General features: G+C 43.0%; 1 protein-coding gene and 1 pseudogene across 2 annotated transcripts; one reads left to right on the forward strand and one right to left on the reverse strand.

Annotated features, from left to right (window-relative positions):
• Window positions 1–18,204: 18,204 nt before the first annotated feature.
• On the forward strand, window positions 18,205–39,371 carry LOC121559937 (GTPase IMAP family member 9-like). 2 transcript variants are annotated; one of them, XM_045211658.1, is made up of 3 exons: window positions 18,205–18,366; window positions 24,286–24,324; window positions 37,410–39,371. In XM_045211658.1, the coding sequence occupies exons 1-3, from the start codon at window positions 18,345–18,347 to the stop codon at window positions 38,243–38,245; spliced, it is 897 nt and encodes a 298-aa protein (XP_045067593.1). In that variant the 5' UTR covers window positions 18,205–18,344; the 3' UTR covers window positions 38,246–39,371. The 2 variants fall into 2 exon arrangements, with proteins under 2 accessions (XP_045067593.1, XP_045067594.1); XM_045211659.1 differs by lacking the exon at window positions 24,286–24,324.
• A 2,386-nt stretch (window positions 39,372–41,757) lies between these two features.
• Window positions 41,758–48,735, reverse strand: LOC121559948 (annotated as a pseudogene).
• Between the last annotated feature and the right edge of the window lie 23,354 nt (window positions 48,736–72,089).

The following is a 72,089-nucleotide window of genomic DNA, read 5'->3' on the forward strand; positions in this document are numbered from 1 at the left end:
GTAATCACTGGGGTAGACAAGCAGAGGATTAAGCAATTCGGGGAGTCAAACAACAAGGCACAGGTCGGATACACGGGTAATCAAAAACAACAATCTCTCTCTCTCTCTCTCTCTCTCTCTCTCTCTCTCTCTCTCTCTCTCGGAACAAAACGCTTAGCAAGTCACAATGGAACAATATCTCGCGCCGACTGAGCTTCTGAGCACACCTTAAATCCTACACTAATTACTGACAGGTGTGCTCAGAACTCAGGTGAACCAGATCGAGTCTGATGACTCCCCTTCTCTGTAGATCGGGGAAGTGTCAGACTCTGTCTAGACCCTGCCAACCCCCGATCCCTTACACTGATATAATGTTTCATCACCTGACCACAGAAGTTACACCTACTAATGAAATGTTTTGTTCCCATCAATACGTTCTGTATATAGCAATATATTCAGATTTAGATATAAATATGTTTGATGTGTAAAGGTATGGGTATACCTTTACACCTCCAAAAGTTACACCTCCAAATAAACACACCCTGTCTTCCTGTTGTTCTCTCTCTGTCTGTCTCTGGTCTGGTCTAGTCTGACTGGTTTCGCTGTGCTAGATATAAGTTAATAATGTCTCCCAAATGGCCCTATTCCCTATATAGTGTTCTACTTTTGAACAGTGGCCCATAGTGAATAGGGTGCCATTTGGGACGCATACAATGTGTTAGACACACTGCTGCTAGGCTGAATAATAATGTATGCACTCACTAACTGTAAGTCGCTCTGGATAAGAGCGTCTGCTAAATGACTAAAAATGTAAATGTAAATGTATTTAAGGTATTGTGATATGAGGGTGATGTTTAGCCTAGCGGTTAAGAGCGTTGGACCAGTAACCAAAAGGTCCCTGGTTGGAATCCCTGAGCCGACTAGGTGAAAAATCTGTCGATGTGCCTTTGATCAAGGCACTTAACCCTAGTTGCTCTGGAAAATAGCATCTGCTAAATGACTGAACTGTTATATGATATTAATTTATGTCAGATTAACTATTTCATGTTCTACCAAAACTTTTGTTAATCTTGGTTGAACTGGAATCCCCTCTGTGTGTGACACATGACACAATGTATTTCTTCAATAAAAATAATGTAGTACTGCATCTCTAATTAGTTTGGAGGCAAGTGATTCTCGTTTAATGTGCAATTTATCTCACCTGTGGTAAGTTAAAGGTTCCTACAGGGTAAAGATAGCCATCCAACCAGTTTTGTAAAGAGAAAACAAAACATTCTGCTCCATTGCACTCCATTGTAAAGTGCAAGGGTGACAATATTTTTGATCGCAACTGTACTTTAGATCCAGAAGAGACTCCACTATCAAAATAAGAAATGATGGTAAACTGTATAGACACACAGGCTGGGATTCAATACAATACTGTATCGACACACATAGGCTGGGATTCAATACAATACTGTATCGACACACATAGGCTGGGATTCAATACAATACTGTATCGACACACAGGCTGGGATTCAATCCAACACTGTAGAGACACAGATAGGCTGGGATTCAATCCTATACTATATAGACACAAATAGGCTGGGATTCAATACAAGGCGTGTTATAGAGCACTAGACAGCTGACAATGCAACTTCAGCAGACATTTGTATGCATTTACCATTAATGTGATCTCTGTGAATGGGGAAATTGCCTTGGGGGCATTGTCAGCTGTCTAGTGCACTGTTCTGTAACACACCTTGGATTGAATCCAGGCCATAGTGTTGTTCTGTACTGCTACCTGAGGTCAGAGCATTGGGCCAGTAACCAAAAGGTCACTGGTTCAATTCCAGGAGCAGACAAAGTGAAACATTTCTCATGATGCCCTTGAGCAAGGCACTTAACCTCAATTGCTCCAGGGATGCCGTTAATAATGGCTAACCCTGGCTAACGACCCCACCTCTCTGCGGGTGTTGGGATATGCAAGAAATACATGGACAAATTAAAGCAGCTACTATAGTCACCATGTGTTATGATGAGTTTCTCGGGTATCAAAGAATCAAGGATGCAAGGATATACTTAGACACTTTGTAGACAGTTAATGCAAATGTTTAATGATCGGTACCGGGTTCGTTACAACAATGACCAGAGCTTTGCCCTTAGTATTACAAACTAACTTGAACAAAGGAAACACTCTACCTTATATACCTTCTGTTACCCTCTTCCTGGCATACATCTGGTGAGTCTCCATGGGCACTCCCTGTCTTTGATGTTCATCACTCTTTACCCCAAGTCACTATCCTGCCCATCACTCATGCTATCCTAAACATCAGTAATCTACCTTGACATAATGGAATGTAGACTCCGTGGCACCAAGCCACTTATCTAGTAACTCTACCCCACGATACTATGACATGACATCATTACACTATAAAAACATCATATCACCATGCTAGTGAGCCTGACCTGAAATAACCCCTGCACATCTCATGACTGTTCTTAATCATGGCAGTTATCTAAGGTTTCTCTTTCCCTGTTTGGAAACATGCAAAACGAGTTTATAACCATTCCATTGGATAACAATAGACATGTGGTAAAAGATAAGATATGTATCTAAAGAGAAAAGACATCGGTACATGTAGGATGCGTCACAAATGGCACCCTATTCCCTTAATAGAGCGCTACTTTCGACCAGGACATAGTGCACTATAAAGTGAATAGGGTGCTCTTTGGGAAAAAACCCATGTGGAAATTGAGCAAGTTGAGGTGACTAAACTGCTTGGAGTAACCCTGGATTGCAAACTGTCATGGTGAAAATATATTGATACAACAGTAGCTAAGATGGGGAGAAGTCTGTCCATAATAAAGCACTATCAACAAGGCCAGTCCTACAGGCTCTAGATTTGTCGCACCTGGACTACTGTTCAGTCGTGTGGTCAGGTGCCACAAAGAGGGACATAGGGAAATTGCAATTGGCTCAGAACAGGGCAGCACGGCTGGCCCTCGGATGTACACAGAGAGCTAACATTAATAATATACATGTCAATCTCTCCTGGCTCAAAGTGGAGGAGGACTTCATCACTACTTGTATTTGTGAGAGGTGTTGACATGTTGAAAGCACCGAGTTGTCTGTTTAAATGACTGGCACACAACTCAGACACCCATGCATACCCGACAAGACATGCCACCAGAGGTCTCTTCACAGTCCCCAAGTCCAAAACAGACTATGGGAGGCGCACAGTACTACATAGAGCCATGACTACATAGAACTCTATTCCACATCAGGTAACTGATGCAAGCAGTAGAATCAGATAAAGACTATGCCAGGGATGGCAAACTCATTCCTTGGAATGAGTTTGAAACCTGTGATCTATGCTAACTGGTAATGTTACAAGACTTCATTAAAAAATACAAAGCAGGGTCATTATATTGCAATGACACAACTTAATTACTTGCCATGTGTCATGTCTACTCCCGCTCCGGCGCTTGACCTTGCCGGTTTACTAACCACCGGTCCTGGCAACCCATCATGAGGCACACCTGGCAACCCTTATTACGCACACCTGCGCCCCATCATGAGGCACACCTGGACTCCATCACTACCCTGATTACTCCCCCTTTATCTAGCACTCCCTAGCATCACTCTTCAGGTAGTATTGGTTCAGTTTTCACGTCCAGACGTTGCTCTTGTTTTGTAGCGCTCCATGTTCGTTATTATTAAACTCACCATCTGCACCTGCTTCCCTGCGTTTGTTATGTAACACCATGACACAGAATTGTAAGTTACAAGGCATTTGATGACCAGAAAATGCACAAGATAAGGATTCAATAAATTCAGATGTTGTCTATAGTCATTTTTGGGGCGATGGCTAATGACAACTCAAAAGTTATTTAAATTTGACCAAATTCAATTGTTTGGTGTTGAAATACTGTTCAAAATTGCATAACACATTTCATATATTTTTTTAACCGTCCTCTGACCAACTCACCTATATGAAGGGTGTAAAGCTGGTCGCGTTCCTGCCTGACTACATTGCTGAGGTTACATTGCTTCAACCAATGTTGCATGCCATGTCTTAGACTGCACAGTCGGGCATCAGATTGCTATAGCATATGATGTGTTTAGCTGATATGTTAAACACCTATTCAGGCGTTGTGAGATCTGACAGGCATCTGGATTGTTGTTGGCCTGGAAGGTTGTCGGCCCTAACCACCCCCCCTTCTCTTCCCTGATCAACAGAACACATTTCTGTGAAACTGACATCTGTGCAGCAGAGATTCCACCTCCAACTAATCTTAGGTGACACGATCAGTGAATGTTCAGTTCATTACCTGCCTATTGTATAAACAGGTGGGCCCATAATGACCTAGTTACATAGGTGAGACCCATAAAAGACAGAACATCTCTTGGCACAATAGATTCATACTATAGTCTGACAATAAGACATACTTTCACTTCTAAAGCGAGCCAACACTGGAATGAATGTGGTCCAACAAGAAAGACAGCAGAAAAAACTTCTTGCAACACAACACTGCGATGTTGAAATGGGACCCCTTTCCCTAATCCAGATTGTCATGCCTCTAAACCGTGATGTTGTCACGTTCGTTTAAGGACGGGTCAGACCAAGGCGCAGCGTGAAATGCATACATGTTTATTTCAACGATAAACACACGAACAAAACAACGTAACATGAAGTCCTCAGGCTGAACACAATACAATCCTCTACACCAGGGTTCTTCAATTCCGGTCCTGGAGGGCCGAAACACTTCTGTTTTTTATTTCTACCTGGTAGTTAATTGCACTCACCTGGTGTCCCAGGTCTGAATTAGCCCCTGATTAGAAGGAGAGGATGAAAAACAGAGGTGTTTCGGCCCTCCAGGACCGGAATTGAAGAACCCTGCTCTACACGGAACAAGATCCCACAACTAATGAATGCAAACAGGCTGCCTAAGTATGATCCCCAATCAGAGACAATGAGCGACAGCTGTCTCTGATTAGAAATCACACCCGGCCAAACATAGAAATACAACACCTAGACTGAGAACATAGAAAATACAACATATAACTCCACACCCTGACTCAACATACTAGAGTCCCATAAGTCAGGGTGTGACAGATGTAAAAGTGAGTTAAATGTCATCCCTCCCCTATTCCAGCTTAATCTGTTCACTATCATATAGAAATGGATGAGATTCTTGCAGAAAGCATTAAGGCTTTTCAGATATATATTTTTTTGTGTTGCCCAAACGGTTTGGACACTATAGAGAGAAGTTGGCAGATCGGCTGTACCGACATCAGACGCCTGTGGGGTCGTAGAGCAAAACGGAGAACACCATCGTATCCGTGAGAGTCTCATCATTATGAGGGCTTTAACAGGTTGAAATCGCCTAATGAGTGACAGGTTGACAACTGTGTGGCTTAATGCCAGACAAAATTAGAGCCCAACATGTCATTACATTTTAACATCATGACAGATAATGATAACATTTTATTAACAACATAATAACCAGTAACTTGTGACTTTCACACATTTCAGAAAGCAACAGAATGAAAACAGTCATTCTGAAATGATAAAACAGTTACAGAGATAACCATGATAATACTTACTTCTCCAAACCAAACCCCAGAGGACTCTGCTGCTCTGCATCAGTGGGCAGTATGAACAGTCCTGTCCTGTCCTGTGTAGTCTAACACTGTGTATTAGTAGAGTTCTGTCCTGTCCTGTGTAGTCTAACACTGTGTATTAGTAGAGGTCTGTCCTGTGTAGTCTAACACTGTGTATTAGTAGAGGTCTGTCCTGTGTAGTCTAACACTGTGTATTAGTAGAGGTCTGTCCTGTGTAGTCTAACACTGTGTATTAGTAGAGGTCTGTCCTGTGTAGTCTAACACTGTGTATTAGTAGAGGTCTGTCCTGTGTAGTCTAACACTGTGTATTAGTAGAGGTCTGTCCTGTCCTGTGTAGTCTAACACTGTGTATTAGTAGAGGTCTGTCCTGTGTAGTCTAACACTGTGTATTAGTAGAGTTCTGTCCTGTGTAGTCTAACACTGTGTAGTGGTAGTAGCTGGGCTTCGCACTATGGCACACACACACACACACACACAGTGGTAAGAACACATATCCATACATCCCCACACACGGACACATAAATGCTGTCACACACACGTACCCACTACACACACACACACATACACACGTACCCACTAAACACACACATACACACGTACCCACTACCTTTTGTGTATTTTACTCCCTTTTTCTCCCCAATTTCGTGATATCCAATTTCGATCGAATTACGATCTTGTCTCATCGCAGCAACTCCCCGACAGGCTCGGGAGAGGTGAAGGTCGAGTCAAGCGTCCTCCGAAACGTGACAGGCCAAACCACACTTCTTAACACCCGCCCGCTTAATCCGGAAGCCAGCTGCACCAATGTGTCGGAGGAAACACCGTTCAACTGACGACCGAAATCAGCCTGCAGGCGTCTAGGCTGTCACAAGGAGTCGCTAAAGTGCAATGAGAAAAGTAAAGCCCCCCCGGCCAAACCCAGACGACGCTGGGCCAATTGTGCACTGCCCTATGGGACTCCCACTCACGGCCTGGGATCGACACAGTCTGGGATTGAACCTGGGTCTGTAGTGACACCTTGAGCACTGCAGTGCCTTAGACCGCTGCGCTACTCGGGAGGCAAGGTGTTAACATTCTATTGTTGCAGGAGTAGTAAACACCCTTGAACCTTAGGTTTTATTGATGGTTTAATGTCTCGGAAAAACTTGATAACCCCCCTGAGTTAATACTAAGTGGAAGTACCTTTGGCAGCCATTACTGCTGTGAATCATTTTCAATAAAAATATCATAACTGGATAAGTCTCCACCCCCCTGTGTTAATACTTGGTGGAAGCACCTTTGGCAGCCATTACTGCTGTGAATCATTTTCAATAAAAATATCATAACTGGATAAGTCTCTACCCCCCTCAGTTAATACTAGGTGGAAGTACCATTGGCAGCCATTACAGCTATTAATCATTTTCATTAAGACTCTACCAACTTTGCACAACTTTTAAGTCTACATACATCCATTGTTTTTGTCAACATTACTCAAACTCATAAAATTGCTTTGGGAATCATTGATGGACAGCAATATTCAAACCTTGTCTTTGATTTCCAACCAAATTTAAGTCAGGCTTGAGACTGGAGGCAGATATTGACTTTGTGTTCGGGTGCCTGGATGATGAGGAAGGGAAGGTGTTCTTAGTGCAGGGGTCCCATGGTAATGGTGCGTAGTGCTGTGATGTGTGTGATTGTACCAGATCCCAGTTGATTATCCAGAGCTTGAACCGGAAACGCTTGAACTCTACTTCATTACTGTATTTCGAATGCACTTCATTACTGTATTTCTACTGTACTTAATAATCCAGGGTAAGGGATGTGGGCTCAGCAATATAAGGCAATTATTACTCAAACAATTACATTAGATTAACTATTTGTATTACCTTAACAATTACTTAGAGGGATTTTTTATTGTATACCTACTGAAAAGGATTTAGATAGAATTCTATATTGTATAAATATAGCAGTAGGTCAATTTGAATATGGGTATTTCTATGTAGTGCTTGGGCTGTATAAAGTTTCATGATTTACATTTTACATTTACATTTTCGTCATTTAGCAGATGCTCTTATCCAGAGTGACTTACAAATTGGTGCATTCACCTTATGATAGCCAGTGGCACAACCACTTTACAATAGTATTATTATTCTTTTTTGGTGGGGTGGGGGGGTAGAGGGATTACTTTATCCTATCCCAGGTATTCCTTAAAGAAGTGGGGTTTCAAGTGTCTCCAGAAGGTGGTGAGTGACTCCGCTGTCCTGGCGTCGTGAGGGAGCTTGTTCCACCATTGGGGTGCCAGAGCAGTGAACAGTTTTGACTGGGCTGAGGCGGGAACTGTGCTTCCGCAGAGGTAGGGAGCCAGCAGGCCAGAGGTGGATGAACGCAATGCCCTCGTTTGGGTGTAGGGACTGATCAGAGCCTGAAGGTACGGAGGTGCCGTTCCCCTCACAGCTCCGTAGGCAAGCACCATGGTCTTGTAGCAGATGCGAGCTTCAACTGGAAGCCAGTGGAGTGTGCGGAGGAGCGGGGTGACGTGGAGAGAACTTGGGAAGGTTGAACACCAGACGGGCTGCGGCATTCTGGATGAGTTGTAGGGGTTTAATGGCACAGGCAGGGAGCCCAGCCAACAGCGAGTTGCAGTAATCCAGACGGGAGATGACAAGTGCCTGGATTAGGACCTGTGCCGCTTCCTGTGTAAGGCAGGGTCGTACTGTGCGAAGGTTGTAGAGCATGAACCTACAGGATCGGGTCACCGCCTTGATGTTAGCGGAGAACGACAGGGTGTTGTCCAGGGTCACGCCAAGGCCCTTTGCACTCTGGAAGGAGGACACAACGGAGTTATCAACCGTGATGGCGAGATCATGGAACGGGCAGTCCTTCCCCGGGAGGAAGAGCAGCTCCATCTTGCCGAGGTTCAGCTTGAGGTGGTGATCCATCATCCACACTGATCTGTCTGCCAGACATGCAGAGATGCGATTCGCCACCTGGTTATCAGAAGGGGAAAGGAGAAGATTAATTGTGTGTCGTCTGCGTAGCAATGATAGGAAAGGCTATGTGAGGATATGACAGATCCAAGTGACTTGGTGTATAGCGAGAATAGGAGAGGGCCTAGAACTGATCCCTGGGGGACATCAGTGGTGAGAGAACGTGGTGCGGAGACAGATTCTCGCCACGCCACCTGGTAGGAGCGACCTGTCAGGTAGGACGCAATCCAAGAGTGAGCCGCGCCGGAGATGCCCAACTCGGAGAGGGTGGAGAGGAGGATCTGATGGTTCACAGTATCAAAGGCAGCAGATAGGTCTAGAAGGACGAGAGCAGAGGAGAGGGAGTTAGCTTTAGCAGTGCAGAGAGCCTCCGTGACACAGAGAAGAGCAGTCTCAGTTGAATGACCAGTCTTGAAACCTGACTGGTTTGGATCAAGAAGGTCATTCTGAGAGAGATAGCAAGAGAGTTGGCTAAAGACGGCACGCTCAAGAGTTTTGGAGAGAAAATAAAGAAGGGATACTGGTCTGTAGTTGTTGACATCGGAGGGATCGAGTGTAGGTTTTTGAGAAAGGGTGCAACTCTCGCTCTCTTGAAGACGGAAGGGACATAGCCAGTGGACAATGATGAGTTGATGAGCGAGGTGAGGTAAGGGAGAAGAGAAATGGTCTGGAGAAGAGAGGAGGGTATAGGGTCAAGCGGGCAGGTTGTTGGGGCGGCCGGCCGTCACAAGTCGCAAGATTTCATCTGGAGAGAGAGGGAGAAAGAAGTCAAAGCATAGGGTAGGGCAGTGTGAGCAGGACCAGCCGGTGTCATTTGACTTAACAAACGAGGATCCAGTCATCCACAGAGAGGGAGGGAGGGGTGGTGGGAGGTGGAGGAGGATTCAGCAGGGGAGGAGAAGGTGGCAAAGAGCTTCCTAGGGTTAGAGGCAGATGCTTGGAATTTAGAGTGGGCTCACTCACAATTGTGCCTAAGAACACAGCCATGAATAAAGCATGGTACCAACACATTCTCAGAGAACAACTTCTCCCAACCATCCAAGAACAGTTTGGTGATGACCAATGCCTTTTCCAGCATGATGGAGCACCTTGCCATAAGGCAAAAGTGATAACTAAGTGGCTCGGGAAACAAAACATCGAAATTTGGGGTCCATAGACAGGAAACTCCCCAGACCTTAATCCCATTGAGAACTTGTGGTCGATCCTCAAGCGCCGGGTGGACAAACAAAAACCCACAATTCTGACAAACTCCAAGCATTGATTATGCAAGAATGGGCTGCCATCAGTCAGGATGTGGCCCAGAAGTTAATTGACAGCATGCCAGGGCGGATTGCAGAGGTCTTGAAAAAGAAGGGTTAACACTGCAAATATTGACTCTTTGCATAAACTTAATGTAATTGTCAATAAAAGCCTTTGACACTTATGGAATGCTTGTAATTATACTTCAGTATACCATAGTAACATCTGACAAAAATATCTAAAAACACTGAAGCAGCAAACTTTGTGAAGACCAATACTCTGACATCGCCCTATTGAAGCTGACATTTAAAACGTCCATCTCTGACATCATCCCATTGAAGCTGACATTCAAAACGTTTAAGGTTAGGGTTAGGTAAGGGTAAGGGTTAGGTAAGGGTTAGGTTAAGGTTAGGTTAGGGTTAGGTTAAGGGTAGGGTTGCCTTTAGTGTAGGTCTACTGCAGGGACAGAGGTAGAGGCTCACCACTGATATAATTATGACTAAAACAATTACATTAGAGGACCTAGGCAACTAATACCCTGAGTGCCAGTCTGTTTGTGCTATCATTCCAACTACTTGTCACTCATTGTCATGGCTTGATAGTGATCAATGGAGTTGGAAAGAGCACAGACAGATCTGGGACCATGATGCTTCAGGCTTTCAGTCAAAACAGACAGTCAATATAAGAAAGCTCAGAAAAATATATATACAAAATGTGACACATTTTTAACCCCTTATTTTTGTTGGCACAAAACTACTTCCATTCATTTTTAAACAGGTTACCTTCAGACGAGTCCCGTGACACTTGTGGGGGTTGTAGAGCAAAACAGAGAACCCCATTGTATAACACCATAACAAAACCATAATAACAGTGCAATTACAGTTGCGGTCATTAATATTGGCAGCCTTTCAAGATTCAATCTTTTTTCGAATTAAATTGAAATTGAAAAACCTTTTGGTGCACAGGACCAAGAAAAATTAAAAAGTATTCTTTTTTATTCAGAATTCAAATTAATTTGGTTGGAGGCAAATTATTTTAGTTTACAGTGCAAATGATCTCCCCTGTGGTAAGTTGCAGTTAGCATGGCTGATGCGAACCACATGGTATACTGTACAAGGCCTCCCGAGTGGCGCAGTGGACTAAGGCACTGCATCGCAGTGTTAGCTGTGCCACTAGAGATCCGGGTTTGAATCCTGTCTCTGTCGTAGCCGCCCGCCCGGGAGACCCGGCGGAATTGGCCCAGCGTCGTCCAGGGTAGGGGAGGGAATGGCTGGCAGGGATGTAGCTCAGTTGGTAGCCAGTATGAAAAATAAATAAAAAATGTATGCACTCACTAACTGTAAGTCACTCTGGATAAGAGTGTCTGCTAAATGACTATAATGTAAAAATGTATGAGGAGGAGCTGTAACTCACTGGTCTGGACAAGAAGCTGTTAATGCAATATTCTCTCAGAAATTTAGATAACTGTTATGTGAATTATTTAACAAACTATTTAAGTGTCTCTGTGCGTCTCCCAAAAGGTTGTAAGTCTTTTGGGATTTAAGTAACGGACAGAGTCCCGGAATGCATAGTCAGGGATATTTATTCATTGAGAATTCTGCCATCACAATTTCAGAGTCCATCTTTTATACTCATACGTCATACAAACATCCTGCCCCCCCCCCCTTAGGCGGCCTGTATTTTTCCACTATACACATCTTGTAAGCACACACACACACTTCGGTTCAGCTCATGTTTTCCTCTGCTCTCCTGACCATTAGGTCACACACTGTTCTTATCTTTTCCTACTCCTTGCTCGGCCAGGTGGCAAACTTCAGTTATCGCATCCTCACAATATCCTGCATACTCCTCAAAAAGTTTCTCTCCTCCGTAAATTGGGAGGCCCCTTTATCTTGGTTTAGACAGTTCTCCTTTGTTGTCTGGTCTAACTCTTACTCACATTGTTAAATAGTAGCTCAATGCCATAGTCTTTACTGGTCCTACACTCACACATTCTAACACATTTCACACAGTTTCAGGCTGTAATAATTAGTCATTAATAATTAATCTGTCAAGAACGCATTGATTGGTTCTCTGAAATGTTATTTCTTTCCTCTGGGGTTGAGACCTCTCATTGTTTGGATTTGAAAATCCAACAGTTGTAATGGAAGGTGGCGGCGCTCGGGAGCTGTGAGTGTGAGTGAGAAAGGGTGCGTTCCACAGCTAAGGCAAGGCAATGAAACAACCAATGGTTGCGTGCCACGTCATCGACTGTGTCATTGACTGGAAAATTGCTATAACATATGATGATGTTAGCTGATACTTAAAATACCTATCCAGGCATTGTAAGATCTGTCAGGCGTCAGCGATGTCTAAGCATAGGAATGCGACAAGGAGGAGAGCCAACCAGTAAAAGCACAGCCCCCTTCATTGTCAACGCATTGTGCCGACAACATCAAAATAGCCTTTCAAGACTGAAGTCAGGAGGACTTTGAGTTACTATCAGCCAGACTAAATTGCAGGGTTACAGGATAAAATTAGCCATTCAACCAGTTTTGAAAAGAGAAAACAGAACATTCTGCTCCATTGTTGCACTCCCATTGGAAAGTGCAAGGGTGCCAATATATTTGAACGCAACTGTACTTTAGAACTAGAAGCAACTACACTATCAAAATCAGAAATTATGGTAAACTGTATAGACACTTATAGGCTGGGATTCAATACAATACTGTATAGACACACAGGCTGCGATTCAATACAATACTGTACAGACACACATAGGCCGGGATTCAATCCAATACTGCATCGACACACATAGGCTGGGATTCAATCCTATACTATATCGACACACATAGGCTGGGATTCAATACAAGGCGTGTTATAGAGCACTAGACAGCTGACAATGCAACTTCAGCAGACATTTGTATGCATTTACCATAACTTTGATCTCTGTGAATGGGGAAATTGCCTTGGGGGCATTGTCAGCTGTCCAGTGCACTGCTCTATAACACACCTTGGATTGAATCCAGGTCATAGTGTTGTTCTGTACTGCTACCTAAGGTCAGACCATTGGGCCAGTAACCAAAGGTTGCTGGTTTGAATCCCAGAGCCAACAATGTAAAACAAATATTTCACTGAGCCCTTGAGCAAGGCACTAAATACCAATACCTTCAGGAAAAGCCAGAGAAATCGCTGACCCTGACTTTGACTCTCCACTAAGGGGGAGTTGGGAAATGCAAGAAGCACATTTCCAGTTCCCACAAAAACACAATTGTACAAGTGTGAAATAGGCACCTACTATCAGTGGTGGGAAAAGTACCCAATGGTCATACCTGAGTAACATTAAAGACACTTGAATAGAAAATAACTCAAGTAAAAGTGAAAGTCACCCAGTAAAAACTTGAATAAAGTTTTAAATGTACTAAAGTACAGTGGTGGAAAAAGTACTCAATTGTCATACTAAGTAAAAAGAAAAGTAAATACTATACATCAAATGTGTTATATTAGGCAAATATATGACAGCAGGGGCACACTCCAACACTCAGACATAATTTACAATGAATAGAGTGCCATTTGGAACGAAACACAACACAACACAACCCCAACGGGGAAATGTAAAATCACTTAAGTTTATATTTAGTGTAGAGTGATCAACACAATGCTTAGCATATTTAGAGTTTCTGTAATAAACATGATTTCCAGGGTTCTATTTGTGACACTCAAGGTGCAGGTTGATAGTCACTAGACTTGATGCTGAATGTTATGGTTTGTTGTCATATCTGTTGATAGTGACTGACACCAGAACAAACTACTGAAGGTCCAAGTTCAATGACCAAGGACACACCAATTATTCACTGTATTATATTGATGACATTCTGTGGACACTGATGATCTGATTATTTTACTACTGCTGTTTGATGTAATTGATTACTAATGATCATTTGACCACTGTGACTGCTTTAATACTGTTATATAAATATGTAACAGCTGATGTTAATAACGCTGTAACGGCTGATTTTTATAACAATGTAATTGCTGATGTTTAACTCTAAGAGCGGATGTTTATAACTATGTTACAGCTGATGTTTTATAACTCTGTTACGGCTGATGATTATAACTCTGTTACAGCTGATGTTTATAACTGTAACATCTGATTTTTATAACTCTGTAGCAGCTGACGTTTATAACTATGTAGCAGGCAATGTTTATAACTCTGTAACAACTGATGATTATCACTCAAACAGATTGTTTATAACTCTGTAACAGATTATGTTTACAATTGTAACATCTGATTTTATAACTCTGTAGCAGGTGATGTTTATAACGCTGTAACAGCTGATGTCTATAACTAACATCTGATGTCTATAAATAACATCTGATGTTTATAACTCTAACAGCTTATGATTATAACTATGTTAAAGCTGATGTTTATAACTTTGTAACAACAGATGTTCATAAGTCTGTAACAGTTGATGTTTATAACTCTGTAACATTATGTTTATAACTCTGTGACAGCTGTTTATATCTCTGTAACAGTTTATGGATATAGCTCTGTAGCAGGTGATGTTTATAATGCTGTAACAGCTGATGTTTATGATGCTGTAACAGCTGATGTTTATGACGCTGTAACAGATTATATTTATTACTCTGTAACAGCTAATGTTTATAATTCTGTAGCAGCTGATGTTTATAACTACGTAACAGCTGATGTTTAGAACTCGGTAGCAGCTGATGTTTAGAACTATGTAACAACTGATGGTTATAACTAAAAGCTCATGTTTATGACTCTCTAACAGCTAATGTTTATAACTCTAACAGCTTATATTTATAACGCTGTAACAGCTGATGTTTATAACTGCTTAACAGCTGATGTTTAGAACTCTGTAACAGCTGATGTTTAGAAATCTGTAAAAGCTAATTACATTTACATTTTACATTTACGTCATTTAGCAGACGCTCTTATCCAGAGCGACTTACAAACTGGTGCATTCACCTTATGATAGCCAATATTTTATTATTATTATTATTATTATTATTATTATTATTATTATTATTATTATTATTATTATTATTATGTATATTATGTATATTTTGTGTGTGTGTGTGGGGGGGGGGTAGAAGGATTACTTTTATCCTATCCCAGGTATTCCTTAAAGAGGTGGGGTTTCAAGTGTCTCCGGAAGGTGGTCAGTGACTCCGCTGTCCGGGCGTCGTGAGGGAGCTTGTTCCTCCATTGGGGTGCCAGAGCAGCGAACAATTTTGACTGGGCTGAGCGGGAACTGTGCTTCCGAGAGGTAGGGGGACCAGCAGGCCAAAGGTGGAAGAACGCAATGTCCTCGTTTGGGTGTGGGGACTGATCAGAGCCTGAAGGTAAGGAGGTGCCGTTCCCCTCACAGCTCCGTAGGCAAGCACCATGGTCTTGTAGCAGATGCGAGCTTCAACTGGAAGCCAGTGGAGTGTGCGGAGGAGCGGGGTGACGTGAGACAACTTGGGAAGGTTGAACACCAGACGGGCTGCGGCATTCTGGATGAGTTGTAGGGGTTTAATGGCACAGGCAGGGAGCCCAGCCAACAGCGAGTTGCAGTAATCCAGACGGGAGATGACAAGTTCCTGGATTAGGACCTGTGCCGCTTCCTGTTTAAGGTAGGGTCGTACTGTGCGAAGGTTGTAGAGCATGAACCCTGAAGATCGGGTCACCGCTTTGACGTTAGCGGAGAACGACAGGGTGTTTTCCAGGGTCACGCCAAGGTTCTTTGCACTCTGGGAGGAGGACACAACGGAGTTGTCAACCGTGATGGCGAGATCATGGAGCGGGCAGTCCTTCCCCGGGAGGAAGAGCAGCTCCGTCTTGCTGAGGTTCAGCTTGAGGTGGTGATCCGACATCCACACTGATATGTCTGCCAGACATGCAGAGATGCGATTCGCCACCTGGTTATCAGAAGGGGGAAAGGAGAAGATTAATTGTGTGTCGTCTGCGTAGCAATGATAGGAGAGACCATGTGAGGATATGACAGAGCCAAGTGACTTGGTGTATAGAGAGAATAGGAGAGGGCCTAGAACTGAGCCCTGGGGGACACCAGTGGTGAGAGCACGTGGTGCGGAGACAGATTCTAGCCACGCCACCTGATAGGAGCGACCTGTCAGGTAGGACGCGATCCAAGAGTGAGCCGCGCCGGAGATGCCCAACTCGGAGAGGGTGGAGAGGAGGATCTGATGGTTCACAGTATCAAAGGCAGCAGATAGGTCTAGAAGGATGATGTTTATAACTTTAACAGCTAATGTTTATAACTCTAACAGCTAATGTTTATAACTCTAACAGCTAATGTTTATAACTCTGTAACAGCTGATGTTTATAAGTACGTAACAGCTGATGTTTATAACTACGTAACAGCTGATGGTTATAACTCTAACAACGGATGTTTAACTCTAACAGCTTATGTTTATAACGCTGTAACAGCTGATGGTTATAATGCTGTAACAGCTGATGTTTATAACTACGTAACATCTGATGCTTATTACTCTGTAGCGTCTGATGTTTATAACTATGTAGCAGGTGATGGTTATAACGCTGTAACATCTGATATTAATAACTATGTAACAGCTGATATTTATAACTCCGTAACAGCCGATGTTTATAACTATGTAGCAGGGGATGTTTATAACTCTGTAACAAATTATGTTTATAACTCCAACAGCTGATATTTATAACTCCGTAACAGCCGATGTTTATAACTATGTAGCAGGGGATGTTTATAACTCTGTAACAAATTAGGTTTATAACTCCAACAGCTGATATTTATAACTCCGTAACAGCCGATGTTTATAACTATGTAGCAGGGGATGTTTATAACTCTGTAACAAATGATGTTTATAACTCCAACAGCTGATATTTATAACTCCGTAACAGCTGATGTTTATAACTCTGTAGCGTCTGATGTTTATAACTATGTAGCAGGTGATGGTTATAATGCTGTAACAGCTGATATTTATAACTCCGTAACAGAAGGATTACTTTTATACTATATTTATAACTCTGTAACATCTGATGTGTGTAAAAAAAAATCTGCTTCTGTTTTGGATGGTGTCTCCCTGTTGTAACTTGCAATAAACCAGACTTTAAGAGGTGCATTGTCGGCTGTCTAGTGTGCTGCAAGAAACTAAACATGTACCCCCAGGATCACTACACAGCTGATTCAAATAACCAACTCATCATCAAGCTTTGATTATTTGAATTAACTATGTAGTCCTAAGACAAAAAAACAAACATGCACCTAGGGAGGGCCCCAGGACCGAGTTTGGGAAACCCTGTTATAGATCAGCAACCCTGCTCTATAACACACCTTGAAAATGAATTCAGGCCATAGTCTTGTTCTATATTACTACTACAGTGAGCCTGACCTGAAATAACAGGGTTTTCCGAACTCTGTCCTGGGCCGAGTGTCAGGTATTTACAGTTTCTCTTTCTCTGTTAGGATACATGCTCAGACATGTTGATAGCTTCAAAACACAGCAGACATTCATACATCTGGTAAAATAAAAGATAGTTATCTAAAGAAGAATGAGGAAAGACGTCAGCACATGTGGTAAGTGTCACAAATGGCACCATATTCCCTTTATGGTGCACTACTTTTGACCAGGGCCTTTGTTCACTCTAAAGTGAATAGGGTGTCATTAGGGACGAAACCCACATGTACCATAAAATGGCAGCTACTCTCAGTACGAAGCTATTCTTCGCTGCAACCGAGCGGGGCTCCACTCACACACGCACATATTACACTCTGCAAACTTAACTCTAACTTACTCAAGATGTTACTAAAACACACCTTAACACTCTTGACATGTTAGCAAGTTATTACATTTAAATTAACTCTGTTTTATATCAATAACGTACCTGAAAAAGGGGAGAAATAATCACGAGAGTGATGCAGTTATGTTTCCTCACTGAGTACCCTTAAATTAGGCACCACAAAATAAAGTAGTCAATATAACGTTTACACATTCCTCTTACAATTTTTACCCTTTATGCGCTTGACGGATTTTAACTTTTTTAACACAATTATATGAATTTTATCAATCTCTATGAACTAGTACTGAATGCATGATATTTTTAACCTTATATATTTTAAGATCCTCACATACCATGAACTTACTACTACTTTTTAGTGTATAACAGGCTATGAGTATTTCCTTCAACCTGTCACACTATCAACCGTTTTGTTAGCTAAACAGACTGGTACACACATAGAAATAGAATCAGGTTACACAGGCTACATTGCCACACCTTTTACTGGAAATGCACCTCCTGATGAGAAGGGCTGTGAGTCTAAGGGAAGTCATTATATAAACACCAGCTACAATGTAGAGTGTACTTCAGGCTACACCTTTAGGCTAATCCAGGAAGAGACAAAGCTGTGTTATCCATGTTTGCAGAAACCCACTTTTTAAAGACTAGAGAGTGAAGGATTTAGCCTGAATCAACTTCACCTGGACATCTGTGAGGCAGACAAGAGAACAGAAATACCTTTCCTAGGATAAACTTCAGTACACAAACGTTCGGTACACAAAAAACAAGTATGGCAGATGATTATGAGTATAGTGAGTACATATTGTTTTGTATTTATTGTATAATGTGATTTGCAAATTTTTTTTGAAAAGTTTTAATAAGGGTATGTTTGTAAAATCATTCTGGAGTGCCAGAGTGAACTCGGAGTGCATCCTGGGCGTTCGTAAATTCAGAGCGTTGTCAGATTGTCCTTGGCTAAATTCAGAGCATTTCGCTCTCGGAGCGTTGAGAGCGCACACTGGAGACTCTGGCAGAGGAGTAGGGTTGATCCAAACGTTCTGACCTCAAAACAGCAGTCAAGCGCCCAAGCTAACTTGCTAGCTACTTCCAGACACAAATGAGAGAACACCTCACTCTGACCATTTTACTCACCCTAGCAGAGCTGGTTAGGCTGTTTTCATGTTATCTAGATCATTGGTGATGGTAACTGTGCTGCTGGCAACAATTACATTTTTTGCATATTCAACGGGTGTTGCACGTTTGTAAATGCATCAGTTATTCACTCAGACGAGAGTTTCACATTTCCAAAATATTTTTTTTTAGCTAGCTATAGGTGAGTATGGGTTGATTACTTTATGTTTAGATTTTTTTTTTGAATAATTCATGTTTTCAAATAATAATAGTTTTATTTCTATCATACATTATAGCAGGTGTGTCAAACTCAATCAGCCCATGGGCCATATTGAAAAAACACAACAAATCCGTGGGCCAGACATAGCAAAAATGTTTTTTACAATTGAGATGTTTTATTATAAAAAATATGGTCCTTTATAATGTCTACTTATGTACATAGAATGCTGTTTATAATATTTTAACATATTTAAACAAAATACAAGATTAATAATATCAAATCCAGTCTTTGCTATTATGCTTGCAGATGTGCTACAGCCCAAATGAAAAAGTATGTAATAATTCCAAATGAAAAATTTTTAGCTAGCTATGGGTTGTTGTAACATTTAAGCTTTAGACGGCATGGATCACAAGTGCGGTTGAATGCAGCATTGCTGTATGGCGCATTCAACAAGTCTTGTAGTTGGGTAGCCAGCCTAGGCTACTGCTCAAATGTTGCTGTAATATGCCTACATGTTTCTCCTTTGTGTGGTGTTTTGTTGCAGCTTTTGTTGTTTGGCTATTCATTGTCAAGCTTTAAAAACCGAACCTTGGCATGGACGGTCCGGTAGAAGATTCAGTCAGTGCCATTAGTGATGATATGATACAGCACATTGACTGGCTCATGTGTGGGTGTGTCTGGGGGGAGTGGTTTGTGTGTGGCAATGCACTGGCGTTTGACGTGCAGCACAATGGCAGTTTTTGCTGTGACTTGTAGTGCATTGCATCGCGCATAGTATTGTAGCGGTCCAAAAATGAATTGGCAACCCAAATCATTGAGCGGTCTGGATAAAATTGTGTCATGGGCCGGATTTGGCCTGCTGTCCTTGTGTTTGACACGTGCATAATGGACACGGGCTTCAAATAAATTGGTACCATAATATTTTATCAATTTCCACTACAGGTTCTAATTGTGAATTATACCTTGGTGAAATATCCTCACCCATTGGTCCTGCTTCACCCAGTCACATTCCATCCGAGAATGCCAGCAGGTTAGATAAAAGCTGGACAATAGAATAAAACAAGTGCACTTATCAGTAGAAGATTGACAGCCTGTTTTGAAAGGGGCATTCCACCCATTTCCAACCTCATATTCATTATCTCTCTCTACATGTGAGAAAAGTGTGCATGTCTACGTTCTGCAGTTAAAAAGATAAGAAGAAACGTCCTTAAAAAGTGCAGTGTGATGACGTCATCACATTGCTTTACAAGGAAACAAAAACACATTGATTTTCAAAACCTGCAACGAGTTTAACTGGTTACACGTAAATGACTTAGGTTCTCAAGGGAATATACTAGATCTGTTGAAAACGAACATAGGATTCAATAACAAGTGTTTTATTTGATTATTTCCAAACCTATATTTCAAGTTGGTGCAGCCTATTTCTGTCAACATTCAACTTAATTTCTTCCATTGGTTAAACCTAAAGAATAACAAATACAAACAAACATTTCCTGTAAATACAAACCTTTTGTTTTTATCTTGTGGCAAGTATATTTTTCACTTGGGAACTAACTATCCAAATTACTTCAACTGGGTTATGAGCAATTACATCAATTCCATGTGTCCATGACATGTAATAATGACTCCAAACTTTTTGAACTTTCAAATTTATTGGCCAAAATATTGTAGCCAAATGGTGACTTTGTTAACAATGGACGCCTTAAGGCTTCTAAGTATCACATGAACTTATGCTAGTATCATTACAGATTCCGTGTGGACAGTGTACAATTGAAATGCTGTATGGTAAATACAACATACCAGATTAACTTGAATGACTTTTAGTCAGACAGGTGGTTAAAATAACACATTTAAAGCCACACCACAAATAACCCACACCGCTTCTTCTGTTAGGCTGCCACCACTACAATCCCATATGGAAAAGTAATGCAGTGCATTAGGAAAGTATTCAGACCCCTTAACTTTTTCCATGTTTTGTTATGTTACAGCCTTATTCTAAAATGGTTTAAATCATTTTTTCCTGCATCAATCTACACGCAAAACCCCATCATGACAAAGCAAAAACAGGTTTTTAAAATTGTTTGCAAATTCAATACAAATATAAAACTGAAAGATTACATTTACATCAGTATTCAGACCCTTTACTCAGTACTTTGTTGAAGCTTTGGCAGCGATTACAGCCTTGAGTCTTCTTGGATATGACGCTAGAAGCTTGGCACACCGGTATTTGGGGAGTTTCTTCCATTCCTCTCTGCATATCCTCTAAAGCTCTGTCAGGTTGGATGGGGAGCATCGCTGCACAGCTATTGGCAGGTCTCTCCAGAGATGTTCGATCGGGTTCAAGTCCAGGATTTTGAAAAAGTCAAGGGGTCTGAATACTTTCCTAATGCACTGTAGTAGGCCTAGCCTATAGAAAGCTGTAATCGCTGCCAAAGGTGCTTCAACAAAGTACTATTTCAAGGGTCTGAATACTATGTAAATGTAATTTTTCAGTTGTTGTTTTTTAACACATTTGTAAACATTTCTAAAAACCTGTTTTTGCTTTGTCATTATGGGGTATTGTGTGTAGATTGATGAGGGGAAAACCTATTTTAGAATAAGGCTGTAACGTAACAAAATGTGGAAAAAGTCAAGGGGTCTGAATAATTTCCGAATGCACTGTATGGCCTTATATATAAAAGAACGTGATGCAGGCATGAGTGTGCAAGGAAGTATTGAATGTGTCACTGTCTGTGATCTTGATAACTCAAAAATGTTTCTCCACTTGTGCACCTACGTTGTAAACTTTCATTCATAGGCTAGGTTGTAGCAACCTCATGATGGGCTGCTTGCACCCGCCCACCCGACTAGAATCACTACTCTCGACGGGTCTGACCTAGAGTATGTGGACAACTACAAATATCTAGGTGTCTGGTTAGACTGTAAACTCTCCTTCCAGACTCACATTAAGAATCTCCAATCCAAAGTTAAATCTAGAATTGGTTTCCTATTTCGCAACAAAGCCTCCTTCACTCATGCTGCCAAACATGCCCTCGTAAAACTGACTATCCTACCGATCCTTGACTTCGGCGATGTCATTTACAAAATAGCCTCCAACACTCTACTCAGCAAATTGGATGTAGTCTATCACAGTGCCATCCGTTTTGTCTCCAAAGCCCCATATACTACCCACCACTGTGACCTGTACGCTCTTGTTGGCTGGTCCTCACTACATGTTCGTCGCCAAACCCACTGGCTCCAGGCCATCTATAAATCACTGCTAGGCAAATCCCCGCCTTATCTTAGCTCATTGGTCACCATAGCAACACCCACCCGTAGTCTGCGCTCCAGCGGGTATATCTCACTGGTCATCCCCAAAGCCAACACCTCCTTTGGCCGCAATTCCTTCCAGTTCTCTGCTGCAAATGACTGGAACAAATTGCAAAAATCTCTGAAGCTGGAGACTCTTATCTCCCTCACTAACTTTAAGCATCAGTTGTCAGAGCACCTTACCGATCATTGCACCTGTACACAGCCCATCTGAAATTAGCCCGCCCAACTACCTCATTCCTATATTGTTATTTATTTTGCTCATTTGTACCCCAGTATCTCTATTTGCACATCATCTCTTGCACATCTATCAGTCCAGTGTTAATACTAATTGTAATTATTTTGCACTATAGCCTATTTTATTGCCTTACCTCCATAACTTGCTAAATTTGCACACACTGTATATTATATGTATTTCTGTAGTATTTTTGACTTTGTTTTGTTTTACCCCATATGTAACTCTGTGTTGTTGTTGTTTTTATCTCACTGCTTTGCTTTATCTTGGCCAGGTCGCAGTTGTAAATGAGATCTTGTTCTCAACTGGTTTACCTGGTTAAATAAAGGTTAAATAAATACAAATAAAAATAAATGGGTAACTACGGTAACGTTAAGACGAGGTAGCCAGATTTCAGACAGGACAAACACTGCAATTAGCTATTCTATTTTTTTTGGTAAATGGCATGTTATAGAATGGTCCAGACACTTCTTTTGTGATTTGGCTTGTCTTTGAGGAACTTATCCCAGCTGAGATTCACTTCCGCATTGCTCATTGTGCAGTATCAGGGCACACAAAAGACATGAACAAAAACTTGAAAAACACCCTAATAAGTCCTTTTAGAAACGGACACGCTCTCAGTATAGTGATGTAGGTATTTAGATGAACAGATATATTCTAAATGTGTATTAATGTTGCGTCACCATCTTTATTGCAAAAATAAATACAAGTACAAACATAGCTTTAAGATACATATTATTTTGACAGAGGTAGTGAACTGTCCATTGATCAGTACAGCAATTGAAAAAACAGGACCATGTTTGAAACACAACTGGTTCTGAGCTTATGTCAATATTACCCAGGTCAGCTAAACGTTACATCCTGTACGGTCTCTACCACACTGTCTCTCATTAGCACAACCAGCTGAAGAGAATTTTCTCCCTAATTGTCTTCCTCATGCCCTATATGAACTTGTCCATTCCCTTTGTGATTATTCTGAAGTAGGCCATTTTAGGCCAAAACATCAGTCTAATAAAACTACACATTTTTAAATGGTGAGTGAGCGTTACGCCTTTTCCTGTCCTGTTCTGGAATTTCCCAAGCTGTTTAAATGCACAGTCAACTTAGTGTATGTAAACTTCTGACCCACTGGAATTGTGATACAGTGAATTCTAAGTGAAATAATCTGTCTGTAAACAATTGTTGGAAAAATTGTGGTTGAAAAACGAGTGGTTGAAAAACGAGTTTTAATGACTTCAACCTAAGTGAATGTAAACTTCTGACTTCAACTGTAAAGACGGAATAGGGAATGTTTTTCCTAAACAAATGACTGATTTTGGTAACAGAACTTTTCAGTCAGAAATGCTTCAGCAACACGGACAGGATGACAAACACTGTTGGACGAGAGAAAGACAGAGATGCTAGCTGTCATTTATTTAACACAGTGCAGCAAGTCTGAGCCCAGCCAATCAAATCAATTGCAGTCGGACTCCCTCGAGTCATTTGTGTGCCTTAATAATGTCATAAAACAGTGTGCTTAAAACATCAGACAAGCTCAGTGCATATAGTTGATTTGATTAAAACACATAGGTTGTGTCTGTATATGGAAACAATACAATAGAGTATCCAATTCTCACAAGTGTAAAGTGTTAAGGTCAACGGCATCATGAACTCTACCAAGTACCAGGTCATGTTAGCCAAAAACCTGGTTGCCTCTGCCAGGAGGCTGAAATGAGTGTAAGGGGTGAACAATAGATATTATGTAATGTGATTCACAAAAAAACATTTTGAAAATGTCCATTAAATAAGTAAAACTATACAGGATGTCAATCTGAGCCTTTTTTATGTCTTCTACAGCTCATTTACTTTCAGAGGTCGATGAGGCATCAGGCGTTGGTGAGTATGTCTCGATTCCGTTATAGTGAGAAAGATTTTCTGAGAATTCAAAGGGAAAGCCAACAAATGCACAGAAATCCAGATCATATTTCATTATTCTGTCATAATTAATAAATATGTCGGAGTGTACTATGTAACAAACAGATTATTGTCGGATAAGGTAGTCAAAGCAGACCTCAACTTGATACATGGTCAACGGGAATTAGAAAAAGATGTATACTGAACCAAAATATAAAAGTGTTGGTCCCATGTTTCATGACCTGAAATATAAGATCCCATACATTTTCCAGACGCATAAAAAATGTATTTCTCTCAAATTATGTGCACAAATTTGTTAACATCCTTGTTAGTGAACATTTCACCTTTGCCAAGACAATCCATCCACCTGCCAGGTGTGGCATATCAAGAAGCTGATTAAACAGCATGATCATTACACAGGTGCACCTTGTGCTGGGGAACATAAAAGGCCACTCTAAAATGTGCAGTTTTGTCACACAATACAACGCCACAGATGTCTTACGTTGAGGGAGTGTGCAATTTGCATGCTGACTGCAGGAATGTCCACCAGAGCTGTTGCCAGATAATTTAATGTTAATTTCTCTACAATAAGCCACCTCCGTTGTTCTAGAGAATTTGGCAGTATGTCCAACCTGCCTCTGAACCACAGACTGGAGTTGTGTGGGAAAGTGGTTTGCTGAGGTCAACGTTGTAAACAGAGTGCCCCATGGGATTATGGTATGGGCAGGCACAAGCTATGGACACCGAACACAATTGCATTTTATTGATGGCAATTTGAATGCAGAGATACCTTGACAAGATCCTGAGGCCTATCCCTGTGCCATTCATCCGCCGCCATCAGCTCATCTCATGTTTCAGCATGATAATGCAAAGCCCCATGATCTGTACACAATTCCTGGAAGCTGAAAATGTCCCAGTTCGTCCATGGCCTGCATACTCACCAGACCTGTCACCCATTGAGCATGTTTGGGATGCTCTGGATCGATGTGTACGACAGCGTGTTCCAGTTCCCGCCAATATCCATCAACTTCGCACAACCATTGAAGAGGAGTTGGACAACATTCCACAGGCCAAAATCAACAGCCTGATCAATTCCATGCGAAGGATATGTGTGGCGCTGCATGAGGCAAATAGTGGTCACACCAGATACTGACTGGTTCTGATCCACACCCCTACTTTTTTAAAGGTATCTGAGACCAACAGATGCATATCTGTATTCCCATTCATGTGAAATCCATAGATTAGGGCCTAATGAATTTATTCCAATTGACTGGATTTCATTATATGAACTGTAACTCAGTAAAATCTTTGAAATTGCATGTTGTGTTTATATTTTTGTTCTGTATAAAATGTGCACCCCTTGGGGTCCCCAAGGGATCTACTGTTGTCCAGCTGACTATGACAGGGGGGCGGGGATTGGTCCTAGTGATGTCAGGCTGAATAGGCAGAGCTGAAAGGAAAAATATAATTTCTGTTCTGTTCGAGTAAGGGTGTTTTCTCATATAGTCCTCTTTAAAAGATCCGATTTGTATTCACTCTGCCCTTGCCTTTGAATTATTTTTGCAAGAATTACATTTGATCGGTAACAGAATAAATATCAATAGAATAACTGCAGAATAAATTATGCTGCCCCTTTAAGAGCTAAAATAGGTTTTGTACCCTATATTGTGATTCTCACCAAATATTCCTTCTCACACTAGTCAAACCCCACAATCATCAAACAGTTTATGAAGCCCTCTCAGTCTATACTGTACTTACAGGTTATAGAGAAAACAATGCAATTATCACAACACAGGTTGTAAGATCGATTTTTTCCTGGTTTGGCTTTCCCAGTGATTTTACTCACGCACCGCTACTGGTATCAATCCAGCCTTACACCATAACAATGTCAGATCAGCTGGTCTGCTAATTTATTCCAGTGTTCTTTTAATTGCAACCCCTATTATTTTAGTGTAATCTCCCAGAAGTATCATTTTAAGGAAACCAGCATTAACTCAGCAGTACGTGTGAAGTTCAGCTTGTTCATTGCAATAACCTTAGACCACCAAAATGGCTACAGTTCTTGGAAACATATGTCAGCCTTCCCCTTTAAGAATATGAATTAAAATACATATATTCAAAAACAGGTCACGTGTTACCTTGTTGGCCTCCAAGCTGCCACACCAAAGAAACAGCAAATGTCTTTCATCTTACTTTTCTAAATGATCATCCAATAATTCAATAAAACTCAACCTTTAAGGTGACCGCCGTGGCAGCTTGGAGTCCAGCAGCTACCTCTCTCTGATCTGTCTTGCCACCAGAGCACACCATATTCTTTTAAAGGGAGGGGCAGAGGTGTGCTCAGTCACCTTGTTAACCTGCAAACGGGAAGACAAACATAATGGATCACCTATCACATTCAACACAGAATGGCACACAACAAATAGTCAAAAAGGCTATGAGTAAAATGGAATATCTACCCTGTTCCCGGGGTCCAGTCACATTTAAGCCTACTAGTAGGTGTATACCCCCAGGCTTGGAGGGAAGTAAAAGTCATTCCGCTACCTAAGAATAGTAAAGCCTTCTTTACTGGCTCAAATAGCCGACCAATTAGCCTGTTACCAACCCTTAGTAAACTATTGGTAAAAAATGGTGTTCGACCAGATACAATGCTATTTTACAGTAAACAAATTGACAACAATCTTTCAGCATGCTTATAGAGAAGGACATTCAACAAGCACGGCACTTACACAAATGACTGATGATTGGCAGAGAGAAATTGATGATGAAAAGATTGTGGGAGCTGTTTTGATAGACTTCAGTTCGGCTTTTGACATTATCGATCATAGTCTGCTGCTGGAAAAACGTATGTGTTATGGCTTTACTCCACCTGCTATATTGTGGATACAGAGTTACCTGTCTAACAGAACACAGAGGGTGTTCTTTAATGGAAGCCTCTCCGACATAATCCAGGTAGAATCAGGAATTCCCCAGGGCAGCTGTCTAGGCTCATTACTTTTTTCAATCTTTACTAATGACATGCCACTGGCTTTGAGTAAAGCCAAAGTGTCTATGTATGCGGATGACTCAACACTATACATGTCAGCTACTACAGCGACTGAAATGACTGCAACACTTAACAAAGAGTAGCAGTTAGTTTCAGAGTGGTTAGTCCTAAATATTTCTACAACTAAAAGCATTGTATTTGGGACAAATCATTCACTAAACCGTAAACCTCAACTAAATCTTGAAATAAATCATGTGGAGATTGAGCAAGTTGAGGTGACTAAACTGCTTGGAGTAACCCTGGATTGCAAACTGTCATGGTCAAAATATATTGATACAACAGTAGCTAAGATGGGGAGAAGTCTGTCCATAATAAAGCACTATCAACAAGGCCAGTCCTACAGGCTCTAGTTTTATCGCACCTGGACTACTGTTCAGTCGTGTGGTCAGGTGCCACAAAGAGGGACTTAGGAAAATTGCAATTGGCTCAAAACAGGGCAGCACGGCTGGCCCTTGGATGTACACAGAGAGCAAACATTAATAATATGCATGTCAATCTCTCCTGGCTCAAATTGGAGGAGAGATTGACTTCATCACTACTTGTATTTGTGAGAGGTATTGACATGTTGAAAGCACCGAGCTGTCTGTTTAAACGACTAGCACACAGCTCAGACACCCATGCATACGCCACAAGACATGCCACCAGAGGTCTCGTCACAATCCACAAATCCAGAACAGACTATGGGAGGCGCACAGTACTACATAGAGCCATGACTACATGGATCTCTATTCCACATCAGGTAACAAGCAGTAGAATCAGATTTTAAAAAACAGATAAAAATACACCTTATGGAACAGCGGGGACTGTGAAGCAACACAAACATAGGCACAGACACATGCATACACACACATGATAACATACACACTATACACACACGTACACATGGATTTTGTGTTGTAGATATGTGGTAGTGGAGTAGGGGCCTGAGGGCACACACTTAGTGTGCTGTGAAATCTGTTGTGAATGTATTGTAATGTTATTTTAAATGTATAACTGCCTTAATTTTGCTGGACCCCAGGAAGAGTAGCTGCTGCCTTACTTGATGCCTTACGTGATGTGGAATAGAGTTCCATGTAGTCATGGTTCTGTGTTGTACTGTGAGTTTCACGGAGACTGTCCTGGACTTGGGGACTGTGAAGAGACCTCTGGTTGCATGTCTTGTGTGGTATGTATGTATGGGCCAGTAGAGATTGACATGCATGTCATTGATGTTAGCTCTCTGTGTACATTTAAGGACCATACCTGTTTCTTTCTTCTGGGCCAACTGTAATTAGCTTATGTCACTATGAATCTAATTTAACCCTCCTGTTATGTTGTGGGTCAATTTGACCCGTTTCCACTTTTGCGTTGTCTAAAATACTAGTTAACCACTCTTTTTCGCCATGAAATTACATGACTTTTCCTCATTTAGGGTCATGAACCTAACTGCAAAATGTGGACACACTGATGTGTTGTGGAATGTCTGTGTACATTTTGTATACAAACATGATGTTGTGGGTCATTTTGACCCGGAGGCTTTCATGTGTATATATATTTGCACAGGTGCAAAACAAAAAAGTGTCTTTGATGTATTTTGTTTTGACTGGTCCTGGTTGCACTTTTAGAATTGTGTTTGGGTTAAAAAGGGCTTTCCCAAGCTTCTCCTCAGTGTGAGAGCAGCAGGTCCCTGACACAGACACTCAAAAATGAGCTCCAAAAGATTTTCAATCAATGAAGTCTTATCACAAATTCTGGACTGTGACAGTGAAAAAGAAGAAGAGGTTTCAGAGACAGAGGATATTTCAGAGATAGAGGACAATGCTGTTGATGATCCAGATTTTGTCTTCATTGAAGAGGATTCAGAGGAGGAGTCTGCCGTACCATCCCCTACATTAGATGGAGAGACAGAGCATGCAACAAGCATCATCAAGAGAAGAGAAGACATGGAAGTCTAAAGATGGTCATATTGAATGGTCACCGTCACCACAACGAGGTCAAGGTAGACTCTCAGCTTCCAATGTAATAAAAATGGTTCCAGGACCTACACGATTTGCTGTCACTCGAGTCCATGACATACAATCAGCTTTTGAGCTCTTTTTACCCCAAGCAATAGAGAAGATTGTTCTGGACATGACCAACTTGGAGGGGAGCCGTGTGTTTCAAGAGAACTGGAAGCCACTGGATCGGATTGACTTGCATGCATACATTGGATTGCTCATATTAGCTGGAGTCTACCGGTCAAACGGAGAAGCAACGGCCAGCCTGTGGAATGAAGAGAATGGAAGGCCAATATTTCGGGCAACAATGTCTCTACAAGAATTCCACATAATTTCTCGGGTGATTCGCTTTGATAACCGTGATACCAGACCGGGTCGACGTGAAAGAGACAAACTAGCTGCAATCAGAGATGTATGGGATAAATGGGTGGAAATTCTACCGTTACTGTACAATCCCAGTCCTCATGTTACAGTTGATGAACGCCTTGTTCCATTCAGAGGACGTTGTCCCTTCAGACAGTATATGCCAAACAAGCCTGCAAAATATGGCATCAAAATATGGGCAGCATGTGATGCCACATCAAGCTATGCATGGAATATGCAAGTTTACACTGGGAAGCCACCCGGCGGAGTGCCTGAGAAAAACCAGGGGATGCGGGTGGTGCTGGACATGAGTGAAGGGCTGCAAGGTCATAACATCACGTGTGACAACTTCTTCACATCCTACCGCCTTGGTGTTGAACTACAGAAGAGAAAGCTGACCATGGTTGGAACAATCAGAAAAACAAACCTGAACTTCCCAGTGAGCTTCTGAAAATGCAGGGCAGAACTGTGCATTCCTCTAAATTTGCTTTCTCTGAAAATGCAACTGTTGTTTCATACTGCCCAAAGAAGAACAAGAATGTTCTTGTAATGAGCACAATGCACAAAGATGCATCGCTGAGTGCAAGAGAGGACATCAAGCCACAAATAATACTGGACTACAATTCCACCAAAGGAGGAGTTGACAATTTGGATAAAGTCACAGCAACATATAGTTGTCAGCGCATGACTGCCCGCTGGCCTTTGGTGATTTTCTACAACATTGTGGATGTGTCTGCTTACAATGCCTATGTCCTGTGGACTGAAATCAACCAGCAATGGAATGGTGGCAAATTGTACCCGACGCCGGCTTTTCCTAGAGGAGCTCGGCAAAGCTCTCATCACTCCCAAGATCCAGAGGAGAGTCCGGCCTCCTCGGTCGACAGCAGCTGCATCTGCCGTCCAGAAAATTCAAGCTGGACCATCAACACATGCCTCCAATCAACCAGAAATGGATCCAGTGGATACAGGCAGTGGCAAGAAACGGAAAAGATGCCAGCTCTGCCCCCCTCGACAAGACAGTAAAACAAGCACCACTTGTGTAGAATGCAATAAATACATCTGCAGAAAGCACACACACACATTGTGTTCAACATGTAGAGAGAAAGACTGAAGGGATAATATGGACCAATAGGGGGGGAAAAAACCTACTTGGGGAAACTGAAAAATCTTGTTTGTGAGAAAGGAAATATGTTTAACAAATAGTTCTTAAATATTGTTTAAAAATTTATTTATTCTTCTTTCTGAAATGTCTGATAAGACAAAATAAAGTTGTTTCTGTTTTTACTTAATTCTTTGACTGTCTTGAGTGTGTTTAAACTGTGCGGGTCAATTTGACCCGTAACATAATGGATGTCATTTTTTTCCAGCAAAGCACAAGGGTTAATGAATTTAGTAAGTGTCATAACCCTGTGGCACTCACTTCTGGCATCATGAAGTGCTTTGAGAGGCTAGTTAAGGTTCATATCACCTCCAGCTTACCTGACACCCTAGACCCACTTCAATTTGCATACCGCCCCAAAAGATCCACAGACGATGCAATAGCCATCACACTGCCCACTGCCCTATCCCATCTGGACAAGAGGAATACCTATGTAAGAATGCTGTTCATTGACTATAGCTCAGCATTCAACACCATAGTACCCTCCAAGCTCATTATTAAACTCGGGGCCCTGGGTCTGAACCCCGCCCTGTGCAACTGGGTCATGGACTTCCTGATCGGCAGCCCTCAGGTGGTGAAGGTAGGAAACAACACTTCCACTACGCTGATCTTAAACACAGGGGCCCCACAAGGGTGTATGCTCAGCCTCCTCCTGTACTCCCTGTTCACCCATGACTACGTGGCCAAGCACGCCTTCAACTCAATCATCAAGTTTGCAGATGACACAACAGTAGTAGGCCTGATTACCAACAATGACGAGACAGCCTACAGGGAGGAGGTGAGGACCCTGGCGGAGTGGTGCCAGAAAAATAACCTCTACCTCAACATCAACAAAACGAAGGAGCTGATCGTGGACTTCAGGAGACAGCAGAGGGACCATGTCCCCTATCGACGGGACCGCAGTGGAGAAGGTAAAAAGCTTCAAGGTCCTCGGCGTACACACCACTGACAATCTGAAATGGTCCATCCACACAGAACACAGTGTGTTGAAGAAGGCACAACAGGAGGCTGAATAAATTTGGCTCTTAAGACCCTTACAAACTTTTACAGATGGACAAATGAGAGCATCCTGTCGGGCTGACTCCGACATGCTCGTCCTTGTCACGTCTACTCCCGCTCCCCCTCTCCAGTGCTCGACGTCACCGGTCTACTAACCACTGAGCCTGACAACCATCATTACACACCTGGACTTCATCACCACCTTGATTACCTTCACTTTATTTAGCCCTCAGTAGCCTCAGTCATCAGGCAGTATTGGTTTGTTTTCACGTTCAGTACGCTACTTCTGTTTTGTTCATCTGCCTTGATTATTAAGCTCTCCTTCTGCACCTGCTTCCTGGCTCACTGCGTATACGTCATATATTTATATATTTCTTAATTTCATTATTTTACTTTTAGATTTGTGTGTATTGATATTGGTAACAGAACTTTTAAGTCAGAAATGCTTCAGCAACACGGACAGGATGACAAACACTGTTGGACAAGAGAAAGACAGAGATATAGAACCTACACACTGTGGCTCAACATTAAAGAGTCCCCAAAGCCAGGGCGTGACAAGCATGATAAAGGTTTAACAGAAATTTCCTTCACAAATGTAAGTTATGTAGTTATTACCCCAGCATGTTCGTTTTTCCAGTGGATATTTCAGACGGGATTAGTTTTACCAAACTGCCCCTGTAATTTTTTTTTTTTCCTCATTCAAAATTGACCGTTATGACGGAAGCCTGGAGGATCTTCTAGGCGTGAAAATATTTCAAATGTCTAGGGATAGCATAATATTGGCCTAATGGCCTTCAGTTCGGAGAAAGTCCAAATAATCATGCATATCAATAAGAACCATGAAGTGTAACCTATGCAGACATTTAATTAACTGACACATTTGGCAATTTATCAATTAATTGGCACAATATTGTCCACTTCATCTTTTAAAAGAGAAGTATGGCACTAGAAAAGTTCATATGTGACAAAACAGATAATTCATCTGTATGCTGCCTGCATAGCACTTTGTTTTAAGCATAAATCTGTTCCCATGTTCCCATGTTCTTACCTAAACTGGTAGCAGCACCTGTAATATCTCTGTAATATCCCTCAAAACACAGGGATGACAATTCACACGGGATAAGTATTATCAGAGGACCTGGGAAACAGTAGGTTTTTAGGGCTGGGATAATAACCTTCCTGCCAAGTAATAAGTATTGACATAACAATTATTTTGGGCCCGTACAAACACATTGAACAAGAGATTCACTACGTGGAACAACAGATAGTCCCCAAAATAAATCAAAAGGAAGTTTGTTCTGAAGTGTCGGTCCTATATCTGAGAGATATCAGAAAGATCAGGATCTTTGTTATTTTCTATACATGTATTTAACCCCTTATTTTTTACACTAAGTCTCCATATATACGTTACTTCCATTCATTTTTCCAACTGGTACTGGGGGACGTTCAGATGAGTCTTGTGAGGCCTGTGGGTGTTCTAGAGCAAACTGACATGTACTTGTTCGTGAGAGTGTCACCTTTTCACAGAGGGGTCATATTAGTGTGTAGCCCAAACTGTTTGGACGCTATAGACAGAAGTTGGCAGATCGGCTGTACCGACATTAGATGAGTCCCAAGACGCTTATGTGGGTCGTAGAGCAAAACAGAGAACACCATCATGTTTGTGAGAGTCTCATCTTTCCATAGAGGCCAAACCGTTCGGACGCTACGGACAATATTGTGAGAAGACCGATTTTCGGTCAGTCTCATGTTTTGTCACACACCATTTATTTTCTCGTACTCCGCATTCATTTTGCTGTCACATGTGTTGCGGTGTTCTGAGTTTGTTATAACCAATTTATTGATGCGATTATGATAGGCTATTTTCAGGCCCCATTGATTATATGATGCATACATGTGTCACGTAAAGAGGGAATAGGGAATGTTTTTCCTAAACAAATGACTGATTTTGGGAACAGAACTTTTCAGTCAGAAATGCTTCAGCAACACGGACAGGATGACAAACACTTTTGGACAAGAGAAAGACAGAGATGCTAGCTGTCATTTCTTTAACACAGTGCAGCAAGTCTGAGCCCAGCCAATCAAATCAATTGCAGTCGGACTCCCTCGAGTCATTTGTGTGCCTTAATAATGTCATAAAACAGTGTGCTTAAAACATCAGACAAGCTCAGTGCATATAGTTGATTTGATTAAAACACATAGGTTTTGTCTGTATATGGAAAAAATACAATAGAGTATCCAATTCTCACAAGTGTAAAGTGTTAAGGTCAACGGCATCATGAACTCTACCAAGTACCAGGTCATGTTAGCCAAAAACCTGGTTGCCTCTGCCAGGAGGCTGAAATGAGTGTAAGGGGTGAACAATAGATATTATGTAATGTGATTCACAAAAAAACATTTGGAAAATGTCCATTAAATAAGTAAAACTATACAGGATGTCAATCTGAGCCTTTTTTATGTCTTCTACAGATCATATTTCATTATTCTGTCATAATTAATAAACATGTCGGAGTATACTATGTAACAAACAGATTATTGTCGGACAATTTTGTTAACATCCTTGTTAGTGAGTTTTTCACCTTTGCCAAGACAATCCTCCTACCTGACAGGTGTAGCATATCAAGAAGCTGATTAAACAGCGTGATTATTACACAGGTACACCTTGTGCTGGGGGCCATAAAAGGCCACTCTAAAATGTGCAGTTTTGTCACACAATACAATGCCACAGATGTCTTAAGTTGAGGGAGTGTGCAATTGGCATGCTGACTGCAGGAATGTCCACCAGAGCTGTTGCCAGATAATTTAATGTTAATTTCTCAACAATAAGCCGCCTCCGTAGTTCTAGAGAATTTGGCAGTATGTCCTACTGGCCTCTGAACCACAGACCACATGAATGGAGTTATGTGGGCAAGTTGTTTGCTGATGTCAAAACATGTTGCACGTGCATGTTCGTTAGAGTGTGAGCTTTTCATAGATAGCTTTTAATAGTTTGTAATTCAAACCATTCTGACTCTATTTTGTGAACCTCTTTGCATTCACATTGCTATGTTTAGTAAGGTACCAATATATTTTTCCAACATGCACTCTGGGTTTTTACAAAAGTGCAGGACAAGCCATTCAATCAGAATGTGTTATCGGACAGCTAGATATACCTACTTACATTTTGGAAGCTAATAGATTGAATTTAGTTAAAATATGATAAATAATAATTGTAGTCAGAAGATATTATTAACATGTACATTTGATCGGTAACAGAATAAATGTGGTCCTCTGTAGCTCAGCTGGTAGAGCACGGCACTTGTAACGCCAAGGTAGTTGGTTCGATCCCAGAGAAAAAAAATATGTATGCCCACATGACTGTAAGTCGCTTTGGATAAAAGCGTCTGCTAAATGGCTTATTATTATATTATATCAATAGAATAACTGCAGAATAAATAATGCTGCCCCTTTAAGAGCTAAAATAGGTTTTGTACCCTATATTGTGATTCTCACCAAATATATTGTCTTCTCACACTAGTCAAACCCCACAATCAATAAACAGTTTATGAAGCCCTCTCAGCCTATAGATCACATATCGCAAACAAATAATCTGAATTTAAAACTCAAGACATTTTGGAATTTTTTTGCGTCCTTGACAATCGCTAATCAATATCCAAAAACAGCACACATTTCTGTCTGCGAACCTGCACATCATCATCTTCTCTCTTTTGTGGCACCAATGTGAGGGGTTACCGCAGGGGAAACAGTGTTGCAGTAGTCTAGTGTGAGGGGTTACCGCAGGGGAAACAGTGTTGCAGTAGTCTAGTGTGAGGGGTTACCGCAGGGGAAACAGTGTTGCAGTAGTCTAGTGTGAGGGGTTACCGCAGGGGAAACAGTGTTGCAGTAGTCTAGTGTGAGGGGTTACCGCAGGGGAAACAGTGTTGCAGTAGTCTAGTGTGAGGGGTTACCGCAGGGGAAACAGTGTTGCAGTAGTCTAGTGTGAGGGGTTACCGCAGGGTAAACATTGTTGCAGTAGTCTAGTGTGTGGTGCGGGAATAATGACAAGCGAACCTGGGGAGCTTTGGGTTCACACGGTTCACTCTATTGAGGGTCTGAGTTCCTTTGAAGTGTATAAAATGTACAAAAAATGTATCGAACTGCAATGAGTTCACAAACATTGGCTGAAAGGCACTAAGTGTGTAAACACCCTAAGACTATGCCACCATACAGCAATATTAAAATGTACATGTGTGTAGAGCGTGTGTGCTAGCATGTGTCTGAGTATGCGTGTGTCCGCGTTGTTCCGTAAGGTGTGGTTTTATCTGTTTTTTAAATCTGATTTTACTGCTTGACTGAGTTACTTGATGTGGAATAGAGTTCCATGTAGTCATGGTTCTGTGTTGTACTGTGAGTTTCACGGAGACTGTCCTGGACTTGGGGACTGTGAAGAGACCTCTGGTTGCATGTCTTGTGTGGTATGTATGGGTGTCTGAGCTGTGCGCTAGTCGTTTGAACAGACAGCTCAGTACCTTTAACATGTCAATACAAAGACCAGTTGTGATTCAATCAATCTCTCCTCTACTTTGAGCCAAGAGAGATTGACATGCATGTCATCGATGTTAGCTCTCTGTGTACATTTAAGGACCATACCTGTTTCTTTCTTCTGGGCCAACTGTAATTTGCTTATGTCACTCTGAATCTAATTTAATGAATTTAGTAAGTGACATCGCCCCGCAGCACTCGCTTCTGGCTTCATGAAGTGCTTTGAGAGGCTAGTTAAGGATCATATCACCTCCAGCTTACCTGACACCCTAGACCCACTTCAATTTGCATACCGCTCCAATAGATCCACAGACGATGCAATCGCCATCACACTGCACACTGCCCTATCCCATCTGGACAAGAGGAATACCTTTGTAAGAATGCTGTTAATTTACTATAGCTCAGCATTCAACATCATTAAGCTCGGGGCCCTGGGTCTGAACCCCGCCCTGTGCAACTAGATCCTTGACTTCCTGACGTACCGCCCCCAGGGGGTGAAGGTAGGAAACAACATCTCCACTACGCTGATCCTCAACACTGGGGCCCCACAAGGGTGTGTGCTCAGCCCCCTCCTGTACTCCCTGTTCACCCATGACTGCGTGGCCATGCATGCCTTCAACTCAATCACCAAGTAGCCTCAGTCATCAAGCATTATTAGTTTATTTTCATGTTCAGTACACTACTTCTGTTTTGTTCAACTGCCTTGATGATTATTAAACTCTCTTTCTGCACCTGCTTCCTGACTCACTGCGTATACGTCATATTTTATATATTTCTTAATTCCATTATTTTACTTTTAGATTTGTGTGTATGGTTGTGAATTGTTAGATACTACTGCACTGTTGGAGCTAGGAACACAAGCATTTCACTGCACCAGCAATAACATCTGCTAAATATGACCAATAATATTTTATTTGATTTGACATTATTAGCAACTGATAATGATGTGACTTTGAATCTAATTTAATGAATTTAGTAACTGATACATTTTGTTTTTTCACAGGTTTAGTGCATCCAGCTGATCTGAGGATAGTTATGGTGGGGAAGACTGGAGCAGGGAAGAGTTCAACAGGAAACACCATCCTGGGGAAAAAGGGGTTCCATTCTAAGTCAAGTCCAAAGCCAGTGACTGAACAGTGTAAGAAACAAAGTGTAGTGGCATATGGGAAGAAGATTGACGTCATCGACACTCCTGGGGTCTATGACATATTATTGACAGAAACAGTTTTGATTGAGAAAATATGGAAACAGTTTTTGGGAACAGATAAAGTAGAAATAGAGAGATGCATCAAGATGTCAGTCCCAGGACCCCATGTGTTCCTGCTGGTGATCAACCTGGATAAATACACAGAGGAGGAAAGGAAAGTAGTGAAGTACATCCAGGACAACTTTGGAAAAAAGGCCTCAAACTACACTATAGTATTATTCACTGGTGTAGATCAGCTGGAGGGACCAGTAGAGGAGTTTCTGAACGACAGTCCGGCGCTTCAGACACTGGTCAGAGTCTGTGGAGGCAGATATCATGCCTTTAACAACAAAGAGCTTGGAGACCGTACTCAGGTCAGAGAGCTGATGAGGAAGATAGAGGAGATGGTGAAGTTCAATGGAGGAAAACACTACACCAATCAGATGTATGAGAAGGCTCAGACAGAGATCAGGAACAGTCAGTTGATAGAGTTGGGTAAACAAGGAGCTATAGCAGTTGGATCCATTGCAGCAGTAGGAGTAGGTCTTATTAAAGCCCCAACACAAGTGGGGAAAGTGATAGTAGCAGTAGCAGGAGCAGCTATAGGAGGAGGGATAACACAGCTTGTAACCAAGAGGGAAAACAACAATTAACTACAGGGTTAGTGTCTGTAAATAAGCCCTGAAGGACCAAAATGATTATCGATTTACGTTTGATTTATTCTTTATCTGATATGGTTTGACCTTTACCCTCATTTGGTTATGTCACTGCATACTGCATTTAACCACCAAATGACTAAATCATTCATTAAAGTTATTAAGTTAATTATTGTAAGAGTTTTACTTCACATAAAGGAAGGGTGAGACAGTACATCTGTACAGCATGGCTTTCATACCTGATCATGGTTATAATGTAAAGTAGTTTAACGTGCTGCTCGCTAATCCCATTTATTTACTGTCTTTTGTTATGTACTTTTAACATGCTGTTAAGTAGCGATGGGCACTGATATGGAACATCTATATCGATATCAGTTTAATATTCTCTAACCTACCCAAGCAGTTTTATTACAATGTGAAGCCCGTTGAAGCCATCAGCAGGCAGTTAAGTATGAGAAGGTATTGTTCCTGTAGGAACAGTGATGTATGGTCTTTTACATACAGTAAGGTTAACAGCAAGGATAAGGCCTTGCTCATATTGATATCATATTGAATTATAATAATAATATAATAAATTATAGATATTGGTGCCCACCATTACTGTCTTTCAATACGTAATAATTCATTTATTTTTACTTTGTAATACTTTTAGATTATTTACAAAATAGAGATATTGATTCATTGAAACTGTCCTTGATGTTGACCTGTATTTGATGATAAAACATTCCCATGTTAAATGGGAAATCTGCAGTTGTTACATCCATTTTAAGACTTTAATTATATGTACCAATTGATTCTTGAAGAATATAACTTACAAATGTCTCATGAGCTTAGTTCAACTGTCATACCCCATCAAAGAACCCAAATTATAAGCTTGTTTTAGTCCAATGTTTGTAAACAAATTAAATGTAAACAAACATTATATAGCCCTTAAAACATCAAAAGTATAATTTTGATATCATGGATGGTCAGTCCTTGTATCCATAGCTCTGTCTATGTATTTGAAAGTGGTTACATTTCTCCAGCCCCATCCCTCAGGTTTTTACCGAAACACACTTTATTGTTTCAATTGCTGATTGCCGCTTTAAGCTACATCGATAATTAAACTTTTTTTGGTTTCATACTTGTGCTGCATATGATGTTTCATGATTTGCTAAGTCAATGTTGGTGTATAAATTACTCAGATTTCAACAATATCTAATAAAGTGAAATGTAAAAAATTAAATTAAATTGGGTTTAAAGTACATTTATCTGAAGCCATCCCTTTACCCCCTAATGTCGATGTCTGCGCACCCACGGAAATCTAATTAGCATCAAAATCTGTCAGTTTAAGCTAAAGATACACTATATATACAAAATTATGTGGACACCCCTTAAACTTAGTGGATTCGGCTATTTCAGCCACACCCGTTAATGACAGGTATATAAAATTGAGCACACAGCCATGCAATCTCCATAGACAAACATTGACTGTTGAATGGCCTTACTGAAGAGCTCAGTGACTTTCAACGTGGCACCGTCATAGAATGCCACCTTTCCAACAAGTCATTTTCGTCAAATTTCTGCCCTGCTAGAGCTGCCACAGTCAACTGTAAGTTATGTTATTTTGAAGTGGAAACGTTTAGGAGCAACAACAGCTCAGCAGCAAATTGGTAGGCCACACAAGCTCACAGAACAGGACTGCCAAGTGCTGAAGCGTGTAACACGAAAAAATTGTCTGTCCTCAGTTGCAACAATTACTACCAAGTTCCATACTGCCTCTGGAAGAAACGTCAGCAGAATAATTGTTTGTCGGGAGCTTCATGAAATGGGTTTCCATGGCAGAGCAGCCGCACACAAGCCTAAGATCACCATACGCAATGCCAAGCGTCGGCTGGAAAGCTTGCCACCATTGGACTCCAGAGCAAAGGAAACGCGTTCTCTGGATTGATGAATCACACTTCTCCATCTGGCCGTCCGACGGACAAAACTGGGTTTGTCGGATGCCAGGACAACGCTACCTGCCCCAATGCATTGTGCCAACTGTAAAGTTAGGTGTAGGAGGAATCTTGGTCTGGGACTGTTTTTCATGGTTCGGGCTAGGCCCCTTAGTTCCAGTGAAGGGAAATCTTAACACTACAGCATACAATGACATTCTAGACGATTCTGTGCTTCCAACTTTGTGGCAACAGTTTGGGGAAGGCCCTCTCCTGTTTCAGCATGACAATGCCCCTGTGCACAAAGTGAAGTCCATACAGAAATGGTTTGTCGAGATCGGTGTGGAAGAACTTGACTGGCCTGCACAGAGCCCTGACCTCAACCCCATCTAACACCTTTGGGATGAATTGGAGCGCCGACTGCGAGCCAGGCCTAATCAGTGCCCGACCACACTAATGCTCTTGTGGCTGAATGGAAGCAAGTCCCTGCAGCAATGTTCCAACATCTATGTGAAATTCTTCCCAGAAGAGTGGAGGCTGTTATAGCAGCAAAGGTGGACCAACTCCATATTAATGCCCATCATTTTGGAATGAGTTGATCGACGAGCAGGTGTCCACATACTTTTGGTCATGTAGTGTATCTTTTTTTTCTGCATTAGATGTGTCTCAATCCACTGCATCCGTTTATGTCACACTTCCGCATCTGTTGTTAAAGGTTACAGAGCTAGAGCGGTGTTTGACAGACCATGAGACATCCCAAAAATCGGTCTTCTCACAACATTGTCCGTAGCGTCCGAACGGTTTGGCTTCTATGAAAAGATGAGACTCTCACAAACATGATGGTGTTCTCCGTTTTGCTCTACGACCCCCATAAGCGTCTTGGGACTCATCTGAAGTCGGTACAGCCGATCTGCCAACTTCTGTCTATAGCGTCCAAACAGTTTGGGCTACACACTAATATGACCCCTCTGTGAAAAGGTGAGACTCTCACGAACAAGTACATGTCAGTTTGCTCTAGGACACCCACAGGCCTCACAAGACTCGTCTGAACGTCCCCCAGTACCAGTTGGAAAAAATGAATGGAAGTAATGTATATATGGAGACTTTGTGTAAAAAATAAGGGGTTAAATAAATGTAAAGAAAAGAACAAAGATCCTGATCTTTCTTATATCTCTCAGAAATAGGACCGACACTTCAGAACAAACTTCCTTTTGATTTATTTTGGGGACTATCTGTTGTTCCATGTAGTGAATCTGTTGGTCAATGTGTTTGTACGGGCCCAAAATAACTGTATCAAATAATGTTTTTATATATTTTTTTTATACTTCAAGGGGTCTTAAAATCAAATAGCTAAATGTATGCCCCCCCACCCGGGCTTAAGTCCTATTCGGACAGGATCAGTTTTTCTGGGGGAGCTCAGGTAATGTAATTATGAGCACAAGCAGAAATCACCACATCCTAATTTTATTCTCGTACGAATCTGCCATGTCAATACTTATTACTTGGAAGGAAGGTTATTATCCCAGCCCTAAAAACCTACTATTTTTCTGCAAACTCCCAGGTCCTCTGATAATACTTATCCCGTGTGAATCGTCATCCCTGTGTTTTGAGGGATATAACAGAGATATTACAGGTGCTGCTACCAGTTTAGGTAAGAACATGGGAACATGGGAACAGATTTATGCTTAAAACAAAGTGCTATGCAGGTAGCATACAGATGAATGTTCTGTTTTGTCACATATCAACCTTTCTAGTGCAATACTTCTCTTTTAAAAGATGAAGTGGACAATATTGTACCAATGAATTGATAAATTGCCAAATGTGTCAGTTAATTAAATGTCTGCATAGGTTACACTTCATGGTTCTTATTGATATGCATGATTATTTGGACTTTCTCTGAACTGAAGGCCATTAAGCCAATATTATGCTATCCCTAGACATTTGAAATATCTTCACGCCTAGAAGATCCTCCAGGCTTCCGTCATAACGGTACATTTTTAATGAGGAAAAAAAAAGAATTACAGGGGGTTGCCTATATAAGGGTTATGTACTCCTTGTGTCATTCGAGCTCTCTGGCGTACACCTAAGAACTGCATGTCCGACCAGCTCCATTATTGCAATAATTAATTTATAAATAAAGTATAATTGTTTGTAGAAATAACAAAGTCTCCCCTTATTGGGTAGAATTTCCACGACCCATTCCATTGTAATACTAGTCTTTAGCCCTATTCGGACTGGACTAGTGTTACTGTGGAATGTTGGATATGTAATTATTACCCCAGCATGTGCGTTTTCCAGGAAACGATCCGCACAAGAATAGTTTTTCCAAACTGCCCCCTGTAATCACTTCTTTCGTTCAATTGACTTTAGTGACGGAAACCTGGAGGTTTTTATTCTAGGTCTAGACAATAATAAGATAACTTGTGCTCGGCTGACAAATGTGTAGGTTTCCCCATAATATTTAAATTGAGGAATTATGATCACCATCTTTATTTTAGCCATCCACAGTATTCCTCCTAATGAAAATGCCCCCGATCAACAACGCACCGCATTATGAGAAAGTAAACTTGCCATTTTCCAAAAAGTTTAGATCAGTGGGGAATCGGGGATGCCCTGCTTTACGATGTACTACCTACATTTACAGCCAGAGTTTCATTAAATATACCTCTCCTGCCAAAAAAAGTATCGACATGGCACATTACCCAACCTCCGAATTTACTCTTATGGGTTAAATACATTGTACCTTTAATTCAGTGGCGACCCGTCATTCAGGTTAGGTGGGACAGAGTGTGATACTCTGGCTCCATGGACTTTGATTATTTGAGCCAGGGTTGTTCATTTTCATTGTTTGGGTGTATTTCTATGTTGGGTTTTGGGTGATTTTCTATGGTTGCATTTCTGTCACGTTTATTTCTAGGATTAGTCATATGACTCCCAATCGGAGGTAACGAGTGTCAGCTGTCGGCTCGTTATCTCTGATTGGGAGCCATATTTAAACTGTGTGGTTTCTCCTTGGTTGGTGGGTTTTTGTTCCATGTTTCTGTTAGTGTTACAGAGGACTTCACTATCGTCATTTGTTGTTTTTTCGTGGTTGCTTTATTTAATAAAGTCATTATGTTCACTCCACGCGCTGCGTATTGGTCCGCTTCTTCAGACGATCGTGACAGAAAAACCCACCATAAAAGGACCAAGCAGCGCGTCCAGGAGCAAAGGGTCTGGACATGGATGGAACTGTTGGACGGTAAAGGGTCCTGGACTTGGGAGGAGATCCTGGATGGTATGGATCGCCGACCATGGAACGAGACGGTGGAGAGGCGACGGCGAGAGGAGCAACGGCATCGGCAGGGCCATCGTCGGAAGGACGAGAGGCAACCCCAAAAAGTTTTTTGGGGGGCACATGGCTTGAGGCGACTGAGCAGCAGGAGGCTGCCACAAGGCAGATTCAGAAGGCTACCAGGTTAAGGGGGCTGACGGAGGCAGAGAAGGGACGGATTCAGGAGGCTACCAGGTTAAGGGGTCACTGGCCAAAGTAGGGAAAGGAGATGTAGAGGCACGGCGTGAGAGACTGAGGTGTGTATCCAGTCCGGTCCGGCCCGTTCCTAATCCCGAGGTACAGCCAGTAGTGTGTGTCCCCAGTACGGTACGGCCTGTTCCGGCCCCTCGCACTAAGTGTACGGTGCGCGCCGCCAGCCCAGCCCGGCCTGTTCCTGAGCCTCAACGAAGCCTACGGTGCGCGTCGCCAGCCCAGCCCGGCCTGTTCCGGCCACTCGCACCAGGGATACGGTGCGCGTCGCCAGCTCAGCCCGGCCTGTTCCTACTCCACGCACCAGGGATACGGTGCGCTTCGCCAGCCCGGCCCGGCCTGTTCCGGCCACTCGCACCAGGGATACGGTGCGCGTCGCCAGCCCAGCCCGGCCTGTTCCTACTCCACGCACCAGGGATACGGTGCGCTTCGCCAGCCCGGCCCGGCCTGTTCCGGCCTCTCGCACCAGAGATACGGTGCGCGTCGCCAGCCCAGCCCGGCCTGTTCCTGCTCTCCGCACTAGGCCTACGGTGCGTCCCCAGGGCCAAGCATGCCCTGTTGCTTCTCCCCGCACTAGCCCTGAGATGCGTGTCCTCAGCCCGGTACCTCCAGTTCCGGCACCACGCATCAGGCCTACGGTGCGTCCCCAGGGCCAAGCATGCCCTGTTGCTTCTCCCCGCACTAGCCCTGAGATGCGTGTCCTCAGCCCGGTACCTCCAGTTCCGGCACCACGCACCAGGCCTACGGTGCGCCTCAGACGGCCAGAGTCTGCCGTCTGCCCAACGGGGCCTGAACTGCCCGTCTGCCCAACGGCGCCTGAACTGCCCGTCTGCCCAACGCCGTCTGAACTGTCCGTCTGCCCAACGCCGTCTGAACTGCCCGTCTGTACTGAGCCTGCAAAGCCGCCCGTCTGCCATGAGCCTTCAGAGCCGTCCGCCAGACCGGAGCCGCTAGAGCTCTCCGCCAGACAGGATCAGCCAGAGCCTTCCGCCAGACAGGATCAGCCAGAGCCGTCCGCCAGACAGGATCAGCCAGAGCCGTCCGCCAGACAGGATCAGCCAGAGCCTTCCGCCAGACAGGAGCAGCCAGAGCCTTCCGTCAGACCGGATCAGCCAGAGCCTTCCGCCAGACGGGATCAGCCAGAGCCTTCCGCCAGACGGGATCAGCCAGAGCCTTCCGCCTGCCATGAGCAGCCAGATCCGTCAGCCAGCCATGAGCAGCCAGATCCGTCAGCCAGCCATGAGCCGTCCAGCCAGGATCCGCCAGAGCCGTCCAGCCAGGATCCGCCAGAGCCGTCGAGCCAGGATCCGCCAGAGCCAGCCAGCCAGGATCCGCCATTCAGTCCGGTGCTGCCCCTTAGTCAGGTACTGTCCCTTAGTCCGGTGCTGCCCCTTAGTCCGGTGCTGCCCCTTAGTCCGGTGCCGCCCCTTAATCCAGTGGGGTTTAATTGGGGGGTGGTCAGGTGGAGGGGCCTACGGAAGCGGATAGTGACTAAGGTGGGGTGGGGACCACGACCTGGGCCAGAGCCGCCACCATGGACAGACGCCCACCCAGACCCTCCCCTAGACTGTATGCTGGTGCGCCCGGAGTGCGCACTTTTAGGGGGGGGTACTGTGACACTCTGGCTCCATGGACTTTGATTATTGAGCCAGGGTTGTTCATTTTCATTGTTTGGGTGTATTTCTATGTTGGGGATTCTAGTTGTTCATTTCTATGTTGGGTGTTTGTTCTTGATTAGTCATATGACTCCCAATCGGAGGTAACGAGTGTCAGCTGTCGGCTCGTTATCTCTGATTGGGAGCCATATTTAAACGGTGTGGTTTCTCCTTGGTTTGTGGGTTTTTGTTCCATGTTTCTGTTAGTGTTACAGAGGACTTCACTATCGTCATTTGTTGTTTTTTCGTGGTTGCTTTATTTAATAAAGTCATTATGTTCACTCCACGCGCTGCGTATTGGTCCGCTTCTTCAGACGATCGTGACACAGAGCCCCACCTGTTTAGCATGTTATTTTTATACGTGTGCAAACAATGTAAAAAAAAAAAATAATTAGTTAATAAAGACACATAAAAACATGGTCTCTTTTTTGCTTTCTTGAGTAAGGCAGCTCCTAAATGCAGGTGTTTCAGTCTAGCTCAGTGCTATCTGTGGTGGTGGGGCAGCCAGTGGAAAATACGGAGCGTAGGGGTTGGTAATGTTCTCTAGTTGCGCCGTGATTGGCTCAGTGTTCTGTCACTCATGGGGATACTACTTCACCGCAAACTCTACGGGGAGAGCTAAAAAGTTCAACCCCCTTGGGTGCTGCCATAGATTTACATTAGAAGTGCCCATCCAAGATGGCTCAAGGTCATTGGCCACAGATAAAATGACGTCAAATCACGTTATATCTACCATAGCTTTGATTGGAATGATCATGTCAACATCATACTTTCGAAATCTTAGCTAGCAAGCTAGACAAGCAGTCGTCATCATGAATCAAGTCAACAATCTACTGGCAAATCCTTTTCAATCCTTTTCATATGAAGAGAAATTATAGATAAAACATCGGTGCTCATCGGCCATTGGACATAAACATTACACTCAAGTTGGAAATCGCAAATTCAACAATGAGTGGTTTGGAAGCAATCAGTGGCTAACAACAAGCGTTGCAAAGCAATCACTAGCCTGATGTTCGGTGGAGAGGATGTCTGGTCCAAGTCTGGGTTTAAGGGTCTCTTTTCCAAGCTTAAAAGGATAAACATTCAGAAAAGGTTGAATACATTGGCCATGCTGTCAATCCAGCATGACTTCTGCCACGTTCAAAACAACTGGAAACTCGGAACTGGGAAATCTCAGACTTCAGAGAGTTCAACACTGAAAAAAACTAGCTCCAATACGGTCATCCAACTTGGAATTCCAAGATGCGAACTCGAGGCTCTAGAGCTCCGACCTGAAGATCACTGACGTCATGATTCAACCTGGGTTTTTTTTCCGAGTTCTCAGTTGTCTTGAAAGCACCATAAATCCAGAGAATGTCAGACTTTGATGACAAAGTTTGACGACAAAATTTCACACAAGAAGGACCGCCGCGCCACCTTCCTGTTCAAGTGAGCACAGCACAACAAGGTGAGTCCAAAAATGTATTGTATGTTGCTGCATAAATGTAATATGCCAGCGAGATATGTATACTGTAGCTAAGAAAGTAATACTAAGTGTATGTTGTGTAGTAAGCTGTTAGTAGCCCATGTGCCTCACCCTAATAATTTGGTCTATTTACCCCTCATAACTTAGCTTACTGTTCTGACTTGGTGGTGCAGATGTAGCCTATAGCCTGTTTTAGAGAAATGTCATCATCAAATATTTTAAGAGCTTTCATTGTCTGTTTATATGCCCCCTTTATTTATCCCATGGTTCTGACTTTGTGTACAGGGAGAATACTGTAAGAACGGCCCATGTTCGGAATTCTGTCTCTGTACATTTCAAAAGTGCTGAACAAATCATTATGGTGACTACGTCCGTGTTAGCTCGCTCATTAATGTCGTTAATGTAACGAAATTACGGATTGCCTCATATCCGCTCATCGTTCCCCTTGTGCCATAGTGTGTACATCTCAACTGTCACTAGAAACCACATTTGTTTCAGCAAGTCAACCAAATCAGCTATGTATTTTAAAAAAGGCAGTGAATTAACTGTTTCGCTGCCAGACAAGGCTCCGCTGATAGCCAGGTGTAGCAGTGGTAAGGATTCACTACATGGTGCTGAAAAGACAGCTCTGCTGTTGGGACAGCTTTATGTAGGCCCTAACAGTTTATGGACACCGTTTGACACCGTTATAGTGCAATTAATGTATTGTTTAGTGTTGTGCTATGTAGTGTAGTGGCTTTGCTGGCATGCATCCCCCAAATACTTTTTGAGTTTGCCCCACCAAGATTTACATGCTAAAATCGGCACTGCTTTAATTAGAATTTTGTAGACAGACTCAATAGAAGACACCAAGAGAATGGGTTCAGAATATTAGGGATCAATGAAAGAAATCCATCTAAATATATGCATATTTGTTTCTGTTTCAGCACCAACTGGTAGAAAAAAATACTCTTATCTTGGAGATTATTTAGGCACATTTTAGGGTTAGGAAAGTATGTATGATTAAAAAAAAACAGGTTTGGAGAGCCTTTAAGCACAAAATATATTGATTAATCAAAAATACAGCAGTCCTGAAAGTTGTCATATTCAAGTTCAATCCATGAAATATTGGAAGGTCGAAAGAAGTGTAAAATAGGGGTTGAACAATGGTCCAATGAATCCCCCCTAATCATGGAACTGTATGACAACGGTCCAGTCGCCGTGAACCGTGGGCCGAACCATAAACCTGCTACTTCTTATATTAACAACTGTTACTGCCATGACGACGTTTACAGAGGAAGGAAATGAAGGGAAACGAAACAATGAAACTAAATCAAACGGTAATGTACATTGTCGTTCAATTTATACCAACTGAAGGGAACTAACAATAAATTGGCAGTTGAATATGTGTTGTTATTAGGCCTACTGACGGTCGATACTGACAGTGGCTAATATTTAATAAACCCTTTTTGATTAAAATGTCTGGTTTTGTTATTACTTTACTGTCGTAATGTATTACATTTATGGGTCTGTAATGTGCAGATTTCTGGTAGTGGGCACGGGCTCCAGGTCCACCAAACTTCTTGGACACCAGCAGGGTCCTATCGCACTGGATCAGCATATTCTTGATCTCCTTCATGGAGGCCTCATCCACATATTCCTGGTAGTATGTGATCAGGGCTTTGGAGATGGTCTGAAGGATAGCGTAGATCTGTGCCACGTGTCCACCACCCTTCACTCTGACTCTGATGTTAACTCAAGCAAAACGCTAAATGCCCAGCAGCAGCACTGGCTCCAGCAGCTTGTTCTGGAGATCGGCTGGCTCAATCATCTCAAGGGGTCTGCTGTTCACCTTGATGAGCCAATCCCCCTCTTGCAGTGAGCGACAGCGGAGGCTCTTTTTTGCGTCTGAAAACCTGGACAGTTTGCAGAAGACCTTTGGCTGGCATGTTTCTGAAACAAGTAAAGCACCCAAAAAATGTTTTATCTGATTCTATTTTTGCCTTTTTATCAGAGCTCACGGGGGAACATACCATCTTCAATTTAGTGCTGTTTGGAGAGATAATCTGGTTATGAATTTCATTTTGAGGTGCACATTTTTCCAAATATGCACATTTACAATGTATTGTTTGACAATCTGTGTGCGGGTCTGTAAATTAAAAAATTATCTAAAAGTGTGTACTGAAATATATATATATCCAGAAGAGTTCACTGTAGTGTACAAACACAGTTACAGTTTCCAGAAAGAGGATGAACCTTTCATACGGATCGGCAGTAATTTTGGCAGGAGGACCATGACTTCCAATTGCAGCTTTTGCAGCACATCAACTTTTAAATGACCATGACTGAAGATGAGGAAGAGGGGAGGAGGCAGTGTGACTCTTCCATCTTTACTTAATGTCAAGTAGTAGCAGTAGAGTAGATTAATACTGTACAATAAGCCCTACATAAATGGGTCATACATCATCTACAGTATAATAATGTTTCATGCTCTATAAAAGATAAATAAATGTGAACAAATACATTGATGGTTTTGTCACACAGCTATGCCACATTATGAATCTTTATAGAGCATGATGTACGGTTATAGATTATTTGTGAAGCATCTATGTAGTGCTTATGAAGCCTTTATGAAGCCTTTATAAGATGCACTTCAAATAAAGCGGGAACCTACTTTAAAAAAAGATTCTAATGTATATAGATGGAAGGGCTTTGGTGATGGAACATGTTTCTTGATGCAATTATCAAACTTTGGTTATTAAATATTTGGAAATTAATAAATGCCCAATAAAGAGAGACAATATATAGATTATTTTAAAAGATAGATGAAGCCCTAATATTCATCAGCAGTGCTAGCCTACTTCTGTTAAGTCAGTCCTGATATGGGTCTGAACCTGTTAGTCATCAAGGGATTAAAAGAGAGATTCATCCAGCAATATCTTTCCCTGATTTCATCTGACCAAGTATTCAGATATTTTGTGACGAGAGTTACAAGCCAGGCCAATGAAAGGCCTTAATCCTACCCTGTAAAATCCTTAAAAATAAAAGCAACAAGAACTAATGACTAGATCACCAGATACACATGATCAGATAATCATTTATGTAAACAAACACAGTGAGCCCACTAGAACCCAGGTCCAGCGGCTGTCAACCCATCACGGCCCGTATCCACAAAGCATCTCAGAGTAGGAGTACTGATCTAGGATCTGTCCATATAATCTTATTCATTATGATCTAAAAGTCAAAACGGATATTAGGTCAGCACTCCTACGGGCCCTGGTCACTACTAATCTCAACAATGTTGTTATTGTTGTCGGCTCAATCTGTCATGGAATCAGTAAACCCTGCACTCATATCTGTCATGGAATCAGTAAACCCTGCACTCATATCTGTCATGGAATCAGTAAACCCAGCTCACATATCTGTCATGGAATCAGTAAACCCTGCTCTCATATTAACACAAATATGTAACTAGATTTGGTCCTTTAATTCATGATTGCTCTTCTGCTGTTCTTACATTTAAGTCATTTAGCAGACGCTCTCATCCAGAGTGAACCACATGAACAATTAGGGTTAAGTGCCTTGCTCAAGGGCATGTCGACAGATGTTTCAGCTAGTCGGCTCGGGGATTCAAATCAAATCAAAAATCAAATCAAATCAAATTGTATTGGTCAAATGCACCGAATACAACAGGTGCAGACATTACAGTGAAATGCTTACTTACAGCCCTTAACCAACAGTGCATTTATTTTAAACAAAACAAGTACAAATAAAACAACAACAAAAAAAAAATGTTGAGAAAAAAAGAGCAGAAGTAAAATAAAGTGACAGTAGGGAGGCTATATATACAGGGGGGTACCGTTGCAGAGTCAATGTGCGGGGGCACCGGCTAGTTGAGGTAGTTGAGGTAATATGTACATGTGGGTAGAGTTAAAGTGACTATGCATAAATACTTAACAGAGTAGCAGCAGGTTTAAAAGGATGGGGTGGGGGGGCAGTGCAAATAGTCCGGGTAGCCATGATTAGCTGTTCAGGAGTCTTATGGCTTGGGGGTAGAAGCTGTTGAGAAGTCTTTTGGACCTAGACTTGGCACTCCGGTACTGCTTGCCGTGCGGTAGCAGAGAGAACAGTCTATGACTAGGGTGGCTGGAGTCTTTGACAATTTTGAGGGCCTTCCTCTGACACCACCTGGTATAGAGGTCCTGGATGGCAGGAAGCTTTGCCCCAGTGATGTACTGGGCCGTACGCACTACCCTCTGTAGTGCCTTGCAGTCGGAGGCCAAGCAGTTGCCATACCAGGCGGTGATGCAACCAGTCAGGATGCTCTCGATGGTGCAGCTGTAGAATTTTTTGAGGATCTGAGGACCCATGCCAAATCTTTTTAGTCTCCTGAGGGGGAATAGGCTTTGTCGTGCTCTCTTCATGACTGTCTTGGTGTGTTTGGACCATGATAGTTCGTTGGTGATGTGGACACCAAGGAACTTGAAGCTCTCAACCTGTTCCACTACAGCCCCGTCGATGAGAATGGGGGCGTGCTCGGTCCTCTTTTTTTTCCTGTAGTCCACAATCATCTCCTTTGTCTTGGTCACGTTGAGGGAGAGGTTGTTGTCCTGGCACCTAACGGCCAGATCTCTGACCTCCTCCCTATAGGCTGTCTCATCGTTGTCGGTGATCAGGCCTACCACTGTTGTGTCGTTGGCAAACTTAATGATGGTGTTGGAGTCGTGCCTGGCCATGCAGTCATGGGTGAACAGAGAGTACAGGAGGGGACTGAGCACGCATCCCTGAGTGGCCCCCGTGTTGAGGATCAGTGTGGCAGATGTGTTGTTACCTACCCTTACCACCTGGGGCGGCCCGTCAGGAAGTCCAGGATCCAGTTGCAGAGGGAGGTGTTTAGTCCCAGGATCCTTAGCTTAGTGATGAGCTTAGAGGGCACTATGGTGTTGAATGCTGAGCTGTAGTCAATGAATAGCATTCTCACGTAGGTGTTCCTCTTGTCCAGGTGGGAAAGGGCAGTGTGGAGTGCAATAGAGATTGCATCATCTGTGGATCTGTTGGGGCGGTATGCAAATTGGAGTGGGTCTAGGGTTTCTGGGATAATGCTGTTGATGTGAGCCATGACCAGCCTTTCAAAGCACTTCATGGCTACAGACGTCAGTGCTACGGGTCGGTAGTCATTTAGGCAGGTTATATTAGAGTCCTTGGGCACGGGGACTATGGTGGTCTGCTTGAAACATGTTGGTATTACAGACTCAGTCAGGGACATGTTGAAAATGTCAGTGAAGACACATGCCAGTTGGTCAGCACATGCTCAGAGTACACGTCCTGGTAATCCGTCTGGCCCTGCCAGCGACCTCTCGTTTATTGGCCCAACACTTCTAACCGCTAGTCTACCTGCCTGGAAAGAGGCCTCCAGTAAAGTATTAAAACTGACTGTATAAAATGTAATTGCATTTTACAGTAATGACAGATGATGTTGAAAGTAAATGATGTATTACTTTCCCTTGGATTTCCAATAGCCTGTTATCAGTAGTGATGAAGCTTGTTCAGTTCTAAGAGTTGAATGGTGCCTCCTGCTGTATGTTGATGGGATTACATGATCTTTCAACCAGTCCCAAACCTTCCTTCTATTCAACTATTTTGCTTTCAAACTTTTCAAACATATTGTTGATTTATTTGAACACACAATGAAGACTATAATCATATTCAGGGCCAAATGTGTTTTACCCTTATCATGTAGTTCTTGGCATCAGTCCTACTTTATTTGTTTTTACTGTTTATGAAATCTCATTTACTATATGCATGATGTTTAAGACAAACAAAACGTTGATGGAAACCATTATTTTGAGATATTTACTCATTATATTGTAGGCATTTGCAAGGTGAAATTTTAGATTCAAATGATTTTAAAAAAGTATTTACTCTGCCACGTTTTTGGTAAACAGCTGAGGAATGGGCCTGGAGAAATCTAACCGTCACAAATTCATAAACAGAGCTATGGGTGCAATGACTGACTATGACACAAAAATATTTTGCTAATTTTAAACAAACAAGCTATAGTGTTTTTTTCCAATTACTATTTTAACTAACTCATGGGGGGAAATTCAGACCAGAGTTATGCGTGCGTAAATGGAACTTCATTCCCTTGTAATGCACATTTCTCTCTACGCGCATTCTGACTTTACGCGCATTCTGACTTTACATTTAAGCATGGGTTAACGCATGTGCCAGCCATTTTGCAAGTAAATCAAGAGTTTCTATTGGACAATTTCAAGTAGGTCCCTCCCCGTTTCGTTCAGTTTGCCCCTGTTATTGGTTTAGGTTGGAGATCACAGGAATGGAGGTGTGTCTACAGATATGCTGTATTCCGACTTTGACTTCATCTCCTAATAATTCCATCAGTTTTAGGCGAGAGGAAACCATGAATAAGGTTGAGCAACCCTGTCGGTTCCAATCAGAAAAACATCTACTTGCTTTTTTCCCGATATAAATAACTCTAGTGCATGGAGATATTATCTGTATTATCTATATTATCTATGCACTGTAATGTATACATTGATAAGAACTATTGATAAGAGCTAGTGAGAAGTAAGAAGTAAATGTATACAGTCACTACTCTAAGTTACTCTGGATAAGAGCGTCTGCTAAATGACAAATATTGTAAACAATTTATTTTTTAAATATAAGCTAGGTAAATGAATAGGGCTTCATCTGTTTGGAGAAGGGGATTGTAAATACAAACAGCAATTGTTTTAGATGAATTTTCCTTCTGCTTGATGGAGACAAATGTGAATCAAACTGAACATTCTAGGCTATCAACAAGGGCCCCTTTCCCACAGTGAAGTAAGGAATGCTGGGACCTTATGCATCATATTAATTGTATGGCCTTTTAACTTGCAATGATGAAACTTGGAGATGCAAGCCAAATAGATAGGCTACTGCAGCCAGGTCATTTCAAGCAAAAACCGATTGGATTTGAAAAAAGTCATCAACGTAAGGGAATTTCGTAGTTTTTTCACCCAACTTTTAACTTAAATCCAATGACATGGTGGCATTTGTTGTTAATTTCACGTCGAATTCACGGTTAGTTGACAACTCAACCAAATGTAAATCAAAACTAGACGTTGAACTGACGTACATGTGTGCCCAGTGGGTGATGGTGATGCATAGCATTGCACAATGATAGCTGTACCAAATGTAACCTTTGGGCACTCACAAAAGGTTTTAATTATGTAACTTTCTCTGTTTCCTACTATTTCCATCATCTTAAATACACTTATTATCACGATTCAGGATATGACCCAGATGCAGACACAGGAGGCGGATGGTTCAGTTCTTAGATAATTTATTATAACACGGGGAGCAGGCAAAGGGTAGGTCAAGGACAGGCAAAGGTTCGTAACCAGATCAGAGTCTGACAGGTACAGGACGGCATGCAGGCTCAGGGTCAGGGCAGGCAGAATGGTCAAAACCAGAAAGACTAGAAAACAGAAACTAGAGGGACTGGAAACCAGGAAAACATGCTGGTAAGACTTGACAAGACGAACTGGCAACAGACAAAAAAGAAAACGAAGGTAAATACACATGGGATAATGGGGAAGATGGAAGACACCTGGTGGGGGGGGTGGAGACACCTGGTGGGGGTGGAGACACCTGGTGGGGGGTGGAGACACCTGGTGGGGGGTGGAGACAAGCAAAAGAGGTGAAACAGATCAGGGTGTGACACTTATCTTCCAACATTACCATGGGTTGAAGAACTGAATGTGTAAATTGTATTGATGGCTATCTTTCATTGGTCTCCACTCTGAACGCATTCTCCATAGGCTACGTTCTAATATTGTGCCAATCAAATTCAAATTAAATGTACACAGTATCTAAAGGGATAGCTTTAAATAAATAAACCAAATTTTTTTTGAAGAAAAACTCCCTCATCAAGTTGGTAGGCCACCCAGTGGGTGTGTTTTCTGGGATTTAATGAAACGTATTCAGTACAGGCAAGGGAGCCACACCTGCAAACCTTTATACGCTCCTGCATTAGGTAAGTCTGAATACCAAATACTGAGAAGGGCTTGAACCAAAACGCATAAAAAGGGATACATTTCCTAAGTCTGAATCGGCCTCATGACACATTTATGAGTTTGAGTCTTCAAGAATGAATGGCTGTATCACTAATAAGATAAAACAGATGTACCAATCCCAGATTGCCCATTTAACCCCAGATTAACATTAAGGTTACCACAAAGCACAGATGATTCATCACTGCTGTGTGCCGACTTCACCCAATTACACACTGGCATGGCAGGAATGTATGTAACCCTGTACTCTGCCCTCCTTCAGGTACAGGTTGCTATAGCTGCAGGAAAAACACCTCATCTGCATTGCTCCTCCTCTTGTTTCATAGTCTGTGATTTCCCAGAATCACTGTTGTGCTGTCATAGAAAGAGAGATGAGAGACAGGAGGAGAAGGAACTCTTGTTATTAGCAACTGTTACAAGTGGGTTGGCATTACTAGCTGCAGCATGTTTTAGGGCCAAACAATAGAAGATTGAATAAGGTGTTTGATTGAATGCTGATATAATGTTTCATCACCTGACCACAGAAGTTACACCTACTAATGAAATGTTTCTTCCCATCAACATGTTCTGTATATAGCAATATTTTCAGATTTAGATATAAATATGTTTGATATGTAAAGGAATGGGTATTTAAGGTATTGTGATATGAGGGTGATGTTTAGCCTTGCATTTAAGAGCGTTGGGCCAGTAACCAAAAGGTCGCTGGTTGGAATCCCGACCAGGTGCCGACTAGGTGAAAAATCTGTCTGTGCCTTTGATCAAGGTACTTAACCCTAGTTGCTCTGGAAAAGAGCATCTGCTAAATTACATAACTGTAATATGATATGAATTTATGTCAGATTAATGATTTCATGTTCTACCAAAACTTTTGTTAATCTTGGTTGAACTGGAATCTCCTCTGTGTGTGACACATGACACAAAATGTATTTCTTCAATAAAAATAATGTAGTACTGCATCTCCTTAGTCCCTGGGTCATTGATATTGGATATCATGTAAAAGAAAAACAGAATAGGCATATTTGTTTTATAATTTTAACAAAATCAGCTCAGAAACATCTGACATGTTGGTTGCAAACTTAAAGACAAACAAATGAGTATGTGACATATTAGTTTGTTTCATGTTAAGCAGTTAGCTTGGATATTTGACTGCCGTTGTGAGGTCAGAACGCTCGGATCAACCCTACTCCTCGGCCAGAGTGACCAGTGACCCTCTGAACGCTCTGAGAGTGAAACGCTCTGAGTCTATGAACAGACAATCTGACAACACTCTGAATTTACGAAAGCCCAGAGCGCACTCTGACACTCCAGGGTGAATTTACGAACACAACCAAATACAAACAAATGACTATGTGACAAATGCATTCGTTTGTTTCTCCTGGAATGCTGCTGTCACACCTAACAATGACTCTACAGGTAGCTACCACAAGGTTATTAATAAGGCAGAGCTAGGAGTTTTCCAAAACTGTGTGTGTGTTCGTGCGTGAGTGCATGTGTGTCAAACCGGCAGCTCCAACAATTGGAGGGTTGCTGGCCACCTCTGCTATGTCATCATTCCATAAAACCAGTTCCTCCAGCAACATGCAAACCACACCTCTATAGTTCCTCCTATTCTTTTCTGATCTCTGATTTCCCAGAATCATTAACATATTCTAATAGAGAGGACAGTGGTTTTTAATTAAACCAGTCTACATTTTGAAACATGGTTTACTTTGAGATTTTAACTATGTACAGATATAGGATCTTAATTTGATCACTATTTTGTTGCTGAGAATTTTCCTGCTAGGCAGGAAATGCAAACTTGTAGTGTATTTGAGTTTTTAAAAAAGCTTCTAAAGTTTGTAATTTCCACATAGAAATATCAGACTATCTCTTTCTACCATTTTATTTTGGTCTTCTCTTAACTTCTTCTCCTATTCCTGTTATCTCGCTTACTCCTCCTCTCCTCTCTCCTCCTCCTCCTCCTCCTCCTCTGCTCTCTTGGACCTTCATCTAAGCCTCCTGGTCCATCTCAATGGTGTAATACAGTCCTCCATTCTGCTTCACCATCTCCTCTATCTTCCTCAGCTGGGGCCTCATCTATAAACCATGCACACGAACAAAATAGACCCCGAAATGTGCATGCGCCAGTTTTCACGCAAAATTTATAATTTATAAAATCTTAACTTGACGTGAAAATGTGCTTTCCTCCCCGCAAACTTTAAACCATTCATATGCACAGTTTCTAGTGGTTGAAGTATTTCATTGCAAGAAGGCAAATGTAGCATAGTAGCATTTTGCAAATGGGAAATACAGTGCTTTCAGAGAGTATTCATACCCCTTGACTTACTCCACATTTTGTTGTGTTAAAAACTGAATTCAAAATGGATGAAAAAATAATACTTGCTCACCCATCTACACACAATACCACAAAATGACAAAGTGAAAACATGTTTTTAGAAATCTTTGCACATTTATTAAAAATGAAATATAGAAATATTACATTTAGATAAGTATTCATCTCCCAGAGTTAATATATTTTAGAATCATCTTTGGCAGCGATTACAGCTGTAGTCTCTAAGAGCTTTACACACCTGGATTGTACAATATTTGCACAATATTCATTTTTTTTTATTCTTCAAGCTCTGTCAAGTTGGTTGTTGTAGACAGCAATTTTCAAGTCTTGCCATAGATTGTCAAGCCTATATAAGTCAAAACTGTAATTAGGCCACTCAGGAACATTCAATGTCGTCTTGATAAGCAACTCCAGTGTATATTTGGCCTTGTATCTTTATGTTATTGTCCTGCTGAAAGGTGAATTTGTCTCCTAGTGTCTGTTGGAAAGCAGACTGAACCAGGTTTTCCTCTAGGATTTTGCCTGTGCTTAGCTCCATTTTGTTTATTTTTATCCAAAAAAAAACTTCCTAGTCCTTACCAATGACAAGCATACCCATAACACGATGCAAGAAAAACCGTTTACCTATTAATTTCCTCTTGTTAAAGTTAGCTACATAGCACAATCTGCAGTAAGAGATGTACTAGTGGATCCTTTAGTAGGACGATCATGGTGAATGATTGGAATGATTGGAGTTCTTGCTACTTCTGTAACAAAATCATAATAACAGTGCAATTGCTGTTGCAGTCATTAACATTGGCTACGTTCAAATATTGTGCCATTCTAATTCAAATTAAATGTACACAGTGTCTAAAGGGATTGCTTTAGATAAATAAACAGAAAAACAAATTGAAGAAAAACTCCCTCATCAAGTTGGTAGGCCACCCAGTGGGTGTGCTTTCTGGGTTTTAATGAAACTTATTCAGTACACGCAAGGGAGCCACACCTGCAAACCTTGTTACGCACCTGCATTAGGTAAGTCTGAATACCAAATACTGAGAAGTGCTTGAACCAAAACGCATAAAAAGGGATACATTTCCTAAGTCTGAATCGGCCTCATGACTCATTTATGAGTTTGACTCTTCAAGAATTAATGGCTGTATCACTAATAAGAAAAAATAGATGTACCAATCCCAGATTGCCCATTTAACCCCAGATTAACATTAAGGTTACCACAAAGCACAGATGATTCATCACTGCTGTGTGCCGACTTCACCCAATTACACACTGGCATGGCAGGGATGTATATAACCCTTTACTCTGCCCTCCTTCAGGTACAGGTTGCTATAGCTGCAGGAAAAACACCTCATCTGCATTGCTCCTCCTCTTGTTTCATAGTCTGTGATTTCCCAGAATCACTGTTGTGCTGTCATAGAGAGAGAGATGAGAGACAGGAGGAGAAGGAACTCTTGTTATTAGCAACTGTTACAAGTGGGTTGGCATTACTAGCTGCAGCATGTTTTAGGGCCAAACAATAGAAGATTGAATAAGGTGTTTGATTGAATGCTGATATAATGTTTCATCACCTGACCACAGAAGTTACACCTACTAATGAATTGTTTCTTCCCATCAATATGTTCTGTATATAGCAATATATTCAGATTTAGATATAAATATGTTTGATATGTAAAGGTATGGGTATTTAAGGTATTGTGATATGAGGGTGATGTTTAGCCTAGCGGTTAAGAGCGTTGGGCCACTAACCATAAGGTATCTGGTTGGAATCCCCGAGCCGACTAGACGAAAAATCTGTCGATGTGCCTTTGATCAAGGTACTTAACCCTAGTTGCTCTGGAAAAGAGCATCTGCTAAATGACTGAATTGTTATATGATATGAATTTATGTCAGATTAATGATTTCATGTTCTACCAAAACTTTTGTTAATCTTGGTTGAACTGGAATCTCCTCTGTGTGTGACACATGACACAAAATGTATTTCTTCAATAAAAATAATGTAGTACTGCATCTCCTTAGTCCCTGGGTCATTGATATTGGATATCATGTAAAAGAAAAACAGAATAGGCATATTTGTTTTATAATTGTAATAAAATCAGCCCAGAAACATCTGACATGTTGGTTGCAAACTTAAAGACAAACAAATGAGTACGTGACATATTAGTTTGTTTCACATTTACCAGTTAGCTTGGGTACTTGACTGCCGTTGTGAGGTCAGAACGCTCGGATCAACCCTACTCCTCGGCCAGAGTGACCAGTGTGCGCTCTGAATTCTCTGAGAGCGAAACGCTCTGAGTCTATGAACAGACAATCTGACAACGCTCAGAATTTACGAAAGCCCAGAGCGCACTCTGGCCCTCCAGGGGGAATTTACGAACACGACCAAATACAAACAAATGACTAAGTGACAAATGCATTCGTTTGTTTCTCCTGGAATGCTGCTGTCACACCTAACAATTACTCTACAGGTAGCTACCACAAGGTTATTAATAAGGCAGAGCTAGGGGTTTTCCAAAACTGTGTGTGTGTTCGCAAGGTGAGTGCAGTGTGTGTCAAACCGGCAGCTCCAACAATTGGAGGGTTGCTGGCCACCTCTGCTATGTCATCATTCCATAAACCAGTTCCTCCAGCAACATGCAAACCACACCTCTATAGTTGAATAGCTGAATAAGTTGACGACGGACTCGCTCAAGCTGTCGGGACTAACCCACAACGTTAGACACGGACACGAACGATCTGCTTGGGTGTTGATACACTGGTGGTTTGTTGTGGCCGAGTATTGGCGCTAAACCGTGTTGTTGGAGACCGGCATGCTAGCTGGCTGTGGCGTCTTATGACGAGGTGCCCGGACGATTTTCACGGAATAATACTGCACCCAGTTAGCTAGCTGAATAAACTAAGTTAGTCTATTCCTAGAAAACATTGAACCGCTGTAGTTTACAACAATTATAGTTTCTGAGGTGGAAGTTGGGAGAGTTATATTTGGGAGTTGTGGTGAGGGAGGCCCCGCTCTCTCCTTTCCCAGATGTTTAGTTCATTTCATTCCGATCTCCTCTGCATTATTGTAGCCTTCTGCTGCAGCCTGTCAACTATGACTCTGCCTATCCCTGTTCTCTACTCTCCGCACAGGCTACACAAACGCCTCACACCGCGTGGCTGCTGCCTCTCTAACCTGGTGGTCCCTGCACGCATGACCCACGTGGAGTTCCAGGTCTCAGGCAGCCTCTGGAACTGCCGTTCTGCTGCCAACAAGGCAGAGTTCATCTCAGCCTATGCTACCCTCCAGTCCCTCGACTTCTTGGCGCTGACGGAAACATGGATTACCACAGAAAACACTGCTACTCCTGCTGCTCTCTCCTCGTCTGACCATGTGTTCTCGCATACCCCGAGAGCATCTGGTCAGCGGGGTGGTGGCACAGGAATCCTCATCTCTCCCAAGTGGACATTCTCAATTTTTCCCCTGACCCATCTGTCTATCTCATCTGAATTCCATGCTGTCACAGTCACTAGCCCATTTAAGCTTAATATCCTTGTCATCTATCGCCATCCAGGTTCCGTTGGAGAGTTCATCAATGAGCTTGACACCTTGATAAGTTCCTTTCCTGAGGATGGCTCACCCCTCACAGTTCTGGGGGATTTCAACCTCCCTACGTCTACATTTGACTAATTTCTCTCTGCCTCCTTCTTTCCACTCCTCTCCTCTTTTGACCTCACCCTCTCACCGTCCCCCCCTACTCACAAGGCAGGCAATACGCTTGACCTCATCTTTACTAGATGCTGTTGTTCTACTAATCTCACTGCAACTCCCCTCCAAGTCTCCGACCACTACTCTGTATCCTTTTCTCTCTCCCTCTCCTCCAACACGACTCACTCTGCCCCTACACAGATGGTAATGCGCCGTCGCAACCTTCGCTCTCTCTCTCCCGCTACTCTCTCCTCTTCCATCCTATCATCTCTTCCCTCTGCTCAATCATTCTCCCTCCAATCTCCTGATTCTGCCTCCTCAACCCTCCTCTCCTCCCTTTCTGCATTCTTTGACACTCTATGTCCCCTATCCTCCCGGCCGGCTCGGTCCTCCCCTCTAGCTCCGTGGCTTGATGACTCATTGCGAGCTCACAGAACAGAGCTCCGGGCAGCTGAGCGGAAATGGAAGAAAACTAGACTCCCTGCGGACCTGGCATCTTTTCACTCCCTCCTCTCTACATTTTCTTCATCTGTTTCTGCTGCTAAGGCCACTTTCTACCACTCTAAATTCGAAGCATCTGCCTCTAACCCTAGGAAGCTCTTTGCCACATTCTCCTCCCTGCTGAATCCTTTCCCCCCCCCCCCTCCTCCCTCTCTGTGGATGACTTCGTCAACCATTTTGAAAAGAAGGTTGACGACATCCGATCCTCGTTTATTAAGTCGAATGACACTGCTGGTCCTGATCACACTGCCCTACCCTATGCTTTGACTTCTTTCTCCCCTCTCTCTCCAGATAAAATCTTGCGACTTGTGACGGCAGGCCGCCCAACAACCTGTCCGCTTGACCCTATCCCCTCCTCTCTTCTCCAGACCATCTCCGGCGACCTTCTCCCTTACCTCACCTTGCTGATCAACTCATCCTTGACCGCTGGCTATGTCCCTTCCGTCTTCAAGAGAGCGAGAGTTGCACCCCTTCTCAAAAAAACAACACTCGATCCCACTGATGTCAACAACTAAAGACCAGTATCCCTTCTTTCTTTTCTCTCCAAAACTATTGAGCGTGCCGTCTTTAGCCAACTCTCTTGCTATCTCTCTCAGAATGACCTTCTTGATCCGAACCAGTCAGGTTTCAAGACTGGTCATTCAACTGAGACTGCTCTTCTCTGTGTCACAGAGGCTCTCCGCACTGCTAAAGCTAACTCTCTCTCCTCTGCTCTTGTCCTTCTAGACCTGTCTGCTGCCTTTGATACTGTGAACCATCAGATCCTCCTCTCCACCCTCTCCGAGCTGGGCATCAACGGCGCGGCTCACTCTTGGATTGCGTCCTACCTGACCGGTCGCTCCTACCAAGTGGCGTGGCGAGAAGCTGTCTCCGCACCACGTGCTCTCACCACTGGTGTCCCGCAGGGCTCAGTTCTAGGCCCTCTCCTATTCTCGCTATACACCAAGTCACTTGGCTCTGTCATATCCTCACATGGCCTCTCCTATCATTGCTACGCTGACGACACACAACTAATCTTCTCCTTTCCCCCTTCTGATAACCAGGTGGCGAATCGCATCTCTGCATGTCTGGCAAACATATCAGTGTGGATGACGGATCACCACTTCAAGCTGAACCTTGGCAAGACGGAGCTGCTCTTCTTCCCGGGGCAGGACTGCCTGTTCCATGATCTCGCCATCACGGTTGACAACTCCATTGTGTCCTCCTCCCAGAGTGCGAAGAGCCTTGGCGTGACCCTGGACAACACCCTGTCGTTCTCCGCTAACATCAAGGCGGTGACCCGATCCTGTAGGTTCATGCTCTACAACATTCGAAGAGTACGACCCTGCCTTACACAGGAAGCGGCACAGGTCCTAATCCAGGCACTTGTCATCTCCGTCTGGATTACTGCAACTCGCTGTTGGCTGGGCTCCCTGCCTGTGCCGTTAAACCCCTACAACTCATCCAGAATGCCGCAGCCCGTCTGGTGTTCAACCTTCCCAAGTTCTCTCACGTCACCCCGCTCCTCCGCACACTCCACTGGCTTCCAGTTGAAGCTCGCATCTGCTACAAGACCATGGTGCTTGCCTACGGAGCTGTGAGGGGAACGGCACCTCCGTACCTTCAGGCTCTGATCAGTCCCTACACCCAAACGAGGGCACTGTGTTCATCCACCTCTGGCCTGCTGGCTCCACTACCTCTGCGGAAGCATAGTTCCCGCTCAGCCCAGTCAAAACTGTTCGCTGCTCTGGCACCCCAATGGTGGAACAAGCTCCCTCACGGCGCCAGGACAGCGGAGTCATTCAACACCTTCCGGAGACATTTGAAACCCCACCTCTTTAAGGAATACCTGGGATAGGATAAAGTAATCATTCTACCCCCCTTACCCCAACCCCCCCCAAAAAAATAAATAAAAATAAAAATAAATAAATAAACATTGTAAAGTGGTTATCCCACTGGCTATAAGGTGAATGCACCTATTTGTAAGTCGCTCTGGATAAGAGCGTCTGCTAAATGACGTAAATGTAAATGTAATAGTTCCTCCTATTCTTTTCTGATCTCTGATTTCCCAGAAACATTAACATATTCTAATAGAGAGGACAGTGGTTTTTAATTAAACCAGTCTACTATTTGAAACATGGTTTACTTTGAGATTTTAACTATGTACAGATATAGGATCTTAATTTGATCACGATTTTGTTGCTGAGAATGTTCCTGCTAAGCAGGAAATGCAAACTTGTAGTGTATTTGAGTTTTTAAAAAAGCTTCTAAAATCTCTTTCTACCATTTTATTTTGGTCTTCTCTTAACTTCTTCTCCTCTTCCTGTTATCTCGCTTCCTCCTCCTCTCTCCTCTCTCCTTCTCCTCCTCCTCCTCTCCTCTCTTGGACCTTCATCTAAGCCTCCTGGTCCATCTCATTGGTGTAATACAGTCCTCCATTCTGCTTCACCATCTCCTCTATCTCACGTACCGCAGCCCAGCTGGACACTGCGGTGGAGATGGATCTGTGCGTAATGCCCGCTCTATATCCGCGTCCATCGCCCATACTACCGGTGCCACAATGCAGGAGGCTGGGAGTATGGGGGTGTTGTCTCTGCACCTCTCCTCTGTGTCATACAGCCGGGACAGTGTGTCTGCCTTCACGTTCTTCGTACCCGGAATGTATGATAGTGTAAAATCAAACTGGGTGAAGAATAGGGCCCACCTGGCCTTGCGAGGATTCAGCCTCCTCGCTGCCCGGATGTACTCCAAGTTACGGTGTTCCGTCCAGACGAGGAAAGGGTGTGTCGCCCCTTCGAGCCAGTGCCTCCACACGGTCAAAGCTCAGACAACAGCTAACAGTTCCCGATCACCAACGTCGTAGTTCTGCTCCGCCGGGCTGAGTTTCTTCGAGAAGAAGGCACAGGGGCAGAGCTTGGGGGGTGTGCCCGAGCGTTGGGACAGGACAGCGCCTATCCCTACCTCGGATGCATCCACCTCCACTACGAACGGTAGTGATGGATCGGGGTGGGCCAGTACCGGAGCTGAGGTGAACAGACCCCGCAGTCTCCTGAAGGCCAGATCCGCCTCAGCAGACCAGCGGCGCCGGGACGGCCCACCCTTCAACAGGGATGTGATGGGAGCTGCGACCTTGCCAAAGCCCCTGATAAACCTTCGGTAGTAGTTGGCAAAGCCAAGGAATCGCTGCACCTCCTTAACCGTGGTTGGAGTCGGCCAATTACGCACGGCTGAAATGCGATCTCCCTCTCCACACCTGAGGTGGTAATGCGGTATCAAAGGAAGGAGACGGACTGCTGGAAAAACATACACTTCTCTGCCTTGGCATAAAGGTCATTTTCCAACAGACTGGCCAGCACTTTGCGAACCAGGGACACATGCTCGGCGCGAGTAGCGGAATACACCAGGATGTCATTGATGTAGACCACTACACCGCGACCAAGCATGTCCCGAAACATCTCGTTCACAAAGGACTGGAAGACGGATGGAGCATTCATCAAACCGTACGGCATCACCAGGTATTCATAATGCCCCGTGGTTGTGCTGAATGCCGTCTTCCACTCGTCCCCATCCCGAACACGCACCAGGTTGTACGCACTCCTGAGATCTAGCCTTGTGAAGAAGCGCACCCCATGCATTGACTCGATCACTGAAGGAATGAGGGGGAGAGGATAACTACAGTGGGGAAAAAAAGTATTTAGTCAGCCACCAATTGTGCAAGTTCTCCCACTTAAAAAGATGAGAGAGGCCTGTAATTTTCATCATAGGTACACGTCAACTATGACAGACAAATTGAGAAAAAAAATTCCAGAAAATCACATTGTAATGAATTTATTTGCAAATTATGGTGGGAAATAAGTATTTGGTCACCTACAAACAAGCAAGATTTCTGGCTCTCACAGACCTGTAACTTCTTCTTTAAGAGGCTCCTCTGTCCTCCACTCGTTACCTGTATTAATGGCACCTGTTTGAACTTGTTATCAGTATAAAAGACACCTGTCCACAACCTCAAACAGTCACACTCCAAACTCCACTATGGCCAAGACCAAAGAGCTGTCAAAGGACAACAGAAACAAAATTGTAGACCTGCACCAGGCTGGGAAGACTGAATCTGCAATAGGTAAGCAGCTTGGTTTGAAGAAATCAACTGTGGGAGCAATTATTAGGAAATGGAAGACATACAAGACCACTGATAATCTCCCTCGATCTGGGGCTCCACGCAAGATCTCACCCCGTGGGGTCAAAATGATCACAAGAACGGTGAAAAAAATCCCAGAACCACATGGGGGGACCTAGTGAATGACCTGCAGAGAGCTGGGACCAAAGTAACAAAGCCTACCATCAGTAACACACTACGCCGCCAGGGACTAAAATCCTGCAGTGCCAGACGTGTCCCCCTGCTTAAGCCAGTACATGTCCAGGCCCGTCTGAAGTTTGCTAGAGTGCATTTGGATGATCCAGAAGAGGATTGGGAGAATGTCATATGGTCAGATGAAACCAAAATATAATTTTTTGGTAACAACTCAACTCGTCGTGTTTGGAGGACAAAGAATGCTGAGTTGCATCCAAAGAACACCATACCTACTGTGAAGCATGGGGGTGGAAACATCATGCTTTGGGGCTGTTTTTCTGCAAAGGGACCAGGACGACTGATCCGTGTAAAGGAAAGAATGAATGGGGCCATGTATCGTGAGATTTTGAGTGAAAACCTCCTTCCATCAGCAAGGGCATTGAAGATGAAACGTGGCTGGGTCTTTCAGCATGACAATGATCCCAAACACACCGCCCGGGCAAGAAGGAGTGGCTTGAAGAAGCATTTCAAGGTCCTGGAGTGGCCTAGCCTGTCTCCAGATCTCAACCCCATAGAAAATCTTTGGAGGGAGTTGAAAGTCTGTGTTGCCCAGCGACAGCCCCAAAACATCACTGCTCTAGAGGAGATCTGCATGGAGGAATGGGCCAAAATACCAGCAACAGTGTGTGAAAACCTTGTGAAGACTTACAGAAAATGTTTGACCTGTGTCATTGCCAACAAAGGGTATATAACAAAGTATTGAGAAACTTTTGTTATTGACCAAATACTTATTTTCCACCATAATTTGCAAATAAATTCATAAAAAATCCTACAATGTGATTTTCTGGATTTTTTTCTTCTCATTTTGTCTGTCATAGTTGATGTGTACCTATGATGAAAATTACAGGCCTCTCTCATCTTTTTAAGTGGGAGAACTTGCACAATTGGTGGCTGACTAAATACTTTTTTCCCCACTGTAAATCTAATCGTCTCCTTGTTCAGTGATAGATAATCAGTGCACGGGCGCAGACCGCCGTCTTTCTTCTTCACAAAGAAGAAACTCGAGGAGGCGGGTGAAGTGGAGGGACATATCTACCCCTGGCCCAGGGACTCTGAGACATATATTTCCATAGCCTCCGTTTCAGCCTGCGACAGGGGGTACACATGACTCCTGGGAGGTACAGCGTCTACCCAAAGGTCTATCGCGCAATCCCCCGCCCGATGAGGTGATAATTTAGTAGCACGCGTCTTGGAAAACGTGTGCGCCAAATCAAGGTATTCGGTGGGAATGCGCACGGTGGAGGTACCGTCTGGACTTTCCACCGTGGTTGCACCAACGGAAACATCTAGACACCTACCCTGACATTCACGTGACCACCCCGTGAGAGCCATCTGCGGCCATGAGAAGGTGGGGTTATGGAGTGCTAGCCAAGGGATACCTAATACCACAGGGAAAGCAGGAGATTCAATAATCGAAAAAATTACCTGCTCACAATGAGTCTCCTGGGTGATCATGGTGACCGGTATAGTGACTTCCGTAACAAACCCGGACCCTAATGGTCGACTATCGAGCGCTCTGATGGGGAGTGGAACCAATGAAATGCCTTGATGGCGTGCGAATGACCTGTCCGTAAAGTTCCCAGCTGCGCCTGAATCGACTAGCGCCTTACACTGGGGAACTACCATGATATCGGGAAAGTGGATAGGTAGGATACAGTGCGCAACAGAGGGCTCTGAACAAGTGTGGGTGTTCGATACCTCGGGTGATGCGTGAGTGCCCTGCCTGACCTTCCGGCCCAAAAGAACGTTGACTACGACGTGTGGTGTACTGTCCCTTCATGCCACCAGAGTGGCACTGTCGCTGTCCTCCTCCGCTCTCTCGGCCGGCGGCTCCACCCAGCTCCATCGGCTCGGGATCCGAGTCGTCCGGGGTGGAAACGGGCAGACCCCTACCACGGACGTCCTCTGGCTGCCAGCAGGTTGTCCTTACGAATGGCCATGTCCACCAGTTTATCGAAGGACACCACCGTCGGACATCCTCCAGCAGATGGCACCGGAAATGGTCGATCAGGGCCCGCTCGTTCCACCCGGACCCCGCTGCCAGCGTCCGAAACTCCAACGCGAAGTCCTGCGCGGTCCTCGTTCCCTGCGTCAGGTGCCTCTCGACCCTTGGGCGGGTGATCAAAGACCGCCCGAAAGAGGTGAGCGAACACCCTGTAATCCTCCAACGCGGCTCCGCCCTCGTTCCACACCACGTTGGCCCATTCCAGGGCTTTCCCACAGAGGCAGGAAACGAGGACGGACATCTTCTCCCGCTCCGATGGCGCCGGTCTGATGCTGGTGAAGTAAAGCTCCAATTGGAGGAGGAATCCATGGCACAGCGCTGCCGTCCCATCAAACACCTGTGGTCGGGATATCTGGATCCCTCTGGGTGCTGGGGTGTAGATGGCTGGATCCGTTTGGCCAGCTGGTCTCGACAGATCGGGTAATCTCCTCTCCAGGCGTTGGACGGCCTGAAGAACCGAATACAGAGTTTATTCCTTCGTTGACACACAAATGCGCAAAGTATGCGCCTCTACCGAGCTACATACTCTCACAATTAACAATCACCCACTAGGACAAGGGGGCAGAGGGAACACTTATACACAGACTAATTAGGGGATAGGAACCAGGTGTGTGTGATTGACAAGACGAGACAATTGTGATGATCATTTGGGCGGCAGTGCCGGTAAGCCGGTGACGATGAACGTCGAAGCCTGCCCGAACAAGGAGGGGGGGCAGCCTCGGCCGAAGTCGTGACAGACGATCATGGTGACTGATTGGAATGATTGGAGTTCTTGCTACTTCTGTAACAAAATCATAATAACAGTGCAATTGCTGTTGCAGTCATTAATATTGGCACCCTTGCACAATTCAATATTTTTCTAAATAAGTTGAAATTGAAAAAGTATTTTGGTGTCCACACATGTATTTGTTTGATTAACAACTGCACAGGACCCCAAAAAGATTATCTAAACTCAAATGGAGATTTTTCACTTAAAAGTCAATAAATTACCTGGACTGAATTATTCAGAATTCAAATTAATTAGTTTGGAGGCAAGTGATTCTCGTTTAATGTGCAATTTATCTCACCTGTGGTAAGTTAAAGGTTCCTACAGGGTAAAGATAGCCATTCAACCAGTTTTGTAAAGAGAAAAGAAAACATTCTGCTCCATTGCTCACCATTGTAAAGTGCAAGGGTGACAATATATTTGATTGCAACTGTACTTTAGATCCAGAAGAGACTCCACTATCAAAATAAGAAATGATGGTAAACTGTATAGGCACACATAGGCTGGGATTCAAACCAATACTATATAGACACACAGGCTGGGATTCAATTCAATACTGTATAGACACACATAGGCTGGGATTCAATACAAGGCGTGTTATAGAGCACTAGACAGCTGACAATGCAACTTCAGCAGACATTCGTATGCATTTACCATAACTTTGATCTCTGTGAATGGGGAAATTGCCTTGGGGGCATTGTCAGCTGTCTAGTGCATTGCTCTATAACACACATTGGATTTAATCCAGGCCATAGTGTTGTTCTGTACTGCTACCTAAGGTCAGACCATTGGGCCAGTAACCGAAAGGTCGCTGGTTCAACTCCAGGAGCAGACAAGGTGAAACATTTCTCATTGTGCCCTTTAGCAAGGCACTTAACCTCAATTGCTCCAGGGATGATGTTAATAATGGCTGACCCTGGCTTTGAACCTGGCTCTACGGGCATTGGGATATGCAAGATACACATGGACAAATTAAAGCAGCTAAGTAGTTAAATAGTTGTTTTCCCTCCTCAATCTACACACAATGCCTCATAAAGACAAAGCAAAAACAGGACGGTACAGGTGCATAAGTTTTCAGACCCTTTACTCAGTACTTTGTTGAAGCACCTTTGGCAGCGATTACAGCCTCGAGTCTTCTTGGGTATGACGCTACAAGCTTGGCACACCTGTATTTGGGGAATTTCCCATTCTTCTCTGAAGATCCTCTCGAGCTCTGTTAGGTTGGATGGGGATTGTCGCTGCACAGCTATTTTCAGGTCTCTCCAGAGATATTAGATCGGGTTCAAGTCCGGTCTCTGGCTGAGCATACAGAGACTTGTACCGAACCCACTCCTGCGTTGTCTTGGCTGTGTGCATAGGGTCGTTGCCCTTTTGGAAGGAGAACTTTCGTCCCAGTCTGAGGTCGAATATTGTAAGAGCTTTCATTGTCAGCTTATATGCCCCCTTTAGAACAAACTAAACAAACTACCATAGTCCAAACACACCAAGAAAGCCGTGAAGAGGGCATGACAACGCCTTTTCCCCCTCCGGAGACTGAAAAGTTTTAGCATTGGTCCCCAGATCCTCAAAAGTTCTACAGCTGCACCATCGAGAGCATCCTGACCGGTTGCATCACCGCCTGGTATGGCAACTAATTTTTATTTATTTATTTCACCTTTATTTAACCAGGTAAGCCAGTTGAGAACAGGTTCTCATTTACAACTGCGACCTGGCCAAGATAAAGCAAAGTAGTGCAATGAAAACAACACAGAGTTACATATGGGGTAAAAAAAATACATAAAGTCAGAAATACAACAGAAAACATATATACAGTGTGTGCAAATGTAGCAAGTTATGGAGGTAAGGCAATAAATAGGCTATAGTGCAGAATAATTACAATAGTATTAACACTGGAATGCTAGATGTGCAAGAGATTATGTGCAAATAGAGATACTGGGGTGCAAAAGAGCAAATTAAATAATAATCGGCATCCGACTGTAAGGAACTACAGAGGGTAATGCGTACGGCCCAGTACATCACTGGGGCCAAGCTTCCTGCCATCCAGGACTTGTATATTAGGCGGTGTCAGAGGAAGGCCCAAAAGATTATCAAAAGACTTAAGGTCTTCATGGTGCCGCTTGCTTGGTGGTGCACCTTGCTTAGTGGTGTTGCAGACTCTGGGGCCTTTCAGAACAGGTGTATATATACTGAGATCATGTGACACTTAGATTGCACACAAGTGGACTTTATTTAACTAATTATGTGACTTCTGAAGGTAATTGGTTGCACCAGATCTTATTTAGGGGCTTCAAAGCAAAGGGGGTGAATACATATGCGAGCACCTCTTTAAGTTATTTTTTTCATTTCACTTCACCAATTTGGACTATTTTGTGTATGTCCATTACATGAAATCCAAATATAAATCCATTTAAATTACAGATTGTAATACAACAAAATAGGGAAAATGCCAAGGGGGATGAATGCATTTTCAAGGCACTGTACATTCCAATGGGTCCAACTTTTTCATCAATCAGTTCCACTTTATTTCACATATCTACTTTTATTATGTATTCAATATTTTTTAAATATTACATTTGTTATTAATATACTGAACAAAAACATAAAAGTAGCATGCAACAATTTCAAAGATTTTACTGAGTTACATTTCATACAAGGAAATCAGTCAATTAATACATTCATTAGGCCCTAATCTATGGATTTCACATGACTGGGAATAAAGATATGCATCTGTTGGTCACAGATACCTTAAACATAAAGTAGGGGCGTGGATCAGAAAACCAGTCAGTATCTGGTGTGACCATTTGCCTCATGCAGTGCGACACATCTCCTTTGCATAGAGTTGATCAGGCTGTTGATTGTGACCTGTGGAATGTTGTCACACTCCGCTTCAATGGCTGTGCGAAATTCCTGGATATTGGCAAGAACTGGAACACGTTGATACAGAGCATCCCAAACATGCTCAATGGGTGACATGTCTGGTGAGTATACAGGCCATGGAAAAACGGGGACATTTTCAGCTTCCAGGAATTGTGTACATATCCTTGCGACACAGGGCCGTGCATTATTATGCTGAAACTTAAGATGATGGCAGACGGATGAATGGCATGACAATGGGCCTCAGGATCTGTGCATTCAAATTGCCATCGATAAAATGTAATTGTGTTCGTTGTTCGTAGCTTATGCCTGCCCATACCATAACCCTACTGGCACCATGAGGTACTCTGTTCACAACGTTGACATTAGCAAACCGGTGTTCCACACAACGCCATACACGTGGTCTGTGGTTGTGAGGACGGTTGGACGTACTGCCAAATTTTCTAAAACGACATTGGAGGCGGCTTATGGTAGAGAAATTAACATTAAATTCTCTGGCAACAGCTCTGGTGGACATTCCTGCAGTCAGCATGGCAATTGCACACTCCCTCAAAACTTGAGACATCTGTTGCATTGTGTTGTGTGACAAAACTTCACATTTTAGAGTGGCCTTTTATTGTCTGCAGCACAAGGTGCACATGTGTAATGATAATTCTGTTTAATCAGCTTCTTGATATGCCACACCTGTCAGGTGGATGGATTATCTTGGGAAAGGAGACATGCTCACTAACAGGGATGTAAACA

Source organism: Coregonus clupeaformis, chromosome 38, assembly GCF_020615455.1.
Source record: "Coregonus clupeaformis isolate EN_2021a chromosome 38, ASM2061545v1, whole genome shotgun sequence".
Classification (NCBI taxonomy): Eukaryota; Metazoa; Chordata; class Actinopteri; order Salmoniformes; family Salmonidae; genus Coregonus; species Coregonus clupeaformis.

Coding starts and splice junctions, on each gene's coding strand:
- LOC121559937 (XM_045211658.1), top strand. CDS start 18,345: ATGGCAGATGATTATGAGTATA. Junction 18,367..24,285: donor GGCAGATGATTATGAGTATA/GTGAGTACATAT, acceptor TGTCTTCTACAG/CTCATTTACTTTCAGAGGTC. Junction 24,325..37,409: donor CGATGAGGCATCAGGCGTTG/GTGAGTATGTCT, acceptor GTTTTTTCACAG/GTTTAGTGCATCCAGCTGAT.